The following is a 72,089-nucleotide window of genomic DNA, read 5'->3' as shown; positions in this document are numbered from 1 at the left end:
AACTAATACTTAAAATTTCCTTCAAACTTTGTATCATGTGTATATTCAGAGTCAACCAGTGAAGGACACCATGGCAGTGGGAAGAAGAGTCATTTGAAAGGAATAAAGAAATTTTTCAGACTTGGAAGAGAGACACATCATCATGATACATGTAGTTCTGAATCACCAAGATCATTTGGTGCTTTTGAACCAACACAACAAGAACAAAATACTGAATACCAAAGTGCCAAGCCTGCATGTCCTATTGAGACAGAATATCCTCAAAAAGGTAACAAATACATGTACATGGGTAGGGAACATACATGGAGAATTATATATGCCTTCATATGTAAATGTAATTTTTTGTTTATTTGTTTGTTTGTTATCTGTTTGTTTGTTTGTTTGTTTGTTTGTATGTATGTATGTATGTATGTATGTATGTATGTATGTATGTGTGTGTGTGTGTGTGTGTATGTATGTATGTATGTATGTATGTATGTATGTATGTATGTACATATGTATGTATGTATGTGTGTGTATGTGTGTATGTATGTATGTATGTATGTATGTATGTATGTGTATGTATGTATGTATGTGATTATGTTTGTATGTATGTATGTATGTATGTATGTATGTATGTATGTATGTATGTATGTATGTATGTGTGTGTGTATGTATGTATGTATGTATGTATGTATGTATGTGTGTGTGTATGTATGTATGTATGTATGTATGTATGTATGTACATATGTATGTATGTATGTGTGTGTATGTGTGTATGTATGTATGTATGTATGTATGTATGTATGTATGTGTATGTATGTATGTATGTGATTATGTTTGTATGTATGTATGTATGTATGTATGTATGTATGTATGTATGTATGTATGTATGTAAAGTTGTAGATTCATAATCTTGGTTATCCAGAGTTTCACTACTGAGGCTCTACTATGAGACTGCCAGACAAGAGTGGGGTATACGTAATCACAATATTGCCGGCACCAGATCTCTTTCCCAGAACAGTGCATGCTAGGGAATACTTCAAGTCCAACAGGCTGAACAATCCATGTATCTTCACAACAGGTGATCATGTCTCAAGCTACTGACACATCTTAATTACAACAAACATGCCTTTTAAGCCCATTTTTCATGACTTGTAGAAATGTACTGTGTGACTTCCAGTGCAGGGGACTCTGGATTATGTTTCCCCAGACTCTCATCTGATGGTCTTGTAGTAGAGTCCCCAGCAGTGAGAATCTGGGTATTTGAGACTAGTATATTCAATAAAGAAACATGTAAACATTCTGATCTGCACTAATACTTTCCTTCCCCAGTGTTGGTCTAATCAGTGTTATCAATTACAGCTGTGATTAGCCAATTCCCAGGAGTACAATGAGGTATTAATTACCCTGTCAACACATATATATTGTTTCTGTTAACACTCAAGGATTACTGGGCATTCTAAACATAAGCCAGGCATTCAGTGTTTACAGTTAACACCTAATGTGTACTCTTGCCAATATTAGCTGATAACAGCTGTAATTATTGATATCACTAAGATGCTCTTGATAGAGGGAAACTGGGTAGACTTTGACATTGGGAAGAAAATAATCATTGTTTCCCTGGGGTGGGGGGGATGGTACTCTCCACATTTTCTAACAGGAGTTGAGTGATCCAAGTTCAAAGCAGCTATCCGTGTATAATCCATTAATGATAATGCCTAAAACAGATCCATTGATTAGAAGTCGGTCTTTCACAATCATTTGGTCAATTATCTTTATTCTGATATGAAGGTATTTCTAATGTATGAAGATGTTTCCATGTTACCAACCCCATGATTAGGGAATTTTCAGATGACAAGTTGACCCCTTTTCAGGGATTTTTTCTGAAAAAAATTAACCCATTTGGGCGGTACATACCTGTATACCTATGAGTACCCCCAACCACCCCCACCCACCTTCCTGGGATTGCATCATTTGCAACATTTACATCATTATTGAACAAAAAAGCAATTGTAGGTTCATACATGCTGACAAGCATACTAAAGTGATCCTGCCCCACATAGTGGTTTAAGTAGAGTAGTCATGTGTGCATATAGTTTAGAGTATCCATAAGTGTACATCTCCTAGTTCAATGTAGATGATACAAAAGTGTATGTAGCTGTTATACTTAATGTTTCATTATTTTTGTATCACATGTTAGAAGATAAAATTAGTTAGTCTAATATTTGCATCTTTTACTGGCCATATCTGCTGTTTGCATCTGACACTACAGACTGTCACTGATGTTATCATTACAGGCTCAGCTGGAAAGAAACACACAAGTAGAAAGAAGTGGAAAGCACGTGTTGTCAATTTCTTTGGTCATCACAAAGGTACCAGGCAGTCAAGGCATGATGATGGTGAGTATTTTCTGTGATTCATGATATACTGGAAAAATGTACTTGTTGAGTATCGATTTCACAGTATAATATCTGTATGCATGTGTATGGAATGTTACTTTGAATTTGAAAAAAAAACCACCATGCCTTGTTGTACACCAAAAAATGATTGTGCCCTTGTTTCATTTTTAGCACAACTGAACTGAAGGTTCAGTAGTGCTATAGGCATCGCTAAGTGTCTGTCTGTCTGTCTGTCTGTCTCTGTGTGTGTGTGTGTGTGTGTGTGTGTGTGTGTGTGTGTGTGTGTAAACTACTTAAAGTCAAAAACTGCTTGACCGCTTGCTTTAATATTTGGTGGTCATGTTACTTTGGGTGTCTAGTTGAGAAACTGTTCAAATGAAAATGATCGCATCAGAGATGTGCGTTTTGGGTCAAACAGTGTGATTTTTGGTCAAAAACTTAAACTCTAAAACTACTGGGCAGATAGACATTAAGATTGGTGGGAACATTCTTAGGGGTAAGTGAATTAAGATTTGTTCATGACATGATTCTATCAATGATATGCAAATTAGGGCTAAAAATGTGTCTTTTTGGTCAAAAATCTTTAATTCCAAAACGACTCAGCAGATTAGGCTGAAATTTAATGGGGATGCATCTGGGAGTGTATAAATGAAGAAATATTCAGCAGATAATCAGAAATATGCAAATTTTGGCCAAAAATATCTCAAAAAGTTCTTGATCAGTGAGACTGAAATTTGGTGTTATTATGCAGATGTGTTATTATGCAGATTTTGTTCCAAATATTTTGACACAATTGGCCCAAGCAACCATGACCACGCCCTTAGCAACATAAAAAATGGCAGTATATTTTGGTCAAATATCATCATCTGGTAGGCAAGTGAGTGAACATTCAAAAATGTATGCAGATACCCCAAGCAACAAGACCACGCCCATGGCAACAGCCAAATTATCAATGACATGTATATTGCATAGATAACAGGGATTACTAGACAAATGAATAAACATTCAAAAAATGTATGCAAATATATACCTAGCAATAAGACCACATCCATAGCAACAGCCAAATTAGCACGTATGTATATGTTATTTGCCAAATACCGTTCCACATCTTGCTGCGAGGGGTAATTTTTCTGGTAATAACAGTGCGCCGGGGGTGAGCCATTATACCGGAAAATTACCTCGAGCAGCAAGATGTGGAACAGTATTTGGCAAATAACATACTTATATGTCACCTGTGTCTACGAATTCATCTTTGAATGTCTAAAAATGCTGTTTCATTTTAAAATAAAAATAACTTCTGTGTTACACTGTTGAGCATAGTATCATGCACCTCTCCGATAACCGCAATGTGGTTGTTTACATGTCAGCCTTAACTTTATCATCCAATAAGAGTGCATATTTGCTCAGTATTATGATGTAATGTTTACTATTTGCATATCACTCAGTGACATTCAAACTTATAACCTTCATCTGATAAATGAGTGTGTCCTTGTTTTGCGTACTTTATTCCATTAAATGTACATGAATGTTCGTGATATGCTGTGTTTTACTAGTTTAGTAAAAATTGCACCCTCTGTGGCAGTAATTTTGATATCCTACATAAATTTAGGAATTCATGTTTACAATCGCGTGACAACCATGCATTCGCCGTCACTGGACTTTCACCATTCTGTGTGGAATTTTTTACTATTTCCCTGTGACATGAAAAGTACAGTTCAAAGACTTGTTACAATGTATACAACGATGATATTTCGTATGATTGACAATAAATTTGGCATTTGGAAATGTTGGTTATAGCTGTATTTCTAGTTGTCTGCTTGGTTTGTTTACAAGGGAATGTGCAGTGATCACGTGATACAACAGGCAAAAATATGACTGTTGGTGAAAAATACATCTGTGTATCTGCAGGGCTCTCGACCAATCAGAATGCGAGATTGGTGACTGGTGACATATAAATTGCAAATGAACACCTATACCTAGCATGGATCAACATGTGGATAAACAATTTTAAAAACTGTACAGTTGTGCTACAACGCCATTGGCACTATTTTGTTATTTTTTAAGCAGTCAAAATTGAAATATGTTCAGGTAAAAAGTCATTGTGTTGACTGTTAGATTTTATATAGAGTAACAATAGACAATGATATTTACCCTTATTTCTCTAATTGTACAACTGTAATCAATTTTTTAGGTATACATTGATAGAATATGTCCTAGACTTACATGACATTTTGTATATATTTTGATTTCATACAGACTTGATTATAGTATATAGTGTTATGTTATATCTGGTTGATAAGTGGTTCACCACTCATGATCACTTAACAGATTTGGTAAACTTGACAAAGTTGAACAAGAAACTTCTTTGTCTGTTTTTCCTTCCTCTGTATATCCACACCATGGTTTTGTTGAAATGGATGCAATCATTGTGTTTTTGTAACCACCATGCATTATATTCACTGTTGTTGTTTTCACATTTTTAGTGCCATCTACTAGCACCAGACAGCCACTGGACACCAGAGACAGTTCATTTGAAAGTTATCAACATTTTACACCTACCAGTGACTCTGAGTCCAGGAGAAGTACATTATCTGAAAAATCAGTATTTGTCACCAGCAATGGTAAGTTGTATGCATAATATTGTGGCTGAAATTCCAAATACTTATAATTTCCAATACAATTTCCATGTCTCATCAAATTGGAGGTCTAGTATGTGGAGTGAGATGACGATCTGCACTGAGTTTCACTCCTAAATTTCTACAGGTATGTAAGGGTCTCAAAACTGTAAAAGTGCATGGAAAAGTGCTAGACGAGCACTCTGTATAAAAATGTAAACTGAGCATGTAATGGCTGGGTTGTTCTTCTTCATGACTTATACCTCTCATTATGACATAGATTCCTTGTGCCTAATTTTAAAATTGGCTGGTATTGAAAGTATTTGTTTTAGTATTTGAATCCTGTACATTCTACCATTTGCCATCATCTATAGCCAGACATGAGCATCAATAGGGAACTTGCAATCCAGACTGAGTATACTCAGATGCTAAGGACTATGGGATTATCTGTAGTTACCATAATACCTAATCTCAGCTACTGATAGAATAAACCTCCTATGTACAATAGTTATGGTAACATAACTAGATTATTTGTGGTTATAAACAATGTAACAAGATTGTTTACAATATATAGCTTGATTCATATTTATCATCATATTTCCCATGATGCAACATCAGGATATTAAAGATGGCTGGTTTGCATTTAGTTCCCTATTTCAACAGTGGTCCTTTAGAACTGAGAGCTTGTACTTGAGTGCGAGTCACATGCACATGTACTCAGTGAGCTGGAAGATTGCATAATTGCTGGCTGAGTCATGCACTTGCTATAACATAGGAATAAGTGAATTTTAAGATAATAGAAATAAGGACTTTGGGGCAAAGGTCTGTGAAATCATTGTTATTATGCAATTCTTTTCAAGTTTGATCAAACAAGTTTTCTATTTATTCTTTCATGAAGGTAGTAGTAATGAGGCCATTATATCAAGAAATGTAAATTCCATGCAACCTGCTGCAAACAGTCCCCCACCAGAAAGAAGGAACACGGTACATGACAGAGAGATAAAGAACCAGGGTATGTCCAGTGGTGCCTCAAACATCACTACTCTAGTAGATTTGAAACAACAGCTTCATACCATGAGAGGAGACTTAACAGACATGAGAGATGTATTTCCAACATTGATGAAATCAGAACATAGTACAGAAGATGGGAACCTTCGACATCAAATACTGGAGTTGACTGTAAAATGTGAAGAAGACTTCAGAAAGTTGTCCGACATCATAAAATTTACAAATTTAGGCACACCAAAATTCTGTGAAGACATGACTGAAAATGGAGCTGAAGAATTTGATCGTACAGTACCATGCCGATCTAATGAGGTAAATCTCAGAGGCATTTTTGTGTGAGATGAAAAACATTCTGTTACAACACTATACTACACCAAAATATCCTATGTGTTTTAAACAAAATTATGGCATTCATCAAATAAAATAAATAAATAAATAAATAAATAAATAAATAAATAAATATATATATATCCATATTTTTGCAGGCCTGATGGTCAACTAAGAGTTAAATTAGCTTAGAGTGCTTCAAATTTTGTAGAGAGATTAATCTTGCATTGAAATATTAAGTAACCACGATTGATGTTATGATTTACCATTGTTCTGCCTGTTATTTTAGTCAATTCCATCTATATTTTCATGTTTTTGATTTATTCTTTTTTTCCATCAACAGTGTTTTGAAGATATTGTTGAAGAAGAGAACAGAACTACCAAGAGCAAGTTACCTGCAGATGACGAGACAACTACTGAGTCAAGATCTTTGAGTGGTTTACTCCCCAACCTTGCAGCTAGTCTTGAAACTTCCCCCATTGATAACTCTCCAGGATTACCTAAAATTCAGGATGCTCCAGAAAATGTCTGTTGTGAAAGTGATGATCATCCAGAATGTTCCTCAATCAAAGAAGAGAACAAATCAGGTTTAGAAGTCAATCTTGACTCCCCCACTATAGATAATGCTAATAATGTTAGTGTTCAGAATGACTCTACTCCATGCACGAGGCAGACCTTGGTTGTGGAAAAGCCTAATGCCAAATCAGTACAGCGTGCTGTTGTTGCCTCAACTGCAGCCAAAATAAACTCTGTAATTGGGAACTTGAAGCCAATGCTAGAAGATGGAACTTTTGTCCATTTTAACCAACAAAGTGAAGAAACTGAATCAGATGTAAGAGATGCATCTGGGACATCAAAGAATTCAGCAAAGTCTGAAGACAGCATTGGGACAACCACAACAGATAAGACCAAAGGAAGACATTCAAAAGAAGTTAACCATGCTTTGAATGGTGTATTTATATCAGAACAAAGTTATAGCACTGGCCAAAATACATCAAAACCACACAAAGAACAGCGTCACAAAAATAAATCAGACACAGCTATTGCAAGACCAGGTCAAGGATTGAAGTTATCTATTTCGGATGATCCTCTTAATACTGAATCCAATGATACTGATGTAAGACCATTGCCAATGCCAAGGAAGGAAGTAGATTCATGCAAATTCTTGCTGTCAGCAGAATCACAACAAATGGAAGAAGACAGTGATCCAGAAATGTGTGCAGGAGATCGGCAACTGACAATAGCTTATCAAGGTGACATTATTGGCAACAGGGGACAAATGGTAACACAGCTTAATACACCATCCACTACTGATGTGACAAATACAAGCATTTGTCAAGGGAATTCAAAACCAACAACTAAACATGATGGAGAGCTATGTAGCAAAATAACCCCATCCACATCTGCAAGGCAGACTACAGCTAACCATCAGATTTTGCATAGGAGGACCAACAATACTTCAGATAATAGACACTGCCAATCCACAAATATGTCAAACCCTGTACAATTACAACCAATGCCTCGACTCAGGTGCCCAAAAGAGATAAGTCAAGGAAAGAGGGAACTGACGTTGCCATCTTCAAAAGTGGAAAACCAGCCACAAACAAATCAACAACAATCAGACTCCATCATTAATAGTACAGGTAATTATAGAAGTACTAGGTCCAAAGAAGTAGCAGAGTCAACAGGACGTAATCTAAAGTCAGCTTCAACTGTTCATAATCAGGAAATATCAACAACTCAAGTACATGGTCCTTTGAAGTCAACCTTTCCAAGACTACAACCAAGAGACAGAAAGGAGAGCTCCAATTGTAACACCAGTGAGATGTTACTTAACAGAAATATAAGTAATGCTGATGCTTCATTCATGGAAAGACCAAATACAACTCCTGACAGCACTACTACAAGTACATCTCCAATCAAAGCTACTACAGTTACTTCTCCTGACATCACTTCGACAAGTGTGACTCTAGACAACACTACTGCATCTACAAGTACAACCCCTAACAGCACTACTACAAGTGCATCTCCAATCAAAACTACTACAGTTACTACTGACGTCACTTCTACAAGTGGGACTCTAGACAGCACTACTACATCTACAAGTACAACCCATGACAGCACTACTACATCTACAAGTACAACCCCTGACAGCACAACTCCAAGTACAATTTCATGCAGCACTACTACAACCATGACTCCAGACAGCACTACAGCAACTCCTGATATTGCTACTTCAAGTACGACTCCAGTCACTAACTCTACAAGTATCTGTACTACTCCGGACAGCACTGCTGCAAATTCATCTCCTGTCAGTAATGCTGCATGTACAAATCTGGTCAATGATGCAGCTGAACTTCCAACTTACGATAACACTATAACTGAATGTACAACTCCAGTCAACACCAGTGCTTTTTCTCATTCAAGTGCGGACCAACATCTGGAAGCAACTGTTCAAAATAATGGTGACACCATTAGTGTAGTAGAATCATCTGCAGAAGCTCTTGCAACAATTGAAATGTCTCCCCAGACTCTTGAGTCTGGTGCAGTAGGATCAATTAGAGGAAGACCTTTAGAACAAGCATACAATCAAATGGAAGTAAGGTCTACAGGTTCTACAGCTCCATGCAATACACAACCTAGGAGTATTGTTCCAGACTTGGTGATTCGGCTATGTAGGAGCAATTTGCAAACCACATTGCAGCCATGCCGAGAGGAACCCACTAATGCAATACCTGCAGTAATAAGTAGGGAAACTGTTCAATCTAGGATCAGTAATCGATACCTACCAAGCATCATAAACCAGTACACGGGTGCCAGTCGAGAGGATCAGGGACATCTATCCAGTACTTCCAGCGACAATGAAAGTGATACTGAAGTCCTCCAAAATGATCCTAATGAAATTCATTCAGAAGATCAGAATTTTGCAGAGAGCGCAATTCTTCCAAACCAGCAGACACAGTATGATGACCTTGATGTTGTACCAGTTAGAGAAAGTGATGTTCAAGTATCAAGTAGTCCTCAGTCTAGATCAAGAGGTGAGTTTTTATCTTCCGTCAGGGAAGGTCATAATTTTGTGATGAAAAGTCTCTCTGTGTGTGTCTGTCTGTGTCATCGTTTTGTCCCTTAAAATAGCTGGCGCAATTCAAACGAAATTTGGTGCACATGTTCTTTAGGGTAATGGCTAGAACTGATTAGGTTTTGGTGAACATCCAATGAATATTAATGACCTATTTGCATAATTAATGGTTTTCGATAATTAGGCTATATCTTAATAATACAGACTTCAAATTCAATATACTTTCGTACACATATTGATGATAACAAAGTCCATGTGTCATATGAAGTTTGATAATATAGCTAGTAGTTTTATTGACGTATTTGCATAAGTAATGATTTTCAGTAATTAGGCTGTATCTTAAGAATTCACCCTTCAAATTGAATATAATTTGATGCATACTTCAAACAAAACAAATGGCACATGTCTGGAAAGCTTGTTGATGTAGCTTTTAGTTTTAATGAGTCATTTGCACAATTAATGATTTTCAGTAATTAGGCTATACATGTATATGAAGAGTGCAAGCTTCAAAGGCTATATAATTTGGTAGATACATTCTTGATACCAGAGTACACGTCTCATAAAGCTTATTGATGTAACTCTTAATGAGTCATTTGCATAATTAATGGTTTTCAGTAATTAGACTATACCTTAAGAATGCACACTGCAAACTCAACATAGTTTGGTACATTCATTGACAGTAACAATGTCCATTTAAATCTGGTATTGAACTGGCATGATTGTTTGTTTTGTGGTATTTTGTACCTCATACACGTGTTTAATCACATTCCATCAATATTTCGTGATTCAGCTCTAACAACGTTTTCGCCTCTCTGTAATGATCTCAAGGTACATGCAATACACACCCTAGGAGTATTGTTCCAGACTGGGTGATTCAGCTACGTAGGAGCAACTTGCGAACCACATTGCAGCTGAGTCGAGAGGGACCCACTGATGCAGTTCCTGCAGTAATAAGTAGGGAAACTGTTCAATCTATGATCAGTTATCCATACCATTCTATCATAAACCAGTACACGGGTGCTAGTCGAGAGGATCAGGGACATCTAGCCAGTACTTCCAGCGACAATGAAAGTGATATTGAAGTCCTCCAAACTGATCCTAATGAAATTCAGTTGGAAGATCAGAATTTTGCAGAGAGCGCAGTTCTTCCAAACCAGCAGACACAGTATGATGACCTTGATGTTGTACCAGTTAGAGAAAGTGATGTTCAAGTATCAAGTAGTTCTCAGTCTAGACCAAGAGGTGAGTTTTCTTGGACTGGCATGATTGTTTGTTTTGTATTGTTTGTTCATTATAATGATACTTTGTGTTTAATCACATTCCATTGATATTTCATGATTTTAGCTCTAAACATCATTTTCCCTTTCTCTAATAGTGGACAGTAGGATTAAGATAGATGTTTATGATCTCTCAGGTTATGTAAGAACTGATCATCTCAGCCCTTCACAAACTTTCAGAAATCTACAACATCTTCTCTACTATGAGGTAAGAATGTGATCAGAAATCAAATATATCTGACTTTATTTGATTCTTTTCATATGTCCTTAAAGTGAAGAGCTGAGCTACATGTATATTCACTCCTATAGTTTGACTGAGATGAATGAATGAATGAATGAATGAATAAAATTCTTACATTATAGTAAGTGGATTCTTCAACAGATAAATGCTTTATATTTGCTGGTTGGTTGATTGGTCAGTCAGAGATTGGATAGACATTTTCTTTTTTTTCGTGTTCAGTTGTTAATATCACATACTGTAACTCTTTGTCAATATTAGTTTGTCACAGTACAACGTGCACATATCAAGCTTACTTGGAATGTTTGCCTGCAGGAATATGCACCGATGGGGTACAGCATTGGAGCACTTCAAATTCAGTTCCGAGCAACATCACAACCTGTTAACCTGAATGACTCTATTGGCTATGGAGAGCTCTCTATCTATGTACAGATATTGGAATCTGGGGTCAAAATACACGTCTTTGATAATGGAGGTTATGTTAGGCTTGTAGATTCACTCAGGGCAACTGATAACTTTAGCAGACTCTTTCAACTTCTGTGTAATGAGGTATGTATAAGAAGACACACTGAATACAGAAAATGTAGTATACAGTAGCCTAGACTCGCTCAGGTCTCCAAGCTTTTTCCATTCTTTATTTTCATAAAAGACATTTGATAATCAAACATAAAATGATTGTGTTCTTGTGTTGTTTGTAAGTGTATTGATTATCTTTTTGTGGATGTGGTAAAATGTGTCATTAGCTTCTCAAAATGATTCAGTAACTATCATAATCAACATGACAATAACATTGTGGTGTAATATATTGCTGCCTTTTTCCATGCTGTACATATCAATTAAGTCAACAAGAAGTTTAATTGTGATTGGATGTTCTATGTTAGTGTTCTTAATATCTGGCCTGTGACCAAACTATGTATGCAATGACCAGAATTCCTTATTTCAATTTCTTACATGCACTTCATTCTGTTCTTTCAGATTTACTTTCCAATGGGGTACCAAAGCAGTCAACTTCAACTGATTTTCAGAGCTACTGAACAACAAGTCCCACTAGATGCATCCATCGGATTTGGAGAGACACTGGTCACTGTTGTTATAGAAGGATCCTCTCATAGAGATGACACTCTGAGAAGTTAAACTTTAGTTTGAAAGCTCACACATTTACATCAGTTGAACTTTGTCTCAAAAGAATATGTGACTCATGAATCATCATTAATGCCATACTGCAAGCAAGTAATGAGCTTACAGAGCTGAGAGCAATCTTCAGAAATTATTATTTGCCTCAAAGTCTGCAAGCTTGCAGGGTATTGCAAGTATGCCACAAGCTTGTAGCGCTGAGACTAAAACTTCGCTGCTTAGTTTGCAAGCTTGTCGCAATCTTCAACTAGACCCTACAAGCTGTCTACAACCTTGTTGCAAACTTGTGCAAGAGCGTAGCAAACTTGCAACTTTCGTACGGGATGTCAGAATTCATGCTGTCCTGCATTCAAAGATTAGTAATATGATAAAATTACTCAAATTGTCTATGCATAAAAAATAAAAATATGCAATAAATAGTGTTTGCAACATGCTGAAATGTAAGTACAGGTTGAAAGATTACAGTATCTCATTTATCCTTAAATCATAGCAAATTGATTGTAGTGTTGATGCTGAAATGAGCTTAGTCATAACCCAAGCCAACATTACGTAATCAATACAGTGATTGCATTATACAGGACTTAGTCTAGCAAAATTGATCTGAGTACTGCAGGTGCTTAGTGCTGCCGACATCAGACCATGGACAAATGGAACCTGTTACAAACAAGGAAAGTAAACAATTGAATTGGATTAATAACACTTGGCACAGCATATTGGAACAGCACAGACTTGTATTACATGTCATGGTTTGATAACAACAGTTTTGTGGCCTCTTTACCAGGGGAACTTCTAATTTGTTTGTGAGTGTGAACTATTATGTAAAGTGGCCATACAGCTGTTCTTACCAAATGATGGAATGTAATACAACTCTCTGCTGTTCCAACATGCTGTGCCAAGTGTTGTTGATCCAATTCAGTTGTTTACTTTTCCTGTCTGTAACAGGTTCCATTTGTCCATGGTCTGATGTCGGCAGTTGTAGTTAAATAATATTTTGTTGTCTATAAAAGTTTTGACCTGGAAAGAGAATTTAGGGAAGAGGTAAATAATTAATTCATAGAGAATTAATGATGAATAAGTAAGCGCAATGTGCAAAAATCAAAAATCTGTATTGATTGCACTGTCTGTTTATGACAAAACATATTATGGTATTCTGCCATAGCAATAGAGAATTTATTAATTTGTCATCAGTGATGCTTTAGAAATAATATATTCGTGAAAAAATAAATATATGGAATTTAAAATATTTTAAATCATGATCACCAGTACTACTACTAGTAGTGGACGCATACAGTGTCTATTTGTTGAATTCTAATAAGTGACAAAAGGTCTGAAAAAAATTGTTTGGTTCTGGTTACCTGACCCCAACCTTGTTTTTCACGCCGACCCTAAACTTTTTTTACGTATTTGAGAAAAATATAATAAAATGTGTGAAAATTGTGAAGTCTCGCAATAAATAGTAGATATGGAAACTGACATCAACTTAAAAAGACAATATAAAACTGTTCTTCCAATCTGTAATAGCTGTACATCTGATGAGAAGAAACCAATAACACAGAGACCATATGGAAAACAATGGAAAACAGAACTACCTGAAATAGACACATATGAAAAAACGAAAACTTTTTTAAAAACATAATAGTAAATCTACCTACCCCACCTATTCTAAATTGAGTGTAATCAGACCACTTAATTGTTTATGTTAGGCCTAATGTCAAATAGTGTATACAGGACTAGTATAGAATAGGTATAGCTGATATTTTACAGTGCTATTTGAGAATTGTGATTTTTAATGCATTTTAGATGCTAATCAATATTAAGCTTACAAGCCATGTATTTTAGATGCTAATCTATATTAAACTTACAAGCCTCGTATTTTAGATGCTAATCTATATTAAGCTTATTACAAGCCATGTATTTTAGATACTAATCTATATCAAGCTTACAAGCCATGTATTTTAGAGCTGATGCAAGATATTTTAAACTAATCTTAGAGTATTAATGGTGAAATATATTTGCCACAATTTGATAAAAGTGGCCATATGGATGAGGATTTGGTATTTATTTTGGATTTTTATTTTTATAAAACAATTTTATCATGGCTTTCTACTCTAGAAATCAATGTGAAATAACATATGACAGGTTCTTGTTTTTTAACCCAATACATTGGAAAAGATTAATATGTTTGTCATTGTATGTGTAATAACAAACTATTTGCACATATTTTAGCTTTTTGCAATGTATTGAGTTACAAACACAGTCTTAGTCAATATTGTCTCACACTGAAATTCTTAATTAGGAAGCCATGATAAAATTGTTTTAAAAATTAAAAATCCAAAATACACACCCAACTGCAATCCTCCTTAATATGGCCACTTCAAACAAAAACCTGTGTATTTAGGAAATACAATAAAGTGTACAAAATAAGTGAGTTGTTTATTTAGAACACTACAAAGATCATGTTCTTAACTGGGTAAGAAAGACATTTACAGTTTGAAAGAGATTTACATTTCATTTTTTTTTTTTAATTATTATTATTTTTTGATGAGTTTTTCTCTGATCAATATCTGAAATGTTTTGTAAGTAGATTATTCCATGTTTTATATCTATTATGAATTTGATTAGTAGAAAAATACCGAAAATAACTCGCACAGATCAGACCAATCTAATTAAAATCTGATGTATTGCACACTTCGCAATTTCTTTTTGACTGTTATAACTGTAACATTTACTGCCAGATGTTCTTTCGTGAGCACTCGTTACATACATCTGACACAACACCATAGGTTTTCCCGTATTATCTCGTCACTGATCATGAGTGAATTTACTCAAAGAATGATAACACATAATGTGCCAAAACATACTGGTACAATTCTTCAGAGTGCTCTGTTGGAAAAGAGCACAAAATCATTAGCGCAGACAACAAATATTATCGTTACTGTTTCATGGTTCTCTTTCTTACAATTCGAATGTTGAGTGTATATATTGTAAGACGGATTCTGATTGGCTACTCATGAGTACGAGATTTGGTACGGGAACACCTATGGTGTTGTGTCAGATGTATGTAACAAGCACTCACAAAAGAACAAATGACAGTAAACGTAACAGCAAAAAAGAAATCACGAAGTGTACAATACATCGAATTTTAATCAGATTTAGATCAGACGAACTTTTCAAGGTCTTTGGATATCTGCTACAAATTTGATTATTTGTAGACTTGACTCTGTCTTGCATCATATTCTTTTAAGATGAATTTCTTTTTATGATATCGTATAATAATTCATCATCATCATCATACCAGCTTTTGCCCTTGCAATTTTTTACCTCAAATAACAATGAATACAGGAGCAAATAAAACTTTTCCAGGTTGGACTAGACATCTCCAGTTAGAATTAGGGCACCTGTCAGTAATTCGATGTTTCTCATCCGAGTCATCATGACACCTTAATTACAAACGATGGGTTGGTCAAATGGTTTTTAAAAAATTCAAAGTATAAAAAAATTATGTGCATGTGTACACGTTGGTGATACTTTCAATTCATAATCATCTGAAAGACTTAGAAATAACAATTAAAGTAAGAAGGAAACTTTGACCCATTATGTTTGTTCAGATAAGTGCTTGTTCGGCCACCATTGCATCATCCAATCAGTGACACTATCATTTTTGTCTAATCCTGCTGTAGAGTAGAGCTTAAAGGGTGCCAATCTTTTTTATTTATTTGAAGAAATATAGGATCAGGTGTGTCATGAGAAACATAGAATTATAAAGTAAGGTTGCCATTATCCAAGATAAATTGGTGTATAATATAAACTGATGAATATTAAACCATGGATTATAAATGTCTCAAAAAACTTAGATCAGGAGATGTTTGTGAGGGTTTATACAAACGTGATCATTTGATGATGAAATATTACACAGTAGACTTTATGTAGGCATATATTATCACTTAGTAGACAATCATACATCTATAGTAATGCAGTTGTATGTATCTGAAATTATGCCTTGATTACAACTTTTTGCTGCTGCAGTAGGCCAAATTATTCAATATATGGTGTAAAGGGGCTAAACTCTTTATAGGGCTCAATTCACAATCATGCAAAACTCCAGATGAAATATGTTTACTTTTCTATTCAGACAAGATGTGTGGCATAAAGGAGCAAAAAAATATTTCTCAGTAATTAAAGCTTTGAAACATCCTTGATGAATTTATAATATTTTCACCAAATTTTAATTCCCCTTTAATTTTAAAAGTGCTACAAACAAGTGCCTTTTTTGTAGAAACTTAGATTTTTTATTTTAGTTTTAAATCTATTTATATGAATAAAATAATAAAAGGGGAGGGGGGTTGAACTTGTGCAAATATTTATATATATTTGTTTGTTTTGATGCTCATGGCATATATATTTCATATGCATCATTTTAAAGTTACTCCTAAGGAGCTTGTGTAGCCTTTGATTTTGAGTTGGCATGATGTGCCATAGCCTGTAATTACATCATCAGTCCAGGCTTATGGGCCTTCCCTTAGCATAATTTTGGGAAAGGGAGATTAGACAGCGTCCACAATGGCTGATCTGTTAGTTTAGATATGCCAATAGTAGTGATAAAGCAGAGACCCTGTGATGGGTCTATGAATAAAGTTATTTTTTTAGGAATCTAGATTTGAAACGACTACATTAGCTTTCAATTGAATCTCTCGTCAGCAGCATATATGTCATTTTGTCATGTGACCTCCTATTGGAGTCACCTGACAGTAGACTATTGTAAATAGATGGCAGGTTATGGTTGAGGGACATGATGTTTTCAAACTTCACACATTTTTCTCAGCTAATATGTATCCTCTCTGCATAGTAAATTTACATAGTAGTTGCTTCAAATCTAGATTCCAAAAAGGCAACTTTATAGAAAATGTCGTCAAGTATCAATTCCTAGTCAACTTGATATACCATAGCTTGTAGCTGTATTCTCAGTAATACATGTAGTATGTAAAATTACAGGGATAGCATCAATGACTGGATGCACAATCACCAATTTACCTAGCTATGGTAGGCATACATGGTTGCTAATTAACAAGACACTTAATTACTTTGAAAACAGTTGTGCTGGAGACACTGTCAAGTTCCAAGTGCTTTTTTATGGTATGGGAGAAACCATAACATGTCGAGGATGTCCACAATTGAGTATTCAGTATGTATCTTTATTACCTGCTTTGCCAACATATTTCAGAAAGATTTGGTGACAATTCTCATTTTTCAGCGTTAAATGAAGAAGATGTCCACCTACAATTTGGCATTTAAACTTTTTAAATCAAAACCCATGTACCATGAAACATCCACCTCTCCAAAATAATTAGTAAGTTTATCAGAATTTTTTATAAACATTGCAGAGCTGCCAGATTCAGTGGCAACAATAGTTTCAAAACAAAGAAATGTCTTGTTAATTATTATATATATGATGTCTCTGTGTGGAGAGCAATTTATCTGACTGTTTTACCAATTAAGTGTCCAGGGTATTGATGCCATCCCTGTAAATGAAACTCAATAGTCGTGCTTTATTTGTAATTATTTACTTTTCTTCAAAATAGCTACACTCTATCCTTCCTCTTTGGCTTGGATTTCATAATGCAAGATAATTTGTAAGGCATTGGTGACAATGTCAAATACTATTTACCTCAAGCAGGAATGAATAAAAAGATTTTGTAGGCAGCACTTCTAGACTCGTATATGGGATGTTTGTGCTTTTATTTGTCTTGTGTGACATTGACGTGTTTCATTATTATGAAATCCCACACCATTGCATGATGTTTTTGTTAAATTAATCAAAACTGGCCTTGGGGAACTAGTGCCAGTCTAGTAGCACTGCATGTTATGAAGAAAATGTGTGTGTGTTGTTGTTGTTGTTGTTGTTGTTGTTGTTGTTTTGTAGAACACAGTGAATTGTAATATTGTAAGTACGTGTGTGTGTGTGTGTGTGTGTGTGTGTGTGTGTGTGTGCTCTCACAAGAGTGCTAGCAGTAAAGCAGTCCTCTGAATAGACAGGTTCAAAAGAATTTGACAGCATGACTTACTATATCAAAATTATGCCTCATATTTCAGCAACCCATCAAGAATCACTCATCCGGATGTGTTCCATCAAGTGACAAAGCAAATGTGTAGTATAACAACATTTCATGAACTTTTATGTACACTTCACGCGAATTAATCCTCAAAAATAAACTCAAATCTAGCAATCATAGCCATGCCCATAGCAACAACAGCAAGAAAGTGCATTGGCACAGATGACAATATATATTTGATGGGTATACCAATCGATCGATCGATCGATCCAAGTAAGGCTTGTAATGATGTCCCAACAGTTGCACCCACAGTAAGCTGAATGAACTATAATTCTTTCTAATGTGTGTGCTCTGAGTTCATGTACAATGTATATTGAAAGCTTCTTGAATTCAGGTACATATCACCAGTGTACAGGGTTTGATGGAATACATTTTCAAATTGTATATTGCCATTGATTGGTTTCTGAATATATTAAACCCGTTTTTAGCTCCACTGAACTGTCCCCAAGGCATTTTTTATTTGTATGATTTATTTTTTAATTATAATTTATACAGTATGCATTGTTATTGATGGGTCAAGCTTCCCTTGTTATGTTCATTATACCCTGCAAGGGATTTTGCAGTAACTCTATCCGCATACAAAATTTAATCTCATATATTACATATGGAAGCACATAAATCAATACTACAACAAATAAGTTCAAATTGGAAACAAAATTATATATCTTATCTAGAGGAATTGCATTGATTTGAGCAAGTCGAATGCCATGCCTAATACGTACCTACACACTGAGCATGTACCCCCCAATACATTGAACACTAACCTGTAAAGTATGCCCAGTCACCTTTACTCATAGCCCAAACCCTTTCATATCTGTAATAAATGGAGCCCTTGCGAGCATTCTGAAACCTGTTTGGAAAGATCAAGACCATTGAGAGTGGAGCAACAAAGTACGATGTCATTATAGATGTCTCCTGAGTTCCAAAATATTTTGTACTGTTTAGAAGTGTCCAATACTTTCATTTGGTTCACTTTCTTTCCATGGCAAATGAAATAATTTGTCCAATTGCAAATTTAAAAGAGAGACATGTTTGAAGTGTGGTGGTAACTTGAACTGAATATTTGTATTTGTTTAAGCAGGAATTCGAATGGAACATAAATGTAATTAAAATGATATGCACTTGTGTTATATTTAGTGTTTGCAGTCATTAAATTGATGGTTTATATAGACATGAGCATGATGAGCCATTTACTTATGATTTCAGGCACAGGTTTTAAGAATAAACGATACAAAAAATTTACATAGATGTTGATTGATTACTAGTACTAGTATTCAAGGTTTTCTCCACATTTAATTGATCTGTATCAGATCGTATCTGTAGCCCACTGAGTCACTAGGCGACATAACGTCATCTACATTTCCTATACTTCAGCAAGTGAAGTAAATCTGAAGACAAACCTATACTAGGATTTCATTCTCCATGTTGATCATAAACAACACCATCTATAATGAGTGAAATCTCCCAGTTTATCAAAAGTATGTATTGTCTATTGGTTAAAATTTTAGTACTCAATAATAGTAATCTATCAACATCTATGTAAACATTTTAATTTTTGTCTTTTTTCTGAAACCATGCATATCATGAGTAAACAAATACATGTCGTATTGTGCAGCTATAGTACTAATAAATGTAGGTACCATTTGATTTAAGATGTTATAACAAGGTATAATTTAGGATAAATAGATTGTGACTTTCATTTCATTTCAGATGGCTCAGTTCATCATTTGAAAGGCTTATTTATTTAGGATATTAGATAATTCTAAAATAGATAAAATGTTTTTTTAAATTAAGTTTACGACCGAATACGAATCTTGTTCTGGAAGACTTTTGAATGTTTTTTTGTTTAATTTCTTTTATTTATTTTTTAACAGAATTTGTTGTTATTGTTAAATCTTGAACAGTAAATTTGTTGTTGTTGTTGTTGTTGTTGTTGTTGTTGTTGTTGTTGTTGTTGTTGTTGATGATGATGATGATGATGATGATGATGATGATGATGATGATGATGATGATGATGATGATGGTGATGGTGATGTTTACCTATAGTTATGTAATACACCGTAATTCTAAGGCCTAATAAAAACAATTGTGTGGTTCCGGTTACACTCAATTTTAGTTAGGCGGGGTAGGTAGATTTTTTTTTTTTATTTCATAATGTTTTTGTCATGTGGTGGGAGTGTCTGGTTCAGGTTTTCCTGTGTTATTTATTTCTTCCTATCAGATATACAGCCATTACAGATTGGAAGAACAGTTTTATATTGTCTTTTTAAAGGTGATTCAAAATGCTCACATTCACTATCGCTAATTTGCTAGACGACATGTTTGTGAAATGCATTCTGGTTTTAAAACTTTTCAAAAGCGTCTGCAAACACCTTAAAATGACCCTTTTTCAGTCACTTCCCTTCGGATTTACTTCGAGAGTTTTCGGGTATTTCCGGTCCCACCTAGACCACGGGATTTTATGACGTCATAAAGAGACATGGGTAGCACGTAGCCTATGGCGAGCGTAGTCACTAGGTGAACAAAACTCAACAGCATTGTGAAAAAATGCATTGCTAGTGGTTGTAACAGACATCAGTAAACAAAAACTACACTCTACATGTCTTATTAACCAACATTTACCGTTATTTACTCACACTTTCTGACTAATTGGCAGTGTCTGTGGGTATAAATGCTAAAATATGATCTCCCCATATTATGGCAAAATAAATCAAAACGGCTAGACTACAGTGTAGATATACATAAACACTTGTAATGTCGCTCGCGTGTTTCAATTTATTTATCTGATTTTTTTAATTATTTGCCGAGGAGAAGCATTACAATATCTTCGACAGGCATGGCGTCGACAGCATATTATAGCCCACTATACTCACTGATGTCGCCTTTTGAACGGCGCATTTAGCAACAAAGTAAACATATTTATCTTGAATAAATATACTAGCTATTAGATTGCCATATCATCAGCAATAAAATTGTAAAGAATTGAGGAAATTTCGTGAGTTTAGTGTTGTCATTTATATGACTTTAGCAACTCGTCTGGAAGAAAACTTGTATGGTTTCCCTTGTTGCGATATCACTTAATTTAATGCAACAATGCAACGTGCCTATTTAATATTCATTAGAAGAATTCTGTAACGAATCATGGTATTCGAAGTGTACACTTTAGGAAACCAACAAATCAAATATCGCGATGTGTTCATGATATCAAATACGATTGGACAATATTGACGTCGGCAATCAAGGTCGTGACCCCAGCACATGGTTATGAAAGAAAGCCTGCAACTAGATACTTGGCTAGCCACGTCCGGTCCCGTTTCTCAGGGTTTGTTTTGAAGTTAGAGACGTTATTTCTGTACGACTTGAAGAATTTTACAATATATCTGATTGATAAATATGGATTACATCAACACGTGGATAAATTTAACCCGACACGAATGTGCGCTGTGCTCTCCCGATTCCATACGTACATTGTACATACACTGCTTCAGCTTTGATCGGCGGCCTAGTATGAGCTTACTGCCGCGGCCGCGGTGACTGCACAAAACTTGACAACACTACCCCTCTACCGATATATAATAATCACCTGTATACCGTGATAAAAACAAGCAATAATTCGAGTCTCCAACAAGTCGTTGAGACCTACTTCTGTTCTGTCCGATCCGAATGCGAGTTTCTTAGGTTTTATATGGGTTTCAGACTCGGACTAGAGTATTACGCCCTAGACAATAATAGATGTAAACTTGTGTTCACAAGCCAAACATGTGACAATACAAGACCACAACGAAAACTGTGAAAAATGTGCAGGTCAGTCTCATTTTATATATGGACAACAAAATTAGGTCGGTCACAGTTCCATTTACATGTACATGATGCAATGACTCGGAGCGTACTTCCATATGCTCGGAGCAAATCGAATCAATTAGTGTATTATGGGACCAACAAATATATTGTGGCACATGTCCCGATACGCCTTCTTGAAGTTTCCCATTGGTATTCTAATAGCTAGTATATCTATTCGAGATGAAATATGTTTACTTTGTTGTTAAATGCACTGTTCAAAAGGCGACGCGAGTACGATTGGGCTAAATATGCCGTCCTTGGCCAGGGGATGCCGGCATGAACTGTACCAGCGGCGCCATTAGTGTGTAATATAGAGCTGACAAAACTTTCAAAGACCGATTTTTCGACAATAAATAAGCGACTATCTGGTAGGTTCCACTTTTACTATACGGTACTGTTGCTTGAGGTTGTGTTGGAAAGTTGCCGAACCGTATGTGGTTTAATTCGTGTGTCGAATGCGCGAGTATCGTCTCTGTGTGGCTGGTCGATCGGGCTAGCTCTATGGCCGGCACACACTGCCCACATGTGTTAATTATATAACTATTTTATTCGCGCCCTTTCAATGAAAATGCAAAACTAAACTGCTTAAAGCGTGTCTTAAAAGATTGTGTACACATAATCCTTGAAGCAGCCGGGTGAAGCAGGCCCTGCTTGCAGACCATGGTTCAATTTGTTGGTTGGTACTTCCATGTTGCGGAACTAGAAAGAGTAATTCACCACTCAATTCTGACTAGTCCTGCTTGCATGCGGAGTAATCCGGGACTCGATTCTGAAAATTGTCCCTCAAGTCAGTGATATAGACTCGTGCACCGTCATGTAAGCAGGACTAGATTCTGACAAGTGTCCCTCCGTTGAATGTCATAATCGCGTCCCGTACACCATCTGCAAGCAGGACTAGTCGAATTGCAGTGTATTTTCAAATCGTTTTTCATGATTGGCGAGCAAAATTTAAAGTCCCTATCCGCATGGATTCCGGGATATGAACCGATGTGTTTGCACCAATATTCCGCCACAGACAGGCTATCAGCCGGTGCAAGAGTCTCTATTGTGTTACACTTACAGGTACAGATGTCTCACTACATTGTCAAAATGTTATTGGGGAAAATGAAAGAAATGTGTCGAAAATAACTAAACTGTTATTGTTAGTGTTCGGTTTAACATTTGAGTTTATTTGGACCATGAATGTATTGGTAGTATTTATACTACACATGACTGAATACCTCTATGCACAGTCCCTCTGTAATCTTAAGACGTAATGTGCTTCATATATCATGGTTTGTGTTGATTGATTTCTTGAGAGTCACCCAGTTTAAGTATTGTCACTTTTCAAATGATTTACTTTCACTTCTGCAGCCATGTCACGTCAATAACAGTGGGTTTTTTGTGTTTAGTAACCCTGTTAACAGATGGGGGAAATCTAGGAAACTTTGCTTATATTTCCATTGTTTGTATCATAATTTTGGTGGGAACGTAGGCAAAGCCACAACACGTGGTTAACTCTGGTAGATTTTGTCTACTTGCATCCAATACAGAGGAACAATTTAAAGTGGGGCTTGCATGAAGCTGGGTTGAAGATAAAGTTTTTGTGGCTTTCTAAGTATCAGAAATGCAGCTAAGATAAAATCAGTCACACTTTTGTTCTCCTTTAACAAAAACCTTGTTGCCGCAAAACCTCTGTAAACTCCCTTGGGAACTAATTTTACATTACCACCCTTATCAAAAACACTGACTATTACATAGAGAATATAAAGCATGCAAGACTTTAAACGTTGTGTATGTTTCTCTTCACTTTTAACTTTCATTTCTAGGTTCCCCCTCTGATCTAAAGGACTATCTCGTGTGGTGACACCCAGCAAAACACAGGGCACTAACAAGACAGTATACATGTACTATCACCACAACAAAAATACGTGTTACTGTCCCCATTGAGTTCTCTTCATGCATCTTGTTTTCTTTAATAGTAATACACAGCTGTACCTCAGTAGCTACAATGTATTCTGTGTACCCCACAATAACTAATACTTATATTGCAGTAGTTTATAAGAATCTTGTTGTTTCATTATCGTTTCTCCTTCACTTTGACCAAGAAAGCTACATGTACCTGCCTGTCATCATATTTTCACATCCTATAATTTTGATCTATGAAGCACACTGCATTTGGTGAGTTGTAGACCATTATTCTTGCTTTCATTGGACAAAACTTTCACCTTACAAAAATATTTCTATGGCATATTTGTGCAGACAGAAACCATGGAGATGGACTATTGGCTAATGATGATGATTCCAAGTTACCATTGGTTATCAATAACATCAATAACATCTTGGTACTCCTCGACAAAATCAAGGATGATATGCCACAACTGCTGCGTGAAAAGATACCAGAGAAAAGCAAAGCAGAATATGTCATGGTTGTTGAGCAGTGTCTTTGTGCAGTTAAAAATGATAACATTACCGAACTACAACAGGTTTATGATCCTAAAAAGCTTCTGAAATTGAGGTTTCCCAAAACAGAGGGAGGAAGACCCTATGAGGTAAAGAAATAACCTCTACATTTTGTTCTAGAAAGGCTTAGAAACGGGTCCTGACAATTTGTGTCAGCAGTAATTTTTAGCACAACTGAACCTCAGAGGTATTTTGGTGTAGATACATTTGATTTAAAATAACACATAAACTATACAGTTGTGCTACAACGCCATTGGTACTATTTTTTAATTGAGTCCTGCCATCATTTATTGCTGCAATGTGATGTAATAGAGAGACTTTAACTGAAATATAGCATGCAAAGTGAACACTGCATGCTAAACACATTCTATTTCAACCCCTGTTTATAAGTAAAAAAAATAAATAAAAAACAGCAGAGCTATTTCAACTGCTAGGTAATTTGTGTTTGTTTCAAAAGCTGTGATTTGTATAGTCGCTGAGAAATCATAACACTGTATACATGTATTTTAATTGAAATAACTGCACCCATAGCCGAATGAACTACATTATCTGATATTTGACATAACAGGTCACAAGAATTGGGTATACCCTGTATAAACATGTACAGTGTTGAGAATTTCAAATTCTTTAAAACTTTAAGATGGCCATCTTTCCTGTTATAAAAAACAAGAATATATGTTAGGAAGTATAATACATAGAGACATAAATCAGAGCATCTGTTCCCTATTGCCTTGTTATAGGATACTCTGTCTTAACACGTAGAAGTTGAAAATCAAATATGAAAGTTATTTTAATATCACAATATAAAGTATGTACATTCTCATGTTACCATGTCTTTGAATGACATATCTGGTTATTTTGTGCAATGTTGTGAATAAACCATTACTAATAATGTAGTTCTTGCTTTTTACATTTGATTATAGTTTTGTACCCAGGGTGAGGAAGATCCAGCTGGTGATACCAAGGCAAATCAAAACTGCATCCATAATGGGGAAAAAGCAGCCTTGCCATATAACACTTTAATTCAAAGTGAGCAGTGCTCCTCAGACATCCAACAAGGAGCTACCCCTGGTGCAGTCTGTAACTTTAAGGAGGAAACTATTGTGAACACACTCAAGGAGACAAATCGTAGTGAGATAGCTCTCCCAGAAAGCAATGAAGAACTGGAACGTATGCAGCACATTGCAGAAGATGAAAATGTTGAAGATGTAGAGCAGATAAGAAATAAAGTGACTGAAGAGCAAGAGGCAGAAGATGAGAAGACTAACACTTCTGAACAACCTAGTTGGTCTTCAACTAGTAAGATACCATCAAGTCCAGAACAGCAAGATAACTCCAGAGGTGTTAGCAAGAAGGAAAGTTTGCAGGACAAGGCAAAATCTCTCAAGAAAGTAGTCGATGGTGCCATTGATGACCTATCAGAAGAAGGATCTGAAACTTCTCTGAATGAAATACCACATGGAGTGTCTCCAGGCCCAGTACATTTTAATGCTCCATCCGGTGACACTAATGGGCAAGGTGTGTTAAGGGAGGATGAAAAACTAAGTGCTAGCTTACCATCACATAGAGAAGTGAAGAGTAGACCAGACCATATGGATGCTGTTAGCTCATCAACTCATATTGATGATAAAGATGAAACGTACCACAACCAACCAGAACCAAGAATGTTTGAATCGCAAGCAGAAGTGAGTGAGAGCAAGAGGTCAGACCCAGCTGTAACAAGTCTCCACAACTCAAGTGACCGTGAAACTTTCCAAAAACCTTTCCAAAGAAATGGGGATCTTTCCAGTGGAGGTGCCATAAGAAAGCCTACAAAGAGAGAGAGTGACACCACTCCAAAAGTTACCAGGAGACCTGACATAACACTTGATGCCTCATCAAATGAAAGATTCTGGAGACAAAATGGTAGTAATCGAAGGACACAGAGATTACGGAGGTCAAGGGAGCATTACAACCTATGTGCTATGTATCGAGAAGACAACACTGGGAAATTGGTACGGAAACCACTTATAGATTCCCAACAAGATGATGTCCCTAGCAGGCAAACCATTCAATCCATGGTGATGTATCCCTACTCATCAAGGGCCAGTCACCAAGATGATGGAGATGAAGATCCCGGTTCTCCTGGATACAGTGACAGTGACATTGAGATGATATCTGAGACATCTGACGAAAGTGATGAGGGTATGATGGATAATCAGCATGACCTTAGACTTGAAGACTTATGCACTGAGCTACCAGATTGTGCAGGAAAGTCAGAGCGTCAAAGTCAAAGAGGTAAGCAGTTCTTTGTTTTATCCAACTTATGGCTCAAATTCATTACATATACATATATATGAATAATAATAATGATGATAATAATAATACTAATACTTGTAAAAACACATCTCAAAGTGTTGTACAATATAAGTATAGAAATTGCTGGGTAAAAAGTCTTTAAAAATTAGGTGTCTTAGACACAGTTTTAGCACAAGGAAATGCTGGCAGCAGTCTATTCCACAACCATGGAGCACATATTGAGCGTGATCTGGCATTACAAAATGCAGTGTTACTACCTATCAGCTAGCTGGTGCAAACTGAATGCACCCTTCGCTGTTGAGTGCAGGTTGTGGCACTTAGTGGTGTAGCTGAACTGTATCTCCTTTAGTTCAACCAGGGCCATGATATCATTGAATTAAAACCTTATGTTAAGCACATGATGATGAAAAATCTTCCCATACTTGATATTAAAATGAGAACATACAAATGTAAATCAGGATTAATAACCACAGTTTTCTCCAACACTTCAAGGTGTTTGTGTATCTATAAATCATAATCCTAATTTTAGTTGAATCATTATGTGCAATTGTTTATCATATTATTCATAATAACAGTTGAAAAACTTTGTGTTTTTGCAGCACCTGGATGTACACACATATATGTGTATTGCTGTTCAGGGAAACTGAGATATGTGCAATCTACTGCCACCAACACTTACCGAGATCTTCGTCAGTTCATCTATGATGAGGTATGAAATCTACAACAAGTCTCATGCGGTTAACAACTATTGCCAAGTTAAACAGAAATTACACAGTACCTGAAACTAGCATTAATGATGTTTGAAAACCTAGTAAAAATATTGTTTTATGTTTGTGTTACCAACACCCCTTTCTTTAAAATTTAGTTGTTTTTTTCGACCTCTGGCAAATAAATAATATAATAATAATAATAATAAAAAGTAAAGTTGTTTTGTTTGGCAGACAACATTCAGTATAGCCCTAAGGTGGTGCTTCATTTGCATGTCTGGTATCAGGTGGTGCTTCATTTGCGTATCTGATATCATATGTTTTGTTCTCACTTTAATCCCATGTAATTGCATTACATGCAAATAGAGATGGTTAATATGGCTCTCTGTAACTTTATCCTTTATCATCAGATATAATTCATAGATGAAAGCAAAACATACAAACAAAAGAGATGAATAATTTCCTTAAAGAACATTTCAAAACATACACGAGTGCAGATTTTTGCATTAAAGCGAAAATTATCAAAACATATTTACAGCACTTACATGTACCTGTAAACTCTTGTTTTTTCCAGGAATATGCTTCAAGAGGTTATCAACTTGAACAGCTTAAGATCTTCCACAGTGCAACTCTACAAGCTGTCAACTTGGATGCAATGATTGGTTTAGAGGATCAATCAGTCTATATCATATAGTAATGAAGTACATGCTATCTTGTAAAGCATGTATGTGTAGACACTATACCCTATATTCTTTGTAGTTTAATTGGGGTTAAAATGAAATATGCTATTCATTCATGTAGAGACACTTAGTTTATCATGGTTATTTGAATAGTATGCTATGTTCTTAATGAAAGTGTTGATCTTGAAATATTTGCTATTTACAGGGTCAGCCTTTTACATTTTTTTGTCTGTGCTAGTCAGTAAAAAGTGTAGACGTGTATAATATAATCATCATATGATTTCTGAATCAATCAAAAGAAAATAATGTGCAGGTGATCTGAAAAGCAATTAGCACAAGTATGTGATGTTAAGTTTTCAGTATGTACTGTAGAATGATAGCTTGAAATTAAAGTATGAAAATACTACCAGATCAGAGAGATTATAGACTTTCAGTTACTACCAAGTCAGAGAGACTGTAGAGTTTTAATTGGGCAGCACAACATTTTTGACATTCTTGTTCAATGTTTTTGTTAACAAATGGCATATTGAACAAAAAAAAGTACCAGTACTGATAGAGCGCACGCACATGAAATGTTATATTTTATCTCATCGTAAACACAAATAAACAGCATTGTATTTGAATCTGCTTTAGTTCATCTGACAGTGATGATTGTTTTCACAGTGAGATAACGTATCATTGTATACTATATGCTTGTGAGCTATTAGTGTCTATATTTTGTTTATTCATAACAAAGTGCATGTGTGAGTAGTAAAAACATTGTGCAGCCTAATTGAAAGTCTATGGTCACCCTTGTTTGGTAGCAATTGAAAATCTATAGTCACCCTTGTTTGGTAGTAATTGAAAGTCTATAGTCACCCTTGTTTGGTAGTAATTGAAAGTCTATAGTCACCCTTGTTTGATAGTAATTGAAAATCTATAGTCACCCTTGTTTGGTAGTAATTGAAAGTCTATAGTCACCCTTGTTTGGTAGTAATTGAAAGTCTATAGTCACCCTTGTTTGATAGTAATTGAAAATCTATAGTCACCCATGTTTGGTAGTAATTAAAAGTCTATAGTCACCCTTGTTTGGTAGTAATTGAAAGTCTATAGTCACCCTTGTTTGGTAGTAATTGAAAGTCTATAGTCACCCTTGTTTTGTAGTAATTGAAAGTCTATAGTCACCCTTGTTTGGTAGTAATTGAAAGTCTATAGTCACCCTTGTTCGATAGTAATTGGAAATCTATAGTCACCCTTGTTTGGTAGTAATTGAAAGTCTATAGTCACCCTTGTTTGGTAGTAATTGAAAGTCTATAGTCACCCTTGTTTGGTAGTAATTGAAAGTCTATAGTTACTGGTTTTTTAAATAATTAAGCAATAACCCCTGCCGAAGGCGGGTATACACGAGATTTTGGTACAATTCGCGACATATAGCACGAGCCGAATGGCGAGTGCTATATGGAGCGAATTGTACCAAATTCGAGTGTATACACGCCTTCGGCGGGGGTTATTGCTATTATATTATATCAAAATATGTGTCTATATCTTCTAAATGTGATTCTGTGGTTATTTATATGCCTGAAAAAGGCGAATTCGCACGTACAGAAAAAGATCGTCGGTAATAGATCGTCGGGAACGAGCATATTTTGATGAGTGGATACGTTCATGTCGCCCCTACACACACTGCATGAACGTTATGAACACAAACCATACACTGCATTGCATTGATAAATTACTTTATTTACATCATATAATGCATATCGAAAACGCGTTGAAACTAGCAACAAAGAAAACGGGGCAAGAGGTCAAAGAAAGTAACAATTTTGTTTGGATATTTACATATGAACAATACAATCTTGTACACTGCTAAAATTAGATGTCTCGGCGTTGAATCAGTTGAATCGGAGAAAGCTCGAGACAGTAAATCAGAGACGCGACGTTACACAGTCTACTTTAATTTAATGGTTAACAAATTGAACATTGACTGAACCTGAAAATGTACAGTTTTGAAATAATCCTGACGCACTTGACTGATGGTTAAAAGTTCAATTGGTGTTGCTTGATTCAACGAGAGCAGGACGCTGAGACGGCTCGTTGCATGGGAGAACTTGTACCTTATCAGCCATGGCCAGTGATGTTGAAGCCACTGATCGATCGTTGCTTTCGATCGCAAGGTTATCAGTGGAATTATTTGGACTACTGTAACCCAAACTATTGTACAGGATACCTGACACACCTTTACTCTGAGGAAGTGTTAACTTATTGGTATAAGAACGAACACATTCAGCTTGTATGTACTATTCATATGCTAGTTTAGGGGCCCATTTTACCACTGCCAGCCGTGGTAAAATGGGATTTTACCACAGTTATTATCCAATCAGAATGGCGCATAGTAGCATGATATAATATAATTATTATTTTATTATGTTTGGTCGTAATTGAAAGTTTATAGTCACCTTTTTTGGTAGTAATTGAAATTCTATAGTCACTCTGGTTTGGTAGTAATTGAAACTAGTCACGCTGGTAGTAATTGAAAGCCTACAGTCACTCTGATTTGGTAGTAATTGAGTCTGTTACAGTCACTGGTTTGGTAGTACAAAATGTAATTGAAAGTCTATAGTCACTGGTTCGGTAGTAATTGAAAGTCTATAGTCACCCTTGTTTGGTAGTAATTAAAAGTCTATAGTCACCCTTGTTTGGTAGTAATTAAAAGTCTATAGTCACTCTGGTTTGATAGTAATTGAAAGTCTATAGTCACTCTGGTTTGATAGTAAGTGATGCAATCACCATATGACTTTATTGATATTGTCTTTTATCCAATATATTAATGGTTAGACATAACTAGAATTTCAAGATATTTTAATAAATCATAGTGAAAAGCAGTTTTTCTTATGCTAGAATTGTATAATCTCAAATGTTACTTTGTTTGTCAGCAGACAAATTGATAGATGCACCTCAGTATATCCTACCAATTTTCTCAGATTTCCCAAATCATTTACCAGCTGGTTATTTTCATTTTGTCAGAAATTGGTTATTAACATCTGGAAATGTAAGTTTTAATGAAATATGTTTCAAAATCTAGGAGATGGGCCATTTTTCCACAAGACAAGCTCCTGAGTTGACATTCAAACCCTGTCTAGCTTTAAACTTCGGCTGCTATGTTAGTTATAGCTTGGTGTTACAGTCTCAATAAGTGTTTGATGCCAAGCAATAGTGTTACTCTCAAGAAGCTGTCTACACCAAGTCAATCCTGTTGCCCAGGCAAGCAGATAAATCTGTTCTGAATTTGACAGCTGTGCTAAATCTAAGTTGATAAATATATGGTGCAGTGGTAGACTTGTATCAATATTTACAAGTGCCTGAAGATCAATCCACCTAGATTTAACACAGCAGTTATTGGTAATTTCAAATTCAGTACTACTAGATTTATGTGCTTTCAAAAGCAAAAGCCTTGGCCTGGTTACCAGATACTGTCTGGTATATTTTAGCTCTTGTGTTCTTTTTTTATTATCATAATGCCCAGAATAATTTTGTTTTCTAGTTATTAAATTATCCTACTAATTACTGTCTGATACTGAACGGATAAAACTATGAGTTTAAGCCCCCCCAAAAAGAATTGTTTCTGGTTAGTGTGCACATCACTTAAAGATCATCAGTCTTTTTTCCCCCTTGTTTTTCCAGCCCATCCAGTCAACAGATCTGGGGGTAAATGCAAAATTAACCTCCCTACTTCAGTGGAGACAACTGAGAGCCAATCATGAACAAGCAAATGACATCTGCCTCACATATGCACTTGCTCTAAAGTACTCAGTAAAAAGAACAGTAACTGCCATAAATAGTAGACTGAGTGGCAGGTTTGTTTAGAATAAAAATCAAAGTATTTCTTTTTCCTTTTTTTTGTGATATAAATACAATTAAAAAAATTGATAAAATTAAAAAAATTAAAAAAATAAAAGTATAAATTAGACACTTTAGACAAAATGTCCTGACCAGAAACAATTCATCTATTTTTTGGCCTAATTAATGTTACAGGTCGATATCTAAATGCTCCTAATGACCATCGGTGTATATTGAACAAAAAATAAAATTCAACCATAAAGTAAAGAATTATTGTTTTTTTTCTGTCCCAAAATAAATCAATTGACAGAAATGTAAGTTTTACATATACTGTATCTTGATATTATTTACTTTATCAAAAGGGTGTTATCTCAACTCGTGTAAGTTGGAAGCTATTACAACAGAAAAAGTGAAGGGTTGCCCAAAAGACTGCATATCATACACATTTTATGTTTCCCAAGAACAATTTAGATAGATAAGAAGCAGGCTTCCCACAGACCAGTCATTACAAACAACAGTGACATTCCTGCCACAAGCAGACGCTGTAGTGTACACTCATATCACTACAGGAAACCATGCAAGCAAACTCAAATTCTGTGATGACATTAAATGGCTTCTTTGTTCCGAGGACTTTGTGTGTGTGCCTGTGTATCAGTACCCTTCAATATTTCTACTGTATTCCCCCCTTTATCAAAATTATGTTGTATTTTATCACTTTAAACTGCAGTGTAATCTTAGACTTAGTAAATATGTTATGTAGTATTTAGTAGAGATAAAGTTACCTCAGTTTGAATCCAGTTTCAGGTAACGACATAAAGTATTTGTCTAAATCACTCAGAAGTCATCAGTGTAAGGACCTTCCTTTCCAAAGAGGTTAATATGTCTTTCCATCTTCCCATGACAAAAATATTATTTCAAATATAAATAGAGACAAAACAAAACCAAGAAGTAGCAAAATAAATGTCTCATATAATACATCTTATAACCAGAAAATCAACTATTGTAAAAAAAAAAAAAAAAAAAAAAAAAAAAAATTGTTTAATCTGGTGGGAAATTCAAATAGTTGATCTTAGATAATGGAAAGAAAGTAGTCTGCGGAATGAAAGGTCTGGAGATGTTTTGTTTGATAGTCCAATACAATTGATAACTAATGTAATTGTAATTACACTATGACAGCCTTGAGTGAAAATTGTTGATGTGAATCAGAATAAAGATCATGAACACCATGCATACTTGTCAAGTCTTTCATTTGGTTTTGTACAACTACAACTGTAAATGTGACTTGCTGATTTTCAAGACAAACTTTTAGCATTAAATCCAAGGAATGTACAGACCACTTGCAGGATGAGAACCAAAAGAATTATCACCATGTATACCATGAAAGTGAAGCTTAAATTTGTCTAGCCCACTGACACTTGTTTCCCCGAGATATGAATATAATAAAATATTGATAATATTGACATATTTGGCTGATAATATGTGAAAGGGGTCAAGTAACATGGGTTTCTAGGATCATGTAAGTCTGCACACCGGGGGTAGATATACACATCTTCATAGGGTCTATGGTTTGCCATATCATCGTAATCAATCTGTTTTCATTACAATGGCCACTGGCCTTACATACAAACACTTGCAATTGTCATACCAGACACTAGAGAGCTAAAGTCATACAAAATGTGTAGGTATTTGAATAAATAAGTACATGATAAATATGATAACGAAGTGAAAATCACTACATACATAAATAAATTACTGGTTTCTTTGTTTGCTATATACAAGCTTTGACATGACGAACCCCATATTACAAGAAATCATTAATTAATAGATGCAATTGACTGTTAAGTTATTTACAACAGTTAGGATAAGCTTATATCTAAATGTAATGCTAGATGAACTAATCAGATCAATAGTGATGTACATGGATGTAATATCTGGAATGTGAGGATCAGTATACTATTGACTCACCAATAGAAACCTTAAATCTTCAAGTCATTTTTGTCAATTCATATTTTAATAGGGTCTTGAGAAAATGTACAAAAATGGCAATATCTGGAGAATGGGTTCTAATTACCATGTAAATTAGTACTAATTACTTCTAATTTCTAATCATGGTTTTTTGAATATGAGACAACCTGAGGCTCATGAGACTGGCCTCATATTGTCTCCAATGTGATTCTGAATCTGAGACCAACCCTGAGGATTTCCCTTTTTCCTTGTGTATTTTTTTCATGCACCCTACAAAAGCTTGGGAAAAATTGATGCCCCCCTCAAGTTCTTGATTCCCCCCCCCCCAGACTAAAACACATACACAAAGACACTATACATACACAATGCACATCACATGTATATATATATGTATGTGTGTGTGTATGTATGTATGTATGTATGTATGTATGTGTGTGTATGTATGTATGAAAGTATGTATGTATGTGTACATGTATGTATGTATGTATATATGTATGTATGTGTGTATGAATGTATGTATGTGTGTGTATGTATGTATGAAAGTATGTATGTATGTGTACATGTATGTATGTATGTATGTATGCATGCATGCATGTATGTATGTATGTATGTGTGTGTGTGTGTGTATGTATGTATGTATGTATGTATGTATGTATGTATGTATACAAAAGAGTACAAACCACACAATGGACAAGAACACTTTATTGTAAAGCGCCAATCCTTCTCTACCAATGAATATTTCGAAAACTTAATACTCTTTTTAAAAAAGCACCAATGGTTCTGCACAACTGTATGAAATGTATTGATCTGAAGGAAGGTAAAATGAAAATATCTCTTTTGGACTTTTATAAGTCGTTTGCACACACACACACACACACACACACACACACACACACACACACACACACACACACACACACACACACACACACACACCACACGCGCGTGCACACACACATACACACACACATTGTTTCAGTACCATGCCTATAGCCCTGAACCTCTGAACCTTTGTTCAGTTGTGCTAAAAAAAATACTCATAATAACTTATAAAGTTTCTGTGTATAAACTTTTACATGGTAAATCATTATACTGAAAAAGAAAAAGATGTATTTGTAACCATTTCATGCACAATGACAAGAACAACATATATTTCCATAGGGTAATGCGGGTATACTTTAAAAACTTCACACCTGTTCTACTTTTTAGATATGTATTGAATACAACTTAGTTCCAATGCCGGTTTGTGTTGCTCAGCTTGTCAAAAATGCAATTGTAAATATGAACAGTTTTATACGGTTGGAAGGAATAGTCAAAAACTGAAATGATTTAACTATATCAACATTTGTGCTTGTTGTTATACTTTGACTGATAGACAAGTTTTACTTCTATTTCCAGTATTAGGGAAATTTCACTCAAAATATCAGATCAAAACATTGGGAAGAGCAACAGATCTAGAAAAAAAGAGAAAACAAGAAATATAATGACTATGACTGGTTGAAGTTGTTCTTGAGTGGAACTCTTAAAAAACGAAACTGAGAGAGTTAGATAAATATCTTGATGAGTATTAATTACCAAAAGAGAGAAAATTAAAAAGAGAAAAATTAGACATAATATCCACTCACATAATAGGAACACCAGAATTTAGATCTAGAAAAATGACTGCAAATGAAATTAAAACTAATATCATGGGTATGAGTGAAACAGATAGTAGTGACTCTGAGACTGAAAGTTACATTTCTGTAATGTATGTTCTAGGCAGTGATGGAGACAATTGTGATACTGATAGCTCAGAAAATTCATGTACTGGTGATAAGGGACCGGTCAGTTTCTTAAGCCTGGGGGGTGTGGTGGATTCTTAAATTGGGCCAACAAAAAGTCACTGACCCCCCTATCTGTAAAACCAAAAACAGGCTGACCCCCCCCCCCCATCACTTAATTCTAAAACATGATGACCCCCCCCCCCCCCATATATATAATATTCACATGACAGGTATTTTTTGATCGTGACTCAGTGTGGACTGCTTGACTGTCTTGCATCTACTTTGCATCTACTTTATAAGATCCTATCACTATCATAATTATAATTATTGACTACACAAGGTAAATATATTCCAAAAGGAGTTTAATAGCATCTTGACAGTGAAAGGTATAGGATAGCTTGGGCAGGGAATGTGTATCTCTCTTATGGGGGGGGGGGGTCCTAGGGGGTCTCCCCCAAGAAGCCCTGGAGGTATTTTACTCTGAAAAGTCAATTTTGAGACTATTCAGGCCCTTTCAGACAATAATTTCCAAGCTTTACAAGACAGCATCAACATGTAAAAAGCAACTACACAGGGTTGAAATACTTTTGAAATATACTTTGATAGCATCTTGACAGTAAGAGGGGAAGAACTTGAGACTGGGATATGTCCACCTCATGTGGGGGGTCCATGTGGTGCATGGTGTGGTAGCTAGGTAATACATGTATATGTATATTTATAGTTATGCTTGAACTAATAAGTAATATTAAAGAATTCATGTAAGAAACAGGGAGAAGACCAAATATTGACATGTACCACATTTCAGACAAGGCTATATGCCATTGTAGAAAAAGGATTTTTTCTTCCATCACAATCCAAAACACAATGCCCCCCCCCCATCCACAATTCTGAAAACAGCATGACCCCCCCCCCCCTACTGCCAATTTCAAAAACAGAGTGACCCCCCTCCCAATCCACTGGACCCCCCCCCCGGCCGAAGAAACTGACCGGTCCCTAACACTGATAGTGATGAAATAAGTCTTGCACATCTTCGCTGACAAGTTACTTTGAGAAGTGGCAGAATTGCAGATCGATTTATTGTTACACTAATAATTAATGTTTTTTCCATGCCCCCCCCCCCCCTAGAAAATTGTGAAATTTTTTTTTAATAAAATCTGGAAATATCAGAAATCCGGAAAATCGCGGGAACAAAATTAACTATTCGTCCTGTTCCTTGTATAGTACTAGTAGTTCCAATAGATACATAATACTCGCAGCGCAGGTTTGTACCCTGGAATAATTATGTAATTTGAATATGAATTAATTAAATATTGCGCATGCGTGTAAATGTACATATGTCTCATACGTCATAGTACTACACAGGCCGTTGCAGTCCATGTTGATAAGATATCTGGCGATACTCTTTGAAGTTTACAGTCGTTCAAATATTGCCTTCAGTTACTTTATTAAAGATATAAAGGTAAGTCTGGTTGCTCTTTTCGTCTTTGATTTGGTTTAAATTCTCCATACAAAGTGTGGAAACTTTACACTACAACAAGAATTGATGTTGTTGTGAATGTCAGTGTCGGACAATGTAATGTCGACATGTTGTGGGTATTTCCCCTGGCCCTCCCCATAGCAGTTCCTGTAAAGACAGAAAATACATATGAAACAAAGTAAACCCGTTTTTACGTATATATTGCTAGCAATTCAGAAGCTCTCAGTGATCGCTTTCCTACATGGACGAAATCTTTCAATATGCATCTAATTGTTTACATTGTGTTGTGGCAGATTATATATAAGTTGGGGAGCAAAACCTCAGAAATTATTATACAGGTGTACACGTACATTTACATGTAGGACAGTAGGCGTACTGATAAATAAATGTCGAATGAAATGTTTCAACGTCATCACAGACATCGTCCATTACTGTGGTGTTTCCTGCTTGAACCAGAACAGACAGTCAAGTTCTGTTATTCCAATATACAAAGATGAAAGATATATTTGATTGTAATTTTCTGTGGCAGCCTCAGATCATACATGTATTGGTCACGTGATTGTCTTGAGATTCATCAGTAAACCAAGGAAACACGTAGGTTATAAGGTCAAACAAACTGCCACGCAGTAACTTTGTCCAGCATCCATTTTATAATGTACTAGTTCAACTATATTTCTATCATTTTTGTACTTCAAATTCTAGGTTCCTGATTTAGTCTTCCACTGTTATGACCATACTGTTGTATTAAATGAAAAAGTGCTTTCGTTTTATGTTTCTGTAGTTTTGTGACGCAAGTCATACAATTGCCATTTTTTTGTTAACACCAAACTTGTTATTTCACAAATATGTTATGTTTTGTCAAAATGTCTGCATTTGTTGTTGTATATTCAAAAAATATGCATTTAGAGTAGCTAGGTGAGAGAAATAATTGAGTCTCCATGCATACTTGATTTGTCACAAAGCATTGTGTGTGACTGGTAAAATTTGGGTGTGGACATACCCTCAAGCATTAAATCTATGTCTGTCAGTGTTAATACATGGCGACTTGGTGGTAACAAAGACTAAATACTGGTCGTGATACAAGCATGAGGTCTACACAGGTTCATGATACGGCTCAACCAAATTGGTATGATTTATTCCTCATTCCATTTTGTATTGTGAAGTGAAACTGAAATGTAGAAAATATTCACTGTTAGTGTTATAGACATGTAAATTAGTCTCATCAGGACATCATTTTCCTGTATGTGTGGCAATATAGTGAAGGCATACACTTTAAATTTGTCCCTCCTAAACACACTATATCCACATCCATTTCAAACAGTCAACACATTATGACTATGATATCTATCTCTCCATCACCTGCCTAGAAGGAACGTAATTGAAACTTGTAGATTGCCCTCAAATGGTTAATGTAATTGGCCACCATCAACAACTCAATGCTCGTCGTATTTACTGTCTGTAACAAATTTACATAAATACATTCCACTACCTCGGTAGCTGTAGGGCTTATCACAAACACTTCCTTTCCACTGAGAATATTTTGAACGTTTTGCTTTGGAGAAATGTCAACATCTTTGAAGGCAATAAAATATGTACGAGTTTCATTGGCATTTAGTGACAGAGAAATAGATATTGTAGTCATAATGTCTTGATTATTATGAGATGCATACATGTATGTGAGGGAAATGTTTTCACATTTTTCTTTATGGTCGCATCCTGATCGCCTCATTATCCATAGAAAATAACTTTTGGCAATTTACAATTAATATAAATGCTGTGTTGTTTTTTTCTTATGTTTATAGCATTTCTTTTCCTGAGGTTCAAGAAGCAATTCTTAGCAATGGATAACATTTCAATACAAGGAAAAACAAAGGTTGGTGAATATATATTTTTCAGACAGTATTCATGTACATGCAACTCAAATTACGGATACAACATCTCTAGTAAAATATTTTCAATACTAATCCACATCAAATCAAATTCACATTGCCTTGCACTTACTATCAATTCATTTATATGTGAATATGAGTCACATGACCTTTCAGCTTCCTCCAGTGGGTAATTTTCTGTCATATTACTCTGTCAAAATATAAACTATCCACTATGGAGGATTTCTTGGAAACCATGACATGGATTGCTTTTGAAACTTGTGTAAATCAAAGTGGCACAAGTTTGAAAATGTATGGTGACTAATATTAGGCAGTAAAAAAATTATAAGCCCTGGCAGGTACAATGTACATGTATCTGTTGATCTCATGGCAGCGGCTTGAGTATGTTGGCATGATTAGTGACTCAGTAACATCAAGCTTATTTTGACCCATCATGCCCCCAAAAGAGTGCACTGAGTCTGAGTAGACATGTATGTGCAATGTTTAGTAACGTTAATTATGCTGTAAATATTAACTCTGTAAGTAATACTGTGCAAAGTGTGTAAATATGAATTATTTTAAAAATTAGATACTGTAATCTGATGTAATGTACTAATTATAGTTCATTTAGTATATTCATTTAGGGATGACATGAATAGTTCAATGTAGGATAAAAACTAAATTCTTTTATAGTTAGCTCTGGAGTCTTGTAGAGCTAAATATTGATCAGGTAATATTTTACCTTCATCTGTATATGTTAATTTTGTTATATACTTAATGTATGAAGATTCATGGCTAATTCTGACATGTGTAGAAGACAAAATTTTGCAAAAGACTTCATTTGTAATAATAGACAAAGTAAAGTGTTTGTTGTTTTCAAATGTCTGACATTTATTGATCAGGAAGAAGAAGAATGTCTGTATTTACATGTGTATATGAAACTTGGTTTTATTTGATAAATGATTTCAATTACTTTTCACAAGATTTTTCATTAGTTTACAAGACAAGCATACACCATGTCTTGAAATTAATTCAGTTAAGATAAACTATTTTTCCTAATATATTACATTGAACATAATTACCTCTAAACAATCATTAATTTAAATTGGACCCCCTCCCTTATAGTGTATTGATCCAGTAAAATCATTCTTTTCAATGTAATAGCTCTACTTGCGAGTTGCATGTGTGTTGAATTGAATTGAATTGAAAATGTGTGTGTGCCATAAGTTCATGTAAAATGTATTTTAGTCAAATGTTTTTGGGAGGAATTAGGATGTGGTTTATTGGGTACATGTAAAAACATTTTATAGCAATTATTGGCTGTATATTATATCTGAAATAGTTTCTGTTTTAATGTAATGTAGTGTTTGGTTACATTATTCCACATAATGAAAAAGTAAAAGTATTGAGTGAAAATATATATATTCTGATTTCACTTCCCCTTTACTTAGCACCAGCCTGTGCCACCATGCGTGACTGCAGTCAGTGTGCTGTCATTGTTTGTATGAATTTATTTGGCGCTTGAGCCATTTATACTTGAGTGTTACCTAGTGACTGACTGATTGTGGGTGCACAGATCATTTACGTGTGTACTTTACACCCAGTCTAGCTGCAATAATTGTCGTGTTCATTTTGATTTTGAGGTGTGGTTTTTTTCAGTCTGATTTTTTTTTTTATTCTGTCGTTTTAAACATTAAACAAACACTACAATTCCTGCTGGGCAAATCGCAAAGTTAGTGCTAGGATGTACAAGGTTCCCTGTGTATATGACCTTTGTGTTAAAATTAACTAGCATGAAAACCAGTAGCAGTATACCAATGTGTACTTTGTACTTTGAAGAGGGCAAGCGAGAGCAGCAGTTGAACTATAATTTGTCATCAAACATGTGGATTTCATTTTGTCTTCTTTCTTTTGTCATGTTGAAAGGGAATATTTTGATAGACTCAGGAACATGTATAAAGGTCATGAAAAATTATTGAGGTGGGTAACTTCATAGTGAAACATCAAAGCAACATGTGATGTGACGGCAAAGTCTGGTTACCATGGCAACAACTTCTTACACTATGACGATTTATAATATGGCTAGTACTTGATCAATGTGAATTTGATTCTCAAAAAAGAGCTACTATTTAATGTCTTACTTCTTTCCCTGTTTTATGTTCCACCAGCATAAATCAATTGTGACATATGGTAGTTTAGATGAATTGTTCAAAGATTTACCCAAGGCTGGCAGCAAGTACTGTTGTCCATTATGTCCAAGTGACAAATTTAAACCAGCTTGGCCAAGCAAGGTGAAGAAACATCTGAGAAGTCATAATCATGGTATCGATATAGGAGGTATGTCCAATTTCTGTCTTAAGTTTATGTAAAACATTCTTTCAGACTAAAATATAGTTTTGAGTGACAAGTTTTACTGTGGTCATCAGTAGTTCAACTATCTGTAGAGTGTAGAACAGTGGACCGACATTGTATTAAAAGTGACAATACAAATTATATATGTTTGTGCTATACATGTAGCACAGGGGTTATGTGTTGAAGGATAGGAATAGGGTTAGGTGCTTTGACTTTCACATGATTTATGTCATCAGTGATGAATGGACATGTCTTTCAGCTGCATTTTTAACCACTGTGTGTTTTATTCTTTAATATTACAATGTTACATGAGAAAAAATGTGTATTTACTAATTTGCAACAACAACAACAAAAAATTAGGAAAAAAACATTCGCGTCATCGCATCACTTTAGAAAGTTTACCCTGACCAGAACCAGAATTTTTTTTTTTGGCCTTACCTACATCTGACACAATACATAGGAATTCTCAAGCCACACAAGAGTGCTGAATGAATTTACTGAAATGAAATTGCACCGAGTACCCTACATTGGACTTTAATCAGATTGACTTTAATAGTATTAGTCAAGTCATTTACATTATTTTACTGTTTTCTAAATTATTTTTCGTGTTTCATTCTTCAGAGTATAATTTAAGTATTCTTGCCTGTCATCTTGAGTGCCGAAAGAAAAAGAAAGACAAGCATGCACACTATCATTGTCCATCATGCCGAAAGACAATTGCCAGGAAAGATGGGTTCATTATTCACTGGGAGGAGTGTTCAAAGATGTTTAATCCGCAAAGCTTCTATGGTAAGACAGGAAAATGTTATAAGTTATGGTGGTCAGTGGTGATTTGCCTCAGTTAGATCTAAGATTTCAGTTATTTCACTGAATGACAACTCAATTTGATCAGGTTGACGTATACATGTAATATATTCAGATTACTATTATAGGATATTTGTTTAAAAAAATTGTGGAAATTCATGAAATAACTGTTTTGTATACTTGTACATCTTAGCATCAACCACAATACTGGTCATTATGATATATACATGTGCATTGGTTTCCACATTGTGAATAGCACACCAGATTATTCTAAACTTGACCTTCAATGGAATATTTTATTTATTTATACCAAATGTCAAATTGAGATACCTTACATCCACATTATTGTCTTTCATGTGTATAATATTAACTTCAATAAAGGGCAGTGTAAGTGTTGAAATTATTCATAAATCCTTTGAGAATTTCATACAGTATTTTTGCTAAGGTAGTAAGTAGGTAAAATTACCAGGGTTCCCATATCATTTTACCAGGGTTAGTAAACAAAATTACCATAGACTCTATGGGCAAACACTGCCATGTTTACCTGTTTCCCCCTTGCTGTTACCGGGGTTCCCCAAACTTAGCAAAAACACTTACAAAAGCCAGGAAAATGGTTGTATTAAAATGTAAGAAGTCATAAACAAGATATGCTGATGAAACTAAAGGAAGTATTAGAAGAAACAAAAGAAATAAAATTAGAATTTATGTAACCGAACTACCAACTGACAGGACACCCTTGAATAGATATTCAAACATTTTATTATTGAAAACCCAAATAACTTTTGGAAAGCAAGATTTCATACTTTTCAGTGTGAGCATTACTATATATGTATAATATACTAAAACTCTGTGTTGCCTTTATCATTACTTTGTGTTTTTTGAAATCTTATAACTTGCAATTATTGATCATAATTTCAGATAATACGGAAGACAGTGGCTGTTATATGTCTACTGATGAAGACAGCCAAGTAGATGAGAAAGATAAACTTAGTTGTTATGAAGAGTCAATGGATACCTCATCTTCCTACCAGGTATGCATTTGAGTGATTGTTATTATGTTCAGGTATTCCACTGAAAAACTATTCAGGGCTGTCACTAGAATATTGATGAAGTAGAATAAGAAAATTTGATTGGAGTAATTTTACCTTTGAAATTTGAATACTAGTATTACGGTACATGCTTTAGATGGTCCATGAATGTGTGGGCTTTATTAACTTTATGTCAGTTAAACTTGGGTCTTGGCTATTTCTTCAACAGTTTTCAAGTAATACGTGAAATCATAATGAACCTTGGTTTCTTAAAACCAACCCAAAATATTCAAATTTCTCATTGAACATTGACCATTTTGTGAGTTTCAAAACCACCATTAAAAAAACCCACAATACACCCATATTCCAGTTACTTGCTTTTCAGCAATTAGTTCAGATTAGGGGAAATGAGGGGTAAACTTTTCACCATGTCAGTCAAATCTTGACAAAGCATGACAATACAAGAAGATGCAGTCAACAAATCTGTATACAAACTTCATGGGTTCCTAAAACTCAACTATGAAAATCTAAAGAAGCAGTGCTATTGAATTAACCAAGAATATGGTATCAACGTTTGCATGAAATGTTGGGAAATGATGTTTGTCAAAGTGTGATGACTTGAAAGCCCCTGGTTCACACTCATGGCCAAAATCTACTGCCAGATAGAACCCCTAGAGGCCAAATAGTGTAATCTTTTGTCTTTGTGGCTCTTGGCCAAAATCTACTGTCACAATCACATTGAACCCTAGAGGCCAAATAGTGTAATATTTTGTCGTTGTGACTCGGCCAAAATCTACTGTCAAATACAAACCCTTGAGGCAAAATAGTGTAATATTTTTTCTGTGTGACTTTTGGCCAAAATCTACTGTCAAATACAAACCCTTGAGGCAAAATGATACAATCTTTTGTCTTTTTATTTTAAAGATGAGCTGATTGATGAGCTTATTTACTTAAAATTTACTAAATCTTAACTTGTTTTATGTCTCTCTACTACTAGTTATTACATCAAATAGACATGCCAGACATCAGTTATGAGTCATTGAATGGAAAATGCACAGACGCAGGTAAAAGACTTTTTGTTTGTCTTACACATAAGATTTGATGTCAATCGTTACACCTGTTTTCAGTAAAGTCCTGTGTTCAATTGTTTATAGGAATATGTTTGGAAATTGGAGAATGCCAATACATCCACCACCATGCCTAGTTGCTTGCAAACATGCTTTAGTTGTGCAGTGCACCTAAGAGCATTTCTTTCATACAAACTATTTGTAAATGAAATTGGTTTGCCTTGGTTTTAGTCGTATCTTGTTTATATAAGGGAGGGGGCTTGGTTCAACTGTTCATTTATTAACACTATTTATGGCATGATGAGATCATGCCTCCTCCCAACCGTCATACTTTAAATACTCATCTTCCAAGTCAACTCTGAAACCTGAGTAAGTATTTAAGTTGTGTGCATCCATGTAAGTTGAGAAATTCAGCTAAATTTAGTTGTCTTCTGACAATCTGAATATTGAGAGAGAGGAAGACTTCAAAATATTTCTGAAAAGTTATGATATTGTAACTTGTGTAGTTTATGTAATGTTTCTCCTATAGTGAACGACTATCAATTTTTAGCATTTTGTCCTTGTAATTAGGAATTAAGATTGAAATTTATCCCAAACTGGTTTTATGAAAACCCTTCATATGGTAAATTATATAAATTATAAGCACACACGATGTCCTGAATAAAATCAATGTGCATGTTTTATTTTTATAATAGTAAGTGGTCTTGTTTGCAAAAAAATTTACTAATTACTCACTTATTGATATTTCATTTCACTGTGCAGATTCTGTATACAGTTCAGTTGATATGGATGATGCAAGTGATGTTACAACTGAGGGAGTATCAAGTCATGAAAATTACATACAGGATATTAATCTGTCAAGACCAGTATCTGAAAGTCAGACCAGTATTCCAAACAAAGGTTCACAATTACCTACATGCACTCCAGTAGAAGAAAGCAATCAAACACCACATGTCACCCATAATTTGTCAATGTTGAAGCATAATAAGGTATGTATATGTACACAACTCTTCAGTCAGATATAACCAATGCCATGTAAACAACAAGTTGATTGGTAGACTTTGCAACAACAACCTAAAGACATCCCTATTTAAGCATTGTAAGCACTTGTTGTGGATTTAATATCAGTAATATTGAACAGAGTAATGCAGTTAACGTCTGGTGCGGGAAAATCTTTTCATTGATTGATTGATTGATTGATTGATTGATTGATTGATTAATTGATGGATCAAGTAATTTTGAATTTAGTGCATGTCAACAAAGGTTACCATCATATGCATTATACTACTTGAAAGGAAGTTTTAAATGTTTTGAACTTCAAAAAATCAAGATTTTATTCACATGTTGTACCAACTACAAAATGATCATCCACATCATTTTTGTCAGACTAAAACCACATTAAATAGTTTCTTCCAAAATATAAACCTTGCCTCGCATAATATACATATTAGCTCTGACTGTATCAATCAAATTCTCCAAGTTTCAACAAAGGAAAATATCAAGGGATAAGCAGATGTTTACACCTAGGTTTGGTCACTAACTGTCTGAGGCTTGGCTTTATAGAGCTGTTGTGTTTGAAAACATAGGTTGTCATTTGTTGTCAGTTTGCATATCCATAGGACGTATAATGAATATTTTCATTTACCATATTCTCTTCTGTTCCAGGGAGTACAGCTGTCAGCTGAAACCCAGAAGGTGATGGAGCAATCACTCTCAGAATACAGTGGGGAGTTTGAGAAGAGTGGATTTCAGGAACGCAGACACACAACTTATTCCCAAGAGGTGAATAAAATTGATGTGTGTGTGTGTGTGTGTGTGTGTGTTCGCGTATATGTGCATGCATGCGTATGTTCACATGCATGGACAGTGAATAAAACGCATGTGTGTGTGTGTGCATGTATGCATGTGCGTACATGTGCATGCATGCATATGTGCACAATCATGTGCGTGTGTGTGTGTGTGTGTGTTCCTTATAATAAAAAGCAGAATTTTTAAGAGGAGTCATAATGATGTATGACTAGATTTTCATGTGAGCCAACATGTAGTCATGGAACACCAAAGTTTGGGGTTGGGCAGAAGAAAGAAATTGCTGTGAGTCAGTGATGCATCAGGATCAACCCCTTCCTGGATGATCTTGACTTTAGTCTTGACACATTTCAACTTACTTTTTTCAAATGCACGTAGCAAAATGATAGCTGTTAATTACAGTTGTATTTTATAAGTAAGGTCAACTTAATCATTATTATTGTAATGAAAAGTCAACACCAACTTTTGATATTCAATATGTTCACTACTTTATAAGTTGTCATCAAAGTGAAGAGTGTGATGCTACTACCATGATGAAACACATGCATCAAGTAAAATTCATTTTAATTTCTCTGTTCCAGGATTCTACAAGTCTTTTTGGACAAGACTCCCATGATTTAATTTTGAATCCATTCGACAATGACAAGATGGAATCCGATGTGGCTTTAGATATGTGTCTGATGAGCTTAAAAGAAATTGTAAATACATTATCACCTCTGAACCAACAACACAAACCATTCTCTTCGGAAGAGTTTCAAGATGATGGTGGCGAAGGAAAATGTTTTGGTAAGTTACGTTAATTTTTTTGAAAAGTTATTCTCTCACAAAACTTGTTGAAATTTAATTAAATAATATAATGTGTTTAAATATTCTCATGAAAATTACGTGAAACATGTTGGATTGGTATCAGAATATTCATCCAAACAAAGTAATTGAAGTCACTCTCTGTAACTGAGGCCCTGACATTTTCATACATGCTAGAACTTATTTGTGAACAAATAGCCATTGTTACAACATATTAAAGTTGGTTGATGTATGTTCAAAGAGGACACTACAAGACTAGTGTTCTTGAATTTTTATATACTCAATTTTAGGAGGCAATTTTCATCACTCTATTTCAGCCTGTTTGCACAGCTTAGAATTAGTAAAAATGATGTTCTTAGTTCTCAAAGCATAAAGAAATGTCACTAAGGTAGTCATCCTTGCTTTTGTTCCCTGTATAAGATAGAAACCATGGATGAAACATATAATATTATAAATATGAAAGGAGAAACAGTTTTAAAATGAAAATCTTAAACAACTTTAAAATTTTCAAATGTTGTTTGATTTTAGACATGCCAGACATTGGCAATTATCCATCCTGGCATAACACTGGAGAAACTCATCATATTGATGTGGAGAAAGTTGGAAGTTGCAAAGAGCCACCAGATATCCCAGTTCCATGCCTGGTAAGTATGCAGTAAGCTAGTCTAATGAGTAAAACTACCCTTCCATTGCTTACCAATTTTTGAGCATATTTTCTAAAAAATGTATCACCTGTCCAGAGACATCTTAGTAGGCAGGTAATGAATTATCTGTAGACACATAGATGTGCGTTGTCATTGACATAAGGAAAATCACATATGGTAATCATTTGAAAGGAGCATTCTTCAGTTTGACTCCAATGAGCAACACAATTGGTGCAAATCTCTCTCCTACTGCATTAACACTGGACTGGACTTCAACAAAACTTAATTTCATCAAATTGACTTGATTTCCTTTAAAGCAGGAAGTCCTGAAATGCCATTGCCTTTTCAAGTACTGTAAGAGAAATTTTTATCTAGATAAATGGCATGCTCATCTGGGACAATACATGAGCTAGACATTAATGTATGTATGTTTAAAAATAATTATCACTACCTTTATATTTGTATTATAGATGATTTTACTTTAGGGTGATCGCTTTAACTTCATTCATTTTCAAAACCCCTCCCCTAAATGAACATTTACTAGTGCAACATGGACATGTCTATATATAATATTATTAACCATGGTGAAAATGGTAGTGGTGTATAATAAATTTATCAACATCTCACTTTCAACTGAACCAGTTGAAAGTGTGAAAATTTTCCAAATTTTTTATAAGTGCAAAAAAGAAGCTCGGCAATTGCATTGATGCGAGAACCCCTTCTCCAAAGTGAATAAAGATGTTTATTGAGCTTGTATGATGTTGGGCAATCGTACCTTGTTTAAGTTGAAGTTATTTTGTGTTATCTGTAAATACTATACAAAGCTCCAATAATGTGAATATAATTTATCATCACAGTAATGTAATCACATGATATACAGCAGTGTGTTGTACTGAGATTTGTTGAGTATATCAGTGAGTGTGCTGTTATAAGGGTGTTGTTTTTTCTTTGATCATGCAGTCACATCACTTGGACTACACAGATATCAAAGATCTGCATTCTTACCTTTTTTGTGATGGAAAATTGGAAGACTTAACGGGAAACACTGATACAGGTAAACCAAATTTTATGATATCTAAGTATATGTATGCCATTTTATCACAGGATTAAGAACCCATTGATTACTCTGTTCTGCACCCCTTGCTTAATTCATTCTACAACTGCGGAGTATCTAATGACACCTTGATGTTACTACAGAAAACAAACTATCAATAAAGTAAGACACAAACTTAAACTTTTCACCATGTGCATACTATATGGCAATAATATGCTATGGTCACATTCAAAGAAATAATAAGTTCATGTATTGTATGCAGTGTTTTTGTTACAGGCAATAAGCAGGTCAAATCCACCTGAGTTCCCCTGTCATTTTACCAGGGTTCCCCACCAAAAGTATGGTGTAATGTATGTGAAAGTATGCATGTTTACTATATTCCCCAATTCTGTTACTGGGGGTTCCCCAATCTTAGCAAAAACACTGGTATACCTACCTAAGTGCTGTACTACTTGTAAATTGAATACCAAATATTAACCCCATAAAGCCGTTAAAAAGCCAGGAGAGCATTTCTGAAGTTAGTAAGTTGTGATGCTGTATGTCACTTTTGACTCAATGCATCTATGTACATTATGTATATTCAACAGCAAATTGCAGAGTTAATATACATCAATATACAGAAACCTAAATGGAAGAACATGTATTCTATTCACACAAATCATACTTTATTTTTTGTAGAAATGGATGAAATTGAGGTGTTGAAAATTAGAGCACAGCGCGACCCAGTCAACAGAGTTGAATTGATGTAAAAGTCAGAATGTTATAAGAGTGGTAAGTATCATCTTAGCATGGAGAATTACTCCGTAACACCATTACAACATCATTATTATTACCAATAGTAACTTCATGTACAAGTAGACTTTCTTGTCAGGATATTGTAAAATGACCATATTCAGTACAAGTGAAGTGAAACAGGCAGTATAAGTGTGACAAAGTAGTACTTCAAACCATGATCTTTGCAAGATACTCTCGTATTTTGGCCAGCTATGCAGATGAAAATGTAATCAAATAAATAAATGCAAATACATAATATATTCATCATCATATAAATGTGGTAGAATTTAATGAATATATCACAACCCTAGTATTGGTGTTTGCTCTTTCTGATCAAGTGATTAATATCTGCATTACTCTTTAATGTTATATTTCTGTATGATAATCTTTTCCTTACTTGAAATAATTAATTTTGAAAAAGCCATAGTGTAGTGTTTTATCAAGTGCACAGAATTGACAGCTATCACCATAACAACAATCATTCTTATCATCAGAAGCAGAAACTCTTCTGTTATGTTTGATTTAATCTTCATAATGACCTCTGTTTGAACTTCTAATCACAACTTCATTGCAGTGGCCTAAATCTTTTGATCTAGCAGGCACAGAAAGGCAGTTTAGGATAGATGTGAGTGCTGGCTAACAATGTCGCTCAACTTTTGTATGTGACAGACTACAATGAGATACAATGAGAGATACAATACAATGAGATGCATTGGAAACAGTACAACAACATGATAGTAATACATATTATATCATTGTAACATTAGTTGTATGTTTGTGTTTTTATTTCACAGATATTATTCCCTCTGACCCAAACAGAAGACTAGCAATAAATTGGTGCTAAAATTCTTCTTTACACATTGAATATGTAAAGTGAAGAAAAAAACTTTGACTCTGCTTAGCCTTTGAAGTTATTGCAGCTATACATTTCCATAAGTTATGGAACTAGTAAACTTTTTGATAAGTTTTTATCATGCATTTGACTTCATACTGTAAACCTAGAGATTTTTACTAAAAGATTTATTTTTGTTTATTTCGCTGGCAAACAAAAACGCAAAAATAAGTAATGACTAAAATGTCTTCTTGTACATTAACACAATGTACCAGTTTGGTAATTAGTGAAAATTAATCCTTGAGAACTAGCTAAAGATTGTAAAATCACAAAATGTTCTAGTAGCAGAAATATTTAGGTTTACAGTATTATAGTCATGAATATATATACTCGGCTCTGTTCATCATTTGCGTTATATTATAGTGATACTAGTCAGACTCGTTATCTACCATGAAAAGTGTCATTTGATTTGAATATTAGGCAGAGATTCATCGACATGGACATTCTACACTGCTATCACTTAGAGAGTAAACAACTACAAACCTTTCAGACTGGTGGAAAATCTCGTTTGAAAATATTCAAAATTAGTTAAATATCTTGTTTGCAAAACCATTAAGAATGAGATGTCTGTTTTAGGGTATAACCAGAAATGTGATTATTTCATACGACATGATGTATCTTAAAGTCTACACTCATATATGACACTATAGCTTTCATTTACCTGTATATCTTACTTCAATATTGATAGCTGAACCTTTAATCTTTCTGAGCCATGATGATCATATCAAAGAAATAGGAGTCACATGAACCTATCTTATAGCTTTGGTGAAGTTTAGAGTTACAAAATTTAATGAGAACTATATTAGTTTTTGAAAGCATTTACAGAAGTCTGTATAACAGTATTTCTTTGCTGGAAATATTTATGCAAATAAACTTAGTCTCTGTATTTACAGTATAATCATACTTTTCAAAGTTCAAAATTTGTTAAATTCTTTTCGGCACACGTGGTGTGAGTTTTGTTCAATCTTTTTCATACATGTTTCACAAAATCTAATTGCGTTATTTCTGTTCTAGGTAAGACTTGTTCTCCTTTTGATGTATACATGTACTAACATTTACAAATAAATTTTGTTGAATATATCATATTTGTTTGGTGATTCATATACTAAATCTACATTTGTACATGATGTAGTGTTCTGTAGTGTTTACATGTATGGTGTGTATAGTGAGTACCTATGGCTGCAGCAAAATGTTTCAAGGCTCACTTTTTGATGTAGTTTTGGGGATGGTAAAGTGATTGACTGCACACAGCTGGCGTTGTAGTGGTACGTCCTCAAATTAATAAATACATGAATGTATAAAAATAACAGGATAGAGAATATGCTAGATAAAGTATTCTCGCAAGCCAGAGGACATACTTCGCTAAAGCAATGAAATATGTTTTGGGAAGTGCCATAAAGAGGCCTGTGGTACATGGTTTACGTCGTTGATATAAAGCGGGTCAATCAAATAATCTTTAAGTACACCAGTTACCAGTGCAACATTTCAAAACACCCAAATGTTCTCCTGATCTGTTCTCAAATTCTATACTTTGAATACTTGTAATGCACTACACCTGCACTACCTACATTATATAGAGACAGTGTCAACAAGATATGAACACAATATAGGGCCATCACGTGATAATTTATTTGGCGGGATTGAACTGCTTCAGTATTGCTGCAGGCATGATGAAGTGTGTGTGTGTGTGTGTGTGTGTGTGTGTGTGTGTGTGTGTGTGTAATTGACGTAAAATCAAAACTGCCAATATAAAGGGCCATGACATGATTTTTTTTGGCACAATTGAACTGGTTCAGTATTGCTACAGGCATGATGAAGTGTGTGTGTGTAATTGACAAAATCAAAAACTGCTAATTGCCTTGATATTTGGTGAGAACATTACTGGGATGCGTAGATGGAAATTTTTTCAAATGAAAATGACATTTGAGTCAAAATATGTGGGTTTTGGTAACTACTTGGAGGCTTGTCCTCAAATTTGCTATTGGTTGGGGTGTTGGGAAGAATTTTGGGGTGAAATTTAATGGGGGATGTGTAGATGAAGGACTTCACGATACAATGACTCCCATCAGTAATATGCAAATTAGGTCTAAAAAAATATCTTGAAAACGACCTGGTGGATGGGACTGAAATTTGGTAGGGATGTTTCTGAAGGTGTTATTACTTCAAATATTGTTCAAAGCATATTTACATAACTGGCCCTAGCAACCATGACCACACCTTATACAACAGCCACATGTTAGTACATTAACTGTATAGGCTGGCCCTATTTATAGTTCTATGTTTCTCCAAACTCGACCGACCCCCATATTTATGGAATCTGACCACATTTATCAAATGACGCCCTCTATGGTCGGATCGTAAAAAATGACACGTAATATTTAAATGTTGCGATACCAACATATGCACATATATTAATACTTTGTTCTTTCTTTCTTTTTGTAATCGACTATTTTTTAAGATACTGTGACAAAACATGGAAATAAAGAACGTCAACCGCACAACTAAATTGATAGTGTAGTTAAGCTTATACTTATTAACACAACTGAACTGATACAATGTATTTATACTTATATGCAGTGCTATCTTTTTAGTTAGTCATTTCAGTGTTTAGGTCATAAAGTCAGTACTGGGTACTCACAAAACCAAAATACTAAATGAATCACTGTACACAGACAAAACAAGCCGAGCCATGTAAATACGTTTAGTTGTAGCCGATCGATACCTTATATTATTACGAAGACAATCTAAATGGAGTACATGGAATACACAAAGGTTAGTCCAGATTTGTCAATACAATATAATTTTACATATTATATTTTAATGCATTTTTACATCAGAGAAAGGGGTCTTTACACTCCCACTTGATAAGTTCTGCATACTGACTTGATGGGGGAGGGTCCTAAGATTATGCATTTACTATATGATTTATAATTGTTTTTATTACCGTCACACATGTATGGTGGTCCTCTAGTAACCTCATCAGTACTGATCTAAAATAAATAGACATGATTTCTGACCTACTGTGTGCGGTGATGTAAAAGGATAATTTCCGATTACTTCCTTGCGATCTTTTTTTTTTAAAATAATAATGAGATTTGGGGAATTAAAAGCATGCTTCCGGTTACTTCAGAGTAATTTGTTGTGATGATACCAGCGATGCATTTAAAAAAATAAGCTAATGGAGTTTAAAAAAAAAAAACATGCTTCCTGTTAAAACCTTAATGTGTTGATCTTGGTGAAAAATAGATACTTACGTACACTGTACAGGGGACAAACCTTTGTCTGTATTAGTAAAATAAATAGTCGATAATGAAGAAGTTAACTTTAACTAGTGTGCTCTACTCTATGGATACCATCCTATAAATGAAGTCACCACAGATCGCAAACAAAATTTTGTTACAACGTAGACAAGAAATCGCGGTAGCTTTTCAAAATAAATAACCCGGTTTTGGTACGGTTTATACGTTCACGTGATATGTAAATGACCAGTAGTGAATTTGTATAACTATTAATAGCTATAATAAAACAAAACATTGACATTTTAATTGTGTTCTTATCATTACTGTGTAAGCCTGATTGTGTCATGATTACTGCCCTTCGTTGTTACAACATATACAGAGTGTGGAAACTTTCCACCAATTGCCTGCGCTGTATCCAACACGTGATCTGCTGGCCAATCACAAACGAGTTCCATCGTTGTCAGCGACTATAAGAATGTGGCGTCTCTAGAACATTTTCACTTTCACAGTGTAACCAACGCCATAGTACGTTGTTCACAATGATACTCACGGTGTGTATCTTTATGTACCACTATTTTGCCGCAAAGAAGCCGAAGGAGCCGTCACCAAATGAAAACATAGCTTACGAAAGGTAAAAGGACTATCCTTAAATTTGCTGCTACATATGAAAACATTTATTTTGTTGTTGTTGTTTTTATGCATTATCTTGTGTGTCTGTATGTTGTAATATCAATGATCTTCCGTTTGAGAAATCTTTTTAAACCTTTCTAGAATTCATGGCATTTTCGTGTTGTTGTTTTTTTTGTTTTCATCTCAGTACTTTGTACGACGAACAAAATGTTGACTATCCAGTAGCCAACTTAGGTAATGATGACAACAGAACGTACAATTCGCCAAAAAAGAGACGTAAACGTAAAAGAAAATTCGTAGAAGCTAAGGAAATATGTACAGTTGGGATACAAACAGAAGTAGAAGAGGAGCCTCTCGATGTAAACTTGAATGAAGTCGGTGTGCAGACTGTATCTGTTGAGACAGACGCAGTAGGTGTACAAACAGCAATTTTACAGACAGCACCCATTGCCACTCAAACTCCACCAAAAGAAACTGGCACAGTGGCGGTGCAGTCGACACCATCAACACAGACAGTGGGAACACAGATATATGGTACCCCTCTGAATATCGTGTCTGCAAAGTCCACTGAGAGTACTGCTACACAAACTGATGAGAAACCATTCGATAATGCCTCGGTACAAACTGATGAAAAGGAATTCCAGGATGTATTGGTACAAACTGATGAAGTTAGTGATAATCCTGTTGTAAGTATATACTATATTGTAGGAAAATACGAAATTGTTTTACTATTAACGGTTGTGTGTGATGTGTAAACGAATTACCATATTTTTGTATGTTTGTTTGTATTTGTATATGTTAAAGAACTAAGACGGGAGAGTCAAGTATATCACATATTGCTAGTTAAAAAGATAGAGATTTTAGGTGTTACGTTTCTGTTTGCTTTTTTTTTTGTATTTTTTCGAAGCAAATTTGAACCATTCCCCGGTGCTATTAGGATAGAATGTGTCAATAACTCCGATATAAACGTAACAAAAGGAAATACAGTAAGATATGTTTGATTACCCTAGTTTGATCAATTTCTTTGGATAGCTAACACACTGTCTCTTTAATAATAGTATTGACCTTTGACATTTCGCAGGATGACGTCATTGAACACCTACCGTGCGGAGATGTATCGAGAAAGGCAGTAGTCAGCGATGGTATTCGTTTCTTTAAAGCTGTTGCCGAAACTTTCCAAAATGCTGAAGAACGGATGAATGTAAGAGACGAATATCTAATGCCAACCACATACAAAAAAGGAAAGAAAACGGCAAATGCTAAATCAGCCGAAAGTTTTGCTACCAAAGTCCGTAGACGATTCAGCAGCCATCCGTTATTGGTCAAGAAGAAAGGTGACCATATGTATACCAGACTCCGTGGAGAGGACGGTGATGGCGACTAACAAACTGTGCTACAATGCTGATTGAGTTTTTTTTTATTTCTGTATATATTTGTTATTTCTATCTATAAAAATAAAATATGGTTCAGTTTATACATGACGACAAAATGTTGGCTGATTTTATTCATATTACAGGGATATGAAATATGTTTTTTTATTGATATGTTGTTTCCTATCATATATTTTAAAGGTAAGAGTGATAATTATTGAAAGAGAATTGTGAACGTTGTTATTCGATAGGGGGTATTTTACAGTGGTCCACAAATTAAGTGTCATCGCTATTATAACTTCAAGAAATCGGAATCACAACTCAACATCAAACCATGAATTTCGGAAAAGATTTCGACATCAAAACTTCATTTTTCATACAAAACTTAAATTGGAATAACACAATTCTGTATCTGTGGACGTAGACATTTAATTTTAAACAACACAAAATACACTGATTACCTTCTACCCTCTTTTTCCTCCACATGTAGTTTTTAGCAAACAAATTTTATATACACACGTTAATTTGCAATGAAATCAAGGAGCATTGATAATCGGTTCGATGCTCTCTCTCTCTCTCTCTCTCTCTCTCTCTCTCTCTCTCTCTCTCTCTCTCTCTCTCTCTCTCTCTCTCTCTCTCATATATATATATATATATATATATATATATATATATATATATATATATATATATATATATATATATATATATATATATATGACGCGAGCAATCAATTATTGCATTTATTTCTTTGTGTACATTTTCTTCGCAAAACCTAGGAGCCACATAGAACATATAGGCGAACGAAAATAAACATACTTTATAATGTCATAGGCTCATAGTGCGGCCGGTCCTGATTATAGAGATAATATATATACATATGCGTAAAGGAATCTGTGTGCGGGGGGGGGGGGGGATCATGAAGAGAAAGGCTACCTACGTCTACCAACCGAGATACCTAGTCTGAGGACGGATAGACTTTGTTGACCTTTACGTCTCTTTTGATGTTAGCCTAGAATCCAGCTTTGATATTTTACATCGTCTTTCTAATCATTGATTGAAATTCAAAAGACGAACGTAAAAAATCCAATCTCGCAATGGATTCCAAGCTATATTGATGCCTGTCCTTCATAACTATTTCAAGTTCAGCAATAGTTATCCCAAGTTCAGAAGCAAGAAGTGTCGGACATTTCAAATTCGGTCTCCCTTTCCATATATACTTTGGTTGCTATGTAACAAGAGATCGTCAGGATGAATGTGATGTAATGGATATAGTCGCGATCGTTCAACTTCCTTGCGTAATGTTGATTATAAGAAAAGAAATTCCTACCTAACCGCGTCAGGCATATTATTTTCAGTTCAATAAAAAAACATTTTATATGTCTCTGCTTTTAAAATATTGTGCCCAATTATACAAACAAACAAATGTGTCACGATACTTATTCTATAAATTAGTTTATGATTCGAACATTTATTCTTCATTATGTAGCAGTGTGGGTCTGTGTGTGTGTGTGTGTGTGTGTGTGTGTGTGTGTGTGTGCGCGCGCGTGTGTGTGTGCGTGTGTGTGTGTGTGTGTGCGTGTGTGTGTGTGTGTGTGCACGCACACACGTGTGTCTTATAATCTCTTATGCAGTAAATTTGCACGTTGAGTCAATAAAACAACAAACCCCACTCTCATCGCTGAGGGCGCGACACTTTACAAGTACAACATTTGAATTTGCCGCGAAATACAGGCATGCGCGCCGAGTTTTAACGACTTTATTTGCAATTTCAAATTAAAATAGAAGGTATTTGCATCAGTAATACATAAAATGCTTATTTACGTACATTGGTCATGTTGGTTGGCGATTGAGATGATATTAACATGATTTGGATGAAATCTGTGCAGAATGACGGATACGCGGATATGTGGGCGGGGCTACATAAAACGGCCGGTACAGAAGTTAAACTTAATTAAACTCTCAACTCTGAACTCGCACTCAACGACAAGATGGCCACTAACCACAATGTAAGTAGGATATTTACTCGTAATGTGTAAGAATGAGCTTCAGGCTTTGTTTTACTGGAGTTCTATTGTATCACTGATCAAGTATTAGGCATCGTAAATACTTTGTTTATATATGTGTACAGTTGATTATCATAGCTGCAGGTCTCGGTCGGCCGATTCAGAGATGCCGCGACAGGCGAAATCAAAACAAGGGGGTTATCGCGACTGAAGTTTGTACTTTGTAGCTAGCTTGCTGACCTGTTTTGTTTCCTAGCTTCCTGGCTGCAGAATTACGTAGCTAGTATGGTTGTATTGTCATGATTGTATTATTATTTAGAGGACCGTAATTACTTATCACTTGGTGGTGTCACTCGAACATCTGACCCCCCCCCCCCTAAAGAAACTGTCCCTTAGATCTCTACATTTCCAGAAATTTAGACTGCATCTCAGTTTTTCTATAGGCCCTGCCAAATTTAACTCAAGTCTTTTCTAGATCTTTTTGTCATATGATACAGAAATACCAACTATTTTGATAGTACAGTCTGGCCATTTCACACCCAGTGGTTTTTCTTTTCTCCCTCAGTCTGTTCTTTCCAATCCACATGGCTTCACTTTTGTTTACATTTCCTTTAAAATACAAACATTTCTAATACTGTCAAATTGAAAAAAAATGGAAGAAACTTTGTTATACATGTATAAAATGCATGGCACTAAAATATATTAGTGCCAATAAAAGTGGTATTTTTTCCTCACTGGCTTTGTATTCATAGCATTACATACTACATACATTATGTACTAATTTGAAATTGATTTTGCTGTGTGCAACAATTTTAAATTTTGACCAATTTAGTTAGAAGGGGGTGGGGGAAGCCTTACTAAAAGAATTTAGTTTTTAACTATTGATCTCACGCCTAATGTGTTGATTTATCATACATGTACAAACTACTGAACTGTTATTGCTGAACTGATTGTGACTGAAGCTTAGTAGACTTCCTTCAATAAACAATTATGCTGTGTTTGGTAATAAAAGTGATGTTACATTATAGATGTCAAAAAGTATGATGGGGTGTTAATGCAAAAGCATTTGACAGATTCGGGGGGGGGGGGGGGGTAGTAAAATTTTCAGAGCAGCTCCCTGGCAATTCGATCCTCAGATGACTCAGACAAATGGATTTGTTGTTGTCTTTGCCCAGAATGTGGGTGTGGGAGGAGGTTCATATTATGGAACACCTTGTTTTATAGGTGGTGGTCACCAGACAAATATTGCAATGTGTTTAGAAAAAAAATGACTGACCCACAGTCACATGATCAGTGTTTCCATAACATATTTCCATTGGCCTAAAGGAAATCGTATAATGCATTTTAGAAATAGTGTGTGATTACCAATATAATTATTATTATGTTAAAGCTAACTGATTATGGACCAAATTTAAGTAAAACGTAATCATATCTTGCATGTACCACAAAGAAGATGTGTTCACAATGGATGCAGTAGATGTTAAGATAGTCACGTACTGCTGACAGATAGGCCGACACACACACACACACACATACACACACACACACACACATCCACACACACAAAAATCTACCATAGGTACAAATACAATTTTTTATTCAGTCAAAAGAAAATTTGGAAGCATATCCCAAAGTTTCACTTTTCAGCACCTTGAAGCTTCAGGGGCTGTTGTACTCAAAAGCCTATCACCTATCATACATCATCTCACCATATGCCTGAATACAGGAGTTTAAGATTCTGAAGTGAAAAACACTTTCTGCTGAAGTTTCTGCAGTACAATTGAATATATTAGTGTGTGATGTTATTAAGCAGATCTTTATAACCTTTTAATTTTCTGTTTATATATTTATATAGCCACCAGACATGCATAGATCTATTGTCAAAAAAGTGGAGGAGATACAAAATGCAGTAAATGTAGCTGGCAAAAAACGTTTCGCATGTCTTCTCTGTCCTAAAGCCAAATTCAAGCCAAACTACATCGACAAGGCAAAGCGTCATTATAAAACCCACAAAAAGAGTGGTGTGAAAGTGAGCCATGGTAAGGAACAATCACACTTCACACAGGCTCAATAAACAAACTTCATTCATTTAGTGGGGGAGGGGGGGGGGTCTGGTGTCAATGTGATTACTGAACTACATTTTCACACTTCTAACCAAATTTCAAAAACTTTCATGCCATCAATGATAACAAGTTCTGTATTTACCACTGAGATGTTGATAAGTTGATTAAAATTTACTTCTATTGTGATATACAGTGCTGGGTTTCCGGTAGAATGGTATGTGTTCACCATCATGTTTTTACATATTGCATCAATTGTAGTGGTGTGACCGCTACAATTTTCATTATGGTTTACATAATATATAAACGTATTGTACTTGTAAACATATACAAGAATGTCACACTTGTGAATGTTTGTTATGGGGGAGGGGAGGGGGAGGGGGACGGGGTTTGTCCTAAACGAACAAGTTTGTTTACTTAGTTTGTGCGACATTGTGTGTGTGTGATCATCCATAAGGATTATTTAAATAGTAATAGCAAAGTTACCATATTCAAAGTTATTGGAATCATAGACCCTACATGTGTTTTTGAAGCAGCTATGTAGCTTTTTTTCAAATCACTCAGACGTCATCAGCATAATGATGTTATGCCATTTGATGTATATATATATATGGTTATATATTCTTAATTATAATAAAGCTGGACTGTTTCTAAACAACACTCAACTAATACAACAATTGAGATTCACCATGTCCATCTCCTGTACCATTTATGTAACAAAAATTTAAGAACAGCACAGGTATTTTGACTGTTAATTCGCTTAATTGTTTCTAATAATGTTTGTAATTGCAGGTTATGTTGTCTTGGTGTGCCATTTAGACTGTAGAGAGTATACGAGGGATGATCATGGTCATTACCATTGCCCTGAGTGTAAAAGAACTTTGGCAAGGAAAGAAGGATTTGAAAACCATTGGGAGAAGAAATGTAAGGACCAATTTATGCAACCTAGGACAGGTAAGGGCAATCTTCTCTGAAATAATGACAAGACTATAATCATGCCTGTAGTGACTGCAACTGTTTCTTTGCTGATATTTATTTATTTTATTTTTTTTGTTACACTGATAAATATATGAAGTGATAAAATCTCAATCATGTAAGTTGAAAAAGTGCACTTTTTAAATATGTGAGATATCATTTGATTGCTATGACTAGAGTAAACAAAACTTACACGAATTCAAAACTTTGCCTGGAATTTGAACAATGCACTTTGGACAGCAGGCAGTGAAGGAAGCCATTTATAATAATAAAAATAAGAAAAACATGGAACACTTTACAAGCTATGCTATGAAGAACATTTATAAAATGGCACATATTCTAAAAGTCTATATGTGCTGAACAACACAAAAAACAATAAGAACAAGCTACCTGTGAAATACACAATAACAGAAAAAGTCACTAAATGAAGAACACTGGTAATAAAAGCATCTTGTGTAATAAAAGTTCAAATACCATAAACAAGTTTACATAATGTTTACATCCAGACCATCATTGAACAGAGAACTTAAGCCATCATTGAACTGAGAGGAGGGGGAGTGGGATACAAACTTTCAGGCACCGTGACCCCTTGATAAAAAAGCTCACACATTCGTAAGGTCACTTTGTTCTGAATAGTGGGTCAATCTCTTCATAAAGACTAAGGTGTACAGTCAAAAATTTCAGGTAACAATTTTCAAGTTTGTGTTTGGATCAAAAGTTTAATGCTATATACTATGGTTTACCCACACATATGAATTTTCATTTGAAGTAAACAATGTATATTTATCAGCAATTGCAAAAGTGTTAGAACCTTTATACATTTCCAATATCTCATATTCTTGATTTTGATATTAATCGTTTTGTTTATTACCGGTTTTTCTTTTTCAAAACTTTACAGATGGACAACATCGTGAAGTTGACAACTCTATCAATCATGCTCATGCTGGAGCCAAGAGAAAAGGTGCAAATTGTATCAGTCCACAACCAAGGACAAAGTTGAGAAAATTGGTGGACCAGAATACACAGGGCAATGTCAGTGGTTCCAATGACTTAGCTCTGCAGCCTGTTCAACCTGTTCCAAAAAGACAAAGTGCTAGCCCAGATAATCCTAGTATGTTTACAGCCATACAAGAAAGTTATAAGGTAAGATAAATAAATGATAGAAAATGAACAAAACTGTAATTAATGCAATAAAGAGCTAGTTAAAGTTATATTATGGGATAATGATTATTACAATTTGACCTTTTATGTACTACATGTTTTTTAAACATGGGTGACATGTGAAATTTAAAGGCAAATTAAGCAAATATGTACTGGATGTCAGTTACTCTTTAAAGATAAGTGACATCTAATTACGGTTCAGTAGACTCAAAAGTATGGTGAAATGTCTGTCTGCCTGTCAGTCCATCATAGGGGGTTCACACTGCCAGAAATAGTCCGGACTAGGGCCACTTTAACTTTTGGTCCGCTCTAAAAGTACTGTGGGAATGCGTTAAATCGGTCTAAGTCTGATTCTTTAAGTCCGGATGAAACAGGTGGACTAAGTCTGGACTATAATATAGTCCGGACCAGATTTGTATGTGTGAATGCATTTAGAGCGGACTAGGTCCTAAATCTTGGTGCATATTCTTGAGATCGACACCTAGACAATGAACAATGTGTACATTTCTTTCAGTCTTTTGTTTGTTAATTTATGCATGTAAACTAGGTGTCTTCATGTAAAAATTTTCCCCTCGTAAAAGTTTAAAACTCATCTTGTTTTTGGAAGGACTGCTATGATAATATTTCGCCAGCCCCTGTTTTACTGTCATGTCAGAAAAGACAAGAACTTGATGAAAGCTATTCAAATACAAAGAAACCAAAATACATATTTTCTATGAATTTGCCGATTTTTACTACAATCATAGCGAAACTTCATGATCTATATGAAGAAAAGTGAGACAATATGTTCACCATTTCTGACAAAACAAGTGTTCTGTTGATCGTTCCAAGCCCAAAGCAGTGACAGCATGCCTACAAATACATGCCAAGCTACAATGAAAATAGAATAACCCAGCATTCTCAATGTCAGAGATGGGCATTTTGGGTGGATAAACATAATTCTTGGCCTGAGAAAATGCTTCCAGTCTCAGCCAAGAATGAAAGGTTATTGTTTATTGATGTCATGAAATACTTACTCACCTATTTGTCAATGGCACAGAGATTAACCTTTGTTTGAGGTTGCATGGAAACACCTAGTCTTGCACTCTTGTCCATCTGTCTGTCTTTCTATCTGTCAATATTTTGATATTTGGTACGGATATAAGTTAGGATACTGTTCAAGACAAAATATACATATCTACCTAGCAACAAGACCATACCCATAGCAACTGCCAAATGGTGTTGGATGTTGCAATAGGCAAATAAATAAACATTCAAAAAATGATTACATGTATGTCTAGCAACAAGACCACACCCATACCAACAGGCAAATGATGGTATATATTTCAAAGATAAAAATAGGAATGGGTAGCGAAGTTCCCAAAAAGTATGCCTAGCAACAAGACAATGGCCATTGCAACAGTGAATTGTTGCATATTGCAAAGATATCAGGGATGGGATGATAAATGGATTCAAAAAATGTATGCAGATATGTCTAGCAACAAGACGCTACCCATAGCAAGAGCAACTAATGATGTATATTGTAAAGATAAAAACAGGAATAGGTAGGCAAGTGAATAAACATTCAAAAAAATGTGTGCAATATGCCAAGCAAGAAGACCATGCCTATAGCAACAATCAAATGGTGTTGAGTATCCTGACGATGAAAATAGGGATGGGTAGGCATGTTGATAAACATTTTAAAATGGTCCCCATTTTGCCTAGAAACAAGACCGTGCCAATAGCAACAGCCAAATGATGGTGTATATAGCAAAGATAACAGGGGTAGTTTAGGCAAGTAGTTAAATATTCAAAAAAAATAACAAAGTCACTCGGCAACTAAGAAACTGCACATAGCAACACTAAGATGGTGGTGCATATTGCATGGGGTGGATTAGAATGTGGATGAACACAGTTGTGCCACAACGCCATTGGTGCTATTTTTTTAAACACAACAAGTTAAATGATATCGTATGAGCACAATATATGTTACAGGGACATGTTTGTGCTTTAGTCATCTATGCTAGTTGTCATAACAGTACAGCTATGCTTCCCATCACATGTCAATCAACTTCTTATATACTTTGTTAATTTTCTTTCTTTTCAGAGTGTATTTGTGAATGACGATCAAAAGGAACATTTTAGAGGTGCAGAGGGAGTTATTGGTTTGACAGAGAAAGGCAACCCTATCACGCATCCATCAGATGACTTGATGGCTCACTTTGAAGATGCTCAAAAAAATTGTATAATTCAAAGCAGAAATGATTTACGAGGTGGTTTACTGCATGAGGTGAGTTTCTTTCCTCAGTTATATCATACCTGCATTCTTTCATACACTCGCCATAAAATCTGTGATAGGATTAGGCAAAATGCTTACACTGCTTCTAATCGAACTATGAATGATAAACTATTGAAACAATTATTGATACATTACTGAACTTGTCCTGATGTAATAGCATAGATTTAGCTATTACAGGAGTCATAACATTGCCTACACAGTGGTAAAGTTGAATAACAGCATAAATTTCCCTTGTTGATGCCACCAAACAAGCACATAACTATTCGTTAGTGCCAAATACCATGCTATCATGGCTAGACATACAGATTGATGTCTCGCAACAGAAAACCTTCTAAACATCAGTACTGTAACAGGTGCTAAATTTGACATTTGTCATGAATCAAGTCATCTAATGATGTGCACAATAGGGAACTTGCAATCCATACTGAGCATGCTCAGACACAAAGGACTATGGGATTACCTGTGGTTATCGTAATACCTAATCTGGAGCTACTGACAAAAAAACCTCCCATAATGGTAAGGGTAACTATGAATTGATTATTTGTGGTTACAAACAATGTATCAACATTGTTTATAATGCTAATTGATTAGTATTTATTATCACATTTCCCATGATGCAACATTAAACATGGCAGGTTTGCAAGTTCCCTATTGGAGCACTCCTTTGATCTAACCCTACTATAAAATGTTGTACAAAGACAGAAATGAAACTACTCAATATTTTGCAGTAGTTAATTGTTCATAGTTTGATTGCAAGAGCTGTAAATGTCTAACCCACCACATACTACATGTACAATAACAGAACCCAATTATGTGTAAATGGCAATGTGCATATTATTATTCTTGTACGTGCATTAGTGCCCTTTGTGTGCTCTGCAGCCACACTTTAATGAACAACTCTTTTGAAAGCATGAGTTCAATTACCCAGCATGTCCATATTGTATTTACACATCATTTGGTTCATTATTGTCTGCCAAATATGGCAAATGCTGTGTATACATGTGATTTTGTGTTCATGAAATGTGTGTGCACACTTTTCCACACTGGAAAACAACAATTTTGCATTAAATTCTTATATGTGCAGATACTGATTTGGAACATTAAAGTGACCATATGGATGAGAATTGGAATTTATTTTGGATTTTTAATATGTCTTTTACTTGATAAAACAACCTTACTATATTTTTCCTACTTGAAATATAACACATGCTTGAAGTATGGGGCAACAGAATGATATATATCCTGCCAGCCAGAGGGCTTGGTTTTGGTGATTTCACAGAACTATCATAAATGTGTAGATAGTTATCATTTTTCATAACAGAAAGCTTGCCAAATTTTTTGTGAAAGATGAATTTGACCTTTTCTTTTCTCTGATCATTTCTCTCTTGCAGGACTTACTTGGAAACAATATTTGTAACCCCTATAAAGAAGCCACTTTAGAAGCAAAGCCAAATTTACAAGAGTCTTTGGCTTTTTCTGTCAATCTTCTATCTCAACAACAATCTGAATATATCAAGCATAAACCAGAGCATCCATGGATGCCAAAATCTACAGAACCCATTCAAAATCAAAACCCAACCTTGCCAAAGCTGCCATTCCACAGTGGCTATTTTCCTGAGTATGAGGAAGTCAGTGTTCAAGACAGTGGTATACTTGAAGATCCATTCATCCCCCCAGAATTGCTGCAAAGGTTTGAAGTTGACCATGTTGGACTTGGTAGGTGGCTTTAATTTATTTTAACCCTTGGCAGTTATCCCACAAGTTAGTTTTGATGTTAATAGCAATAGCAAAGGTTTGGCAGTTCTATAATCGTAGTAAAGTGTGTGTCTGTGCCTGTGTGTGTCTGTGTCTGTGTGTGTATCTGTGCCTGTGTCTGTGTCTGTGTCTGTCTGTCTGTCTGTCCCTGTGTGTCTATGTCTATCTGTCTGTATGTCTGTCTCTGTGTGCCTGTGTGTGTGTGTGTGTGTGTGTGTGTGTGTGTGTGTGTGTGTGTGTGTGTGTGTGTGTGTAAACAACTTAAAGTCAAAAACCACCAGCCCGATTGCCTTGGTATTTGGTGGGGTACTTAGGGCATGTGAATGGACAATTCTTCAAATGAAAATGAGATGTGCATTTTGCGTATACACTTATACCTAGTATGGATCAGCATGTGGAGAAACATTTTTTAGCTCCGCTGTCAAAGACAGTCGGCAGAGCTATAGGGGTAGGTAGATGTCTGACCTTTGACCATTTGTTTTGTATTCAATCCACTTTTCTAAAACTAATCGACCTATTGAGCTGAAATTTAGTGTGAAGATGTCTTGAAATACCCAGATCCGATTTTGTTCAAGAGAATTTGGTCAGGTGATAAATATCCAAATTAGGACTTTTGGGTAAAAATACTTTAAAAGCCTATTTCTCTGAAACTACTTGGCCAATTGAGCTGAAATTTGGTATGAAGGTGTCTTGAAATAGCCAGATCTAGTTTTGTTCAAGAGAATTTCACCAGGTCATAAATATGCAAAGTAGGTCTAAAATATGACTTTTTGGTAAAAAATACTTTAAAAAATTTTCTTCTCCGAAGCAACTCAGCCAGTTGAGCTGAAAGGTGGTGTGAAAATGGCTTAAAAGGGCCAGAACTAATTTTGTTCAAGAGAATTTGACCGGGTCATAAATATACATAATAATGTAAATAAATGATGATAAACAAATGTATTAAGATATCTGCCCTGGCATATTTTTCAGCAGTACCTTAGTTATACATTGAATATAATGCAGGATTTATATTGTTTTATTTATCTCATAACAAAATTAGCATTTTATTATCCTCAATCATACTTAAATCACCACTGGCATTCAAATAAATTTGCATTAGGTACAAAAACAGCGACGCTCTTTCGACCGATAGATTGCTTGTTTAAATGTACAGTTGTGCTACAACGCCATTGGCACTATTTTTATACAATACTAATATGCTCTTGTTGTACAGTAAGTCAATTGTTCTTACTATTTTTAACATATTTCACACAAACATTAAATGAGACCACAATCCAACAAGTTACACGTAACCTTTTAAAAATCAAATATTGGCTTATTAAATCTTAATATTCTGAATATACCAGGTGTTCCAACATAACACAATATTTAAAATATTATTTGACTCAGATTTGAATTTATTCTGTCAGATCCATATGATGGAATGGATGAACCAAGCCACTTCCTTAACTCAAATTATGACACTTAGGTGAAGTATATAATAAAAGTTAAGTATGCATACTTTTATTTGTAGATTTTTTTCACTTTTTTCTTAAGCTTACTAGTCAGATTTTTTATGTACCTGCTATTTTCGATTTTTCTTTCTACATGACAATTGTGGCTTTCATGTTGCAATCTGTTTACAAGCAATGATAAATAGCACTTTGATATGTACTAGACATTGATATCAAGCATGTACATAGTCTATTAATTCATTGAATTCCAAAGTATAATTACAGTGTTTGGTTTTGTCAATTCTTCAAGACCATTCTGTACGTGCCATCTTCAAAAATAGGAAATTTTACTGTAGACTTGTATTTCATCTCCACAGATCTCTACTGTTTGTCCATCTTTGATGTCAAAGTGGCTGCAGTGCCTTCCAGTCATACTCGCAAACCAGAGCTGTTATTTCTTCCACGACACTACAAAATAATGGCATGTTTTGGACGGTGCCGTAAAAGAGGCTGTGGTTTGCGACGATACTTCCAGTGTATGGATTTATTCTTGTTATCCAGATCAAATTATTTCAGCAATGAAAGGAAAATTAGTTCCACTCAAAACTTGTAAAGTCAAAACTATATTAGAAAATGAATAACAGAAGATTACTTCATCCTCCAAAAAGCAAGCTTTTTGCTGGCTTTCTTGATATTTGCAACAATGATTGGTTCCTTTACTTTTCATTGCCCATTAAAGTTAGTACAGAGACTGAGTCAAAATTACAGGAATTTCAATCAAAGATAAATCACAATATTTTGTATACAAATCATATTCTTCACCATATGAATCCACCTAGAGTTAATAGTAGTCTCTGTACTTTTTGTAACCTAGCTGCGACATAATGTACAAACGATTAAAAGAACTTGTTGTAGTCACTACAAGAAATACTTTTTTGGGAGTATGTGTGTGATGAAGAATTGTTTTCATGTTTCTCATGATGACCAGACCAACCTTGCCCCATAGTTCGAAATCTAACAGAATTTTTTAATGACGCCCTCTATGGTTGAATCGTAAAAAAAACGGTGATATCTAACTATGGTGATACCAGCATGTGTACACATATTTATTTTGTTCTTTTTTTAATCAACCCATTATTTGTAAGATTCTGTGAGAAACATTGAAAATAAAAAGAACCAACCATAGCACAACTGAACCGATATAATGCATTTATACTTGTCTGTAGTGTTGGAACTTATGTGTACTAAGGCCTAATAAAAAAAATTGAGTGCTTCCGATTGCGCTCGATTTTAGAATAGGTGGGGTAGGTTTTTCTTTTATTCTATTTTTTTTCTGTGTGAGTGTCTAGTTCAGGTTTTCCATTGTTTTCCAAATGGGCTGTGTTATTTATTTTTTCCTATCAGATGTACAGCCATTACAGATTGGAAGAACAGTTTCATTTTGGGTCTTTTAAGTTGATATCAGACATCTACTATTTCTCGTGAGACTTCACAATGTTTTGCAATTTTCTATTATTTTCTCAAATTACAATGATTTTTGTCAGTAACACAATTTTTGTCACAGTCGCGAGTCTGTCAGAACATTTACTAAATGATCGAGTAAAAATATTTCATTAACCTTTCTTAGGTATTGAAGAAGAGACTTTCAATCGTTTCGCTACAATTGGTTTCAAATTTTCGATCACCTCCCGTTTCAATGTAAAAGTGACTGATATTTTTATCAACATGACATATCAAACAAAGCGAATTCTTTCATCTTGAAATACACAGGATGCTTTCACTTGGTCGTCGTTAGTCGTTTTGCAAGTTTTCAATTCGAATATTGAAAACAAAAGGACGTATGTGCCGGACGTGGATGGCATGATTATGTTGGCGTTGACCAAGAGAGGGTGGAGGGGGGGGGGGGGTGTCAAGTGACGCACCGCGACCGGAAAAAACAGAGAATTTCGGTTGTAGACCATGTACCACAAAATACCCCTATGGAATTACAGCGTTCACAATTTCCTATTAATATCACTATCAACTTCAAAATAGAAAACTACATAATATATAAAAACAACAACCCTGTAATTTGAATAAAATTAGTCAACATTTTGTCGTCATGTATAAACTGAAACATATTTTATTTTCATCGATAGAAATAACAAATATATACAGAAATAAAAAAACAACAATCAGCATTGTAGCACAGTTTGTTAGTCGCCATCACCGTCCTCTCCAAGGAGTCTGGTATACATATGGCCACCTTTCTTCTTGACCAATAACGGATGGCTGCTGAATCGTCTACGGACTTTGGTAGCAAAACTTTCGGCTGATTTAGCATTTGCCGTTTTCTTTCCTTTTTTGTATGTGGTTGGCATAATATATTCGTCCCTTGCATTCATCCGTTCTTCAGCATTTTGGAAACTTTTGGCAACAGATTTAAAGAAACAAATACCATCTTTGACCACTGCCTTTCTCGATACATCTCCGCACGGTAGGCGTTCAATGACGTCATCCTGCGAAATGTCAAAGGTCAATACTATAGTACCAAAGAAAATTACTCAAACTCGGGTACTCAAATAAATCTTGCTGTATTTCCTTTTGTTATACCGGAGCTATTTACACATTCTAGCCTAAAAGCACCAAATGGTTCCAGTTTGCTTCGGAAAAAATACGAAAAAAAGGAAACAGAGACGTAAACCTAAAATCTCGAACTGATTTTCGTCACCAGCAATATGCGATAAAGTAAACTTTTATAGAGAAGTTGACTTATACAAATACAAACAAACGTACAGACAATATGATAATTCTTTTCACACCACACACAAACTTATTAGTTAATAGTAAAACACTTTCGTATTTTCCTATTGATATAGCATACTTACAATAGGATTATCATTAACGTCATCAGTTTGTACCGATACATCCTGGAATTCCTTTTCATCAGTTTGTACCGAGGCATTATCGAATGGTTTCTCATCAGTTTGTGTAGCAGTATTAGTACTGTCAGTGGACTTCGCTGACACGATAGTCAGAGGGGTACCATATATCTGTGTTCCCACGGTCTGTGTTGATGATGTCGACTGTACCGCCACTGTGGCAGTTTCCGTTGGTGAAGTTTGAGTAGCAATGGGTGTTGTCTGTAAAGATGCTGTCTGTACTGCGACTGTATCAGTCTCAGCAAAGACAGTCTGCACACCGACTTCATTCAAGTTTACATCTAGAGACTCCTCTTCTACTTCTGTTTGTATCCCAACTGTACATATTTCCTTATCTTCAACCGAATTTCTTTTACGTTTGCGTTTCTTTTTTGGCGAATTGTACGTTCTGTTGTCATCATTACCTAAGTTGGCTACTGGATAGTCAACATTTTGTTCGTCGTACAAAGTACTGACATGAAAACAAAAAAAAACGAAAATGCAGTGAAATCTAGAAAGGTTCCAAAAGATTTCTCAAACGGAAGATCATTGACACTACAACATATAGACATAGAAAATAATACATAAAAATTAAAAATAAAGTGTCTTCATAGTAGCAAAGGATAGTCTCTTTACCTTTCGATCGCTATGTTTTCATTTGGTGACACCTCCTTCGGCTTCTTTGCGGCAAAATAGTGGTACATAAAGATACACACCGTGAGTATCATTGTGAACAACGTTCTGTGGCGTTGGTTACCTACTGTGAAAGTGAAAATGTTCTAGAGACGCCACATTCTTATAGTCGCTGACAACGATGGAACTCGTTTGTGATTGGCCAGCAGATCACGTGTTGGATACAACGCAGACGATTGGTGGAAAGTTTCCACACTTTGAATGTGCTGTAACTAAGGCCAGTAATCATGACTTAAATCAAGCTTACACAGTAATGATAAGAAAAAATTAAAATGTCACTGTTTTGTTTTATAATAGCTAATAATAGTTATACAAATTCACTACTTGTCATTAACATATCTGAAAATGTAAAAAAAAAAAACGTGAAACCGATTATTTATTTTGAAAATTAAAGCTACTGGGATTTCTTATCTGCGTTGAACATTTTTTTGTTTACATGCGATCTGTGATGACACGTTTTTTTAACAACGTCAAACTATCAAAACATTTAAGAAACAAGTTGTGGAAACTTTCCACCAATCGTCTGCGTTGTATCCAACACGTGATCTGCTGGCCAATCACAAACGAGTTCCATCGTTGTCAGCGACTATAAGAATGTGGCGTCTCTAGAACATTTTCACTTTCACAGTAGGTAACCAACGCCACAGAACGTTGTTCACAATGATACTCACGGTGTGTATCTTTATGTACCACTATTTTGCCGCAAAGAAGCCGAAGGAGGTGTCACCAAATGAAAACATAGCGATCGAAAGGTAAAGAGACTATCCTTTGCTACTATGAAGACACTTTATTTTTAATTTTTATGTATTATTTTCTATGTCTATATGTTGTAGTGTCAATGATCTTCCGTTTGAGAAATCTTTTGGAACCTTTCTAGATTTCACTGCATTTTCGTTTTTTTTTTGTTTTCATGTCAGTACTTTGTACGACGAACAAAATGTTGACTATCCAGTAGCCAACTTAGGTAATGATGACAACAGAACGTACAATTCGCCAAAAAAGAAACGCAAACGTAAAAGAAATTCGGTTGAAGCTAAGGAAATATGTACAGTTGGGATACAAACAGAAGTAGAAGAGGAGTCTCTAGATGTAAACTTGAATGAAGTCGGTGTGCAGACTGTCTTTGCTGAGACTGATACAGTCGCAGTACAGACAGCATCTTTACAGACAACACCCATTGCTACTCAAACTTCACCAACGGAAACTGCCACAGTGGCGGTACAGTCGACATCATCAACACAGACCGTGGGAACACAGATATATGGTACCCCTCTGACTATCGTGTCAGCGAAGTCCACTGACAGTACTAATACTGCTACACAAACTGATGAGAAACCATTCG

General features: G+C 35.2%; 3 protein-coding genes across 3 annotated transcripts; all 3 read left to right on the top strand.

Annotated features, from left to right (window-relative positions):
* Window positions 1-22,269: 22,269 nt before the first annotated feature.
* Window positions 22,270-28,180, top strand: LOC144434569 (uncharacterized). Its single transcript, XM_078123038.1, has 5 exons — window positions 22,270-22,374; window positions 24,248-24,537; window positions 25,372-26,725; window positions 27,346-27,455; window positions 28,028-28,180. The coding sequence occupies exons 2-5, from the start codon at window positions 24,358-24,360 to the stop codon at window positions 28,145-28,147; spliced, it is 1,764 nt and encodes a 587-aa protein (XP_077979164.1). The 5' UTR covers window positions 22,270-22,374; window positions 24,248-24,357; the 3' UTR covers window positions 28,148-28,180.
* Window positions 28,181-37,029: 8,849 nt separating this feature from the next.
* On the top strand, window positions 37,030-51,240 carry LOC144434076 (uncharacterized). Its single transcript, XM_078122531.1, has 13 exons — window positions 37,030-37,136; window positions 38,957-39,027; window positions 41,191-41,359; window positions 41,996-42,163; window positions 43,097-43,209; window positions 44,204-44,270; window positions 45,036-45,262; window positions 45,939-46,055; window positions 46,661-46,865; window positions 47,412-47,527; window positions 48,488-48,581; window positions 49,260-49,352; window positions 50,150-51,240. The coding sequence occupies exons 2-12, from the start codon at window positions 38,995-38,997 to the stop codon at window positions 49,328-49,330; spliced, it is 1,380 nt and encodes a 459-aa protein (XP_077978657.1). The 5' UTR covers window positions 37,030-37,136; window positions 38,957-38,994; the 3' UTR covers window positions 49,331-49,352; window positions 50,150-51,240.
* An 8,113-nt stretch (window positions 51,241-59,353) lies between these two features.
* LOC144434616 (uncharacterized) lies at window positions 59,354-68,282 on the top strand. Its single transcript, XM_078123096.1, has 7 exons — window positions 59,354-59,531; window positions 60,345-60,506; window positions 61,426-61,670; window positions 63,775-63,957; window positions 65,358-65,682; window positions 67,131-67,207; window positions 67,532-68,282. Exons 1-6 carry the CDS (start codon window positions 59,357-59,359, stop codon window positions 67,187-67,189), a joined length of 1,149 nt encoding a protein of 382 aa, XP_077979222.1. The 5' UTR covers window positions 59,354-59,356; the 3' UTR covers window positions 67,190-67,207; window positions 67,532-68,282.
* Window positions 68,283-72,089: the final 3,807 nt, after the last annotated feature.

This window comes from Glandiceps talaboti, chromosome 4 (genome assembly GCF_964340395.1).
Source record: "Glandiceps talaboti chromosome 4, keGlaTala1.1, whole genome shotgun sequence".
Lineage (NCBI taxonomy): Eukaryota > Metazoa > Hemichordata > Enteropneusta > Spengelidae > Glandiceps > Glandiceps talaboti.
This window is presented reverse-complemented; position numbering and strand designations above follow the sequence as displayed.

Bases quoted from the DNA above. Each gene is read 5' to 3' on its own strand.
- LOC144434569 (XM_078123038.1), top strand. From the start codon at position 24,358: ATGCCACAACTGCTGCGTGAAAAGATACCAGAGAAAAGCAAAGCAGAA. The intron at 24,538-25,371 runs GTAAAGAAATAA...ATTTGATTATAG, and splicing joins AGGGAGGAAGACCCTATGAG to TTTTGTACCCAGGGTGAGGA. The intron at 27,456-28,027 runs GTATGAAATCTA...TGTTTTTTCCAG, and splicing joins GTCAGTTCATCTATGATGAG to GAATATGCTTCAAGAGGTTA.
- LOC144434076 (XM_078122531.1), top strand. From the start codon at position 38,995: ATGGATAACATTTCAATACAAGGAAAAACAAAG. The intron at 39,028-41,190 runs GTTGGTGAATAT...ATGTTCCACCAG, and splicing joins CAATACAAGGAAAAACAAAG to CATAAATCAATTGTGACATA. The intron at 43,210-44,203 runs GTATGCATTTGA...CTCTACTACTAG, and splicing joins ATACCTCATCTTCCTACCAG to TTATTACATCAAATAGACAT.
- LOC144434616 (XM_078123096.1), top strand. From the start codon at position 59,357: ATGCATAGATCTATTGTCAAAAAAGTGGAGGAGATACAAAATGCAGTA. The intron at 60,507-61,425 runs GTAAGGGCAATC...AAAACTTTACAG, and splicing joins ATTTATGCAACCTAGGACAG to ATGGACAACATCGTGAAGTT. The intron at 63,958-65,357 runs GTGAGTTTCTTT...TCTCTCTTGCAG, and splicing joins GAGGTGGTTTACTGCATGAG to GACTTACTTGGAAACAATAT.